This window comes from Triturus cristatus, chromosome 8, assembly GCF_964204655.1.
Source record: "Triturus cristatus chromosome 8, aTriCri1.1, whole genome shotgun sequence".
Lineage (NCBI taxonomy): Eukaryota > Metazoa > Chordata > Amphibia > Caudata > Salamandridae > Triturus > Triturus cristatus.
Window position 1 is genome coordinate 1572145784 of NC_140591.1, and position 72089 is coordinate 1572217872.

Consider the following 72089-nt stretch of genomic DNA (forward strand, 5'->3'; position numbering starts at 1 on the left):
ACTTAAAGAGGAAGCGGACGGGAGCCTACCCCGCGCTCCTACCGCCGAACGAGGAAGTGACCGGGGCTCCCGTGAGCGGAGGGAAGCCCGCGTGGTTGCAGCCCAAGAGGAGTACCAAGGCATCCAGGCGGGAGCCCACCCCGCGCTGGACCCGGACGAGAGGAGTGCCGCCGATTGCTGCCGGTGAGTGGGGGCTCTGGGGGACCAGGAGTCTTTAGGTCAGAGCGCGTGGACGCTCTACTCACCGAAGCGGCACCGCGTCAGTTACAGAGCCTGTAGGCTCCACCGTTGGGGACACTAAGGTTACCAGCGCCCGTGAGGCTCCCAAGCAGACGGGGGCATTACTTTAGAGTTGGTGCGGGGCGCGAGGTCGCTCCAACCTAGGTGGCATTTCGTGAGGGACAGAGCGCGAATACGCTCCGACGGTCCAGGGGCATTTCTCCAGCGATCGAGTGGCCCCAGATGGCAGCGGGCCACTCCCCCCTTGCCCACAGTAACGTTTAGGGCCCTGAAAGGCTCTTGGGGACATATTGATTTCAGAGCCGGTTGAGGCTCCAGCGAAGAGCGCAGGGAACGCTCCGACCTCGGGGGCATGTTGTTTCAGAGCCGTGGAGGCTCCCGGGGCATTGTTGTTTGAGCCCAGTGAGGCTCCAACGTTGTGCTGAGCCACGAAGGCTCTAGAGGGCATATTTTTGAGTGGACAGAGCCCAGAGAGGGCTCCAGAGGCACGCAGTGCCTGAGGTTCGTTCTCCAGCTGCCCAGCACTTAGTGGGCAGCTGCAACGTTTAGGTGGTGGCCTCTGTGTTCTAGCTTGCGCAGCTTGCGCAGCCGGGCCCTGAATATTCTGGACACAGAGCGTCCTAGCCTGGACAAGGCCAGTTGGCCTAGGGACTGCCACAGGTGGTGGCATATGAGTTCTTGCGCAATTGTTTCCTACTTACACCTCTGAATGTTTTGTGCATCATGTGTTTCCTTTGCTCTGCACCTCTGAATGTTTTCCTGCATCATGTGTAACGTTCTCTTGCCCCTACAGGTATTGTGATACGTAGGTGGTTGTTGCTTTCTCCTAGTACAGGTGGTGCTAGTGAGGTTCTAGTTCCCTGCGTGACAGTCTCCTAAGATAGTTAGGGTTACGTAGGAGGTACTTCCCCGATACCAGTGAGTACTGGTTGTGTGCTATACAGATTATATTTTTGTGCTACAGTGATTTTATATATTTCATGTGCTAAGAAGTGCTAATTCCTGACAGTGGTCCAGGTGGCCCTGTCTTGTACATAATCCCTTGTAAATTCTGCCCGTGCCTGTTGGCACATTGTAAAGTGTGTGTTCTTATCTAATGTGTTGTGTATAATACAAAGGTTATTTTTATAGAATACCTTGTGTGGAGTTTCCTTTGGGGTGGGCCTTGGGTGTTGTTGCTGGGTGCGCGCGCAAACGCTTTACACATCGCCTCAGAGATAAGCCTGACTGCTCGTGCCAAGCTACCAAGGGGGTGAGCAGGGGTTATCTTTGGCGTGTAACTTCCTTGCCCTGACTAGACTGGTGGTTTCTGCCTGGCTTTGGCGCAAGCCTCAGCCAACCGGAAATCGCCAGGTCTAACATTGGTGGCAGCGGTGGGATTTGGACTTGCGTTTGCGCTGTACCGCAGCAGCAACTGGCCGCACTACAAAACTCTGCATTAGATAACCACATTTTAGGGATTATTGTTTTTGAAGCTCCTTTATTTCTTCTCCTGAAGGTATCATTGTGTTATGGTGTCCAGTACATTTGTCCCCCGCCCTGCGCCCAGAGTTGGTACCTGTGTCACGTGGTGGTCAGGTTGAGGGATCAGGGGTGGTAGAAACTGCCTTACCAGTCCGAGGGGAGGGTTGTGTGTGGATGGTGTGTGGGGCACTAGACAGTGAGTGTGAGTTCTCCAGGATAGAGAGCTCACTGAAACCTTTTGTGAATTGTGTACTCCTGTGTAGCTCCAACCCCCAGGTTCCTTGTGTTGAACTCTTCTCAGGAACGTCCGCCAAAATGGAGCCTGCTTTTAACTTCTGTAGTCTGTTTAGGTACAGTAGGTTGGAGCTGGTAGGGTTCTGTGAGGAGAGGGACATAGAGGTGGGTGAATCAGATACCCAGTCCAAACTGAGGGACAACCTGATCCTTTGGCAAAAGGAGGAGTGGGAGCGAGAGCGCAGCGAGGAAGATAGGGCCCGGGCCGCACGCCGAGAGGGTGGTGGGTCTGAGGGGAGCCCTGAGGAATCTGAGGAGGAGGAAGGTTACCTGACAGGGACGCCAGTAGAGAGTGAAGACCCCATAGATAGGGAGTCCCTTGCTGGGTCCAGTGTCAGGAGCAGCACCCCATCCCTTTCCCTGTCCCCAGAGGAGTGGGTAGATAGGAGGGAAGAGAGGGAGCATCAGCTGGCCATGGAGAAGCTCAGGTTAGAGCATGCCCGGGGGATGGCGCAACTGACCATAGAGGAGAAAAAGCTGGAGACCGAGAGGGTCTTAGCGCAGGAGAGGATAGAGGAGGCTGAGAGGGCCTTCACCAGGGAGAAATCAGCGCTGGAGAGTAGACTATCCCCTGCGCGCAGTCTTAGTTTTCTGGGCTCCCCAGGGAGGGTTGAGTCCAGTGGTGGCAGCGAGATAGATTTCAGTATAGGGAGTCCCAGTTCCCCCAGTCTGGTACCTGTTTCCCAAGAGGAGGAATGTAGGTTGAAATTCAGGGGCAGGAGGAAGCTGTCTCACCAGGCCTGGGGCGAGTTTTTGGGTGAATGTGAAGAGGCGCTAGACGATTGGGCAGGATTTTGCCCGGAACGCAGTTATAGCGACATGTATAAACTGGTTGTCAAGGAGCAGATGCTCCGTAGTTGTTCACCAGGGTTGCGCCAACACCTGTTGAGGGGTGGATGGTCTACGCCACTTGAGCTGGCGGAGGAAGCAGAGCGCTGGGAAAGCGTTAAAAGGTATCTAGAATCATTAGGGAGAAACTCCAAGAGTAGTGGGTCAGGTATCTTCCAGCCCTGCGTGGTGGAAGAGGCTCCGTGTAGCCCAGCTAGGTCCCAGTATAGCGAGGAGGGTGTAGGGGCTTACGGCCTGGCTCAGTGGAGCGGGAGTAAGTGGGTGACTGAGGGTCCCCAGACGTACGAAACCCTGCCTCAGGACTTGGGTGGTTTCATGAGGGAACACCAAGTTGGGGACCTAGGCTGTCCTGTTAGCCCATTTGAGGAGGATCACCTAGTGAGTAGAGGACCGGGAGCGCCTGTAAACAGGGCTCCTGTGGTTCTAGTGTCAGGCAGTACCGCTCCGGTAGGGAGGGTACAGAAGTCCGGCGAGAGTAGTGGCATGGGGCTGTGCTCCCCGGTGGAGGAGCCAGTGGGTCAGAGACCAGCCGGGAGGGCTGAGTCTCCTAGAAGTGACCATGGCGACTACACGTCTGGCCTGGGGGATCTTCGCGCACTGTCAGGTGGACAGGGGACGGGAGATCTGCGCCAGGCAGACGGTCATGCAACATATGAGGCATATGTTACTCTCGGGGGGATGGTGTGTAAATCCCCAGAAGTCCTGGAGTGCCAGGCAATTATTCCACCGAAGGTTTTAGACCAGAGGTTGGGAGGCCAGGTTCAGGAGCAGCCTGACCTGAAGGGTCTGACTACTGTAAACAGTGTCCTGACCGGATCTTCTTCCAGAGGGACCGCCCCAGTTGGTAGGGAGCAGGACTCTGGAAGGGGGTGCAGAGGGTGGGAGAGCCCACCTCTGACCCCGGTGCAACCTGAGGGGTTAAACCCTGGGTTGGTAGACCAATTCTCAGGGAAGGGTCCTGAGCTGGTTGGCGAGTTATGTTACGGGGTCGCCTCTCAGAGGAGGAGAGGACGGAACCCTAGGAGAAGAGGTAGGGGGAGGAGAGCCTCACCCGTGACTTTTGGTCAGCCTGAGGGTACGGACCCTAGGCTGGAGGATCAGTGGCAGTTTGGAACTGCCCTAATGAGGGGTAGAGTGGAAAATGGTCACTATGTGCCAGGGGTTACTGCCCCCCACTCTGTGGTTAGGCAGGGACCAGTGGCACCTGGGTGGCCTAGGGCCTGGTCTTGGCCGCGGACAGCTTGGGAGTACCAGTGGGGTAGCCCAGCTGGTCCGGAGAGTGGTTTGAGAAGAAACCCCATGGGTTCACCGTGGCGTAAAACCGGAGAGTGTCCCTGCCGTTGCGGGCCTGCGTCCGTGTTATATCGCCCCAAGCAGGGAAGACCATCACGGTGGTGATTGGTCTACCCTGCGTTTTGGCTGGAAGGGGGTCGTGTTGGACTTGGCCCTTCTGGCAGGTTCACCCCCGAGACTTTTCGCTTTTTATTGGTGACTTGGTGTAATGGATTTTGGTTTCTGCGCACTTTACCACTGTGTCCCAGGGTAAAGTGCGTGCGTGTGTTGAGGTTGGCCTGCCCTCCCATAGGAATGCATGGGAGAATGTATGTGTCCCGGTAGTTCCTGATGCGTGGGGTGTGCAGGCCCGTGTTTGGTATGTGCAGACTCGTGGGAGTGAATGCTGCGCGTTGATGTGTGCAGCGTGCGTGTACCTGGTGTGGAAGTGCCACTTCTAGAAGTGGGCACTTCAGTGTGCAGTCTGAAATGTGTGGCTTGTCTGGCGATTGGCTGGTGAGGTCAGGTGACGGACTAGGGAATTCCCCAGAGTCAGGAGGAGTCACCCAGTGGTGAATGGGGAATTAGCATGTAGATGGCTGGGGAGGAGTGTACCTGGGTCCTGAATAGGACAGGGATTCCCCCACACAATGCTGGCGCCGGCCCCTGTGGTGCGTCTAATGACCCTAGCCCTGCCAGTGAATAGGGAGAGGGGCTGAGCAAAACAAAGTGCTCAGGAACCTGTTGGAACTGGTTCGCCCCTTCCCTGCACCTTAGACAAAGGATTTGACTGTATAAAAATGGGGCTGTGTCCCCACAGAAGTTGTTCTCTTGCAGGATCCACTTGAGGGGGGGCCTGCTGCTGCTGGGCGCCAGGAGAGACCGCCACTGGGGACTGCCTCCCTGCTGGAGGGCCCTGTGAGCTGGCTCTGGGCCCAGCCTTTGCCCCCTGCTCTCTGGAGGACCTTTTGGTTCTTGGACATTGCTTATAGCGCCTGGGAGCGCTTCCTGGACTTTGGAGCGCTGTGCACGCTGTTTCCCTGGGCTTGTTATCTTGATAGCGCTGGGAGCGCTTTTCTGAGCCTTGCAGCGCTGCGAGCGCTGGCTCACCTTATAGCGCTGTGAAGCGCTTTGATTCAGCTTGCGGGTGCCCACCCCGCTGATTTGCGTTTATATCGAGGGAGCTCACCCCTCTTATCGCCGGGAAGATCACCGCTGCAGCCCGGGCCGAAACCCAGGAAGTCAGGCAGCCTGCTTCAGACGTGGGCGGGACTTAAAGAGGAAGCGGACGGGAGCCTACCCCGCGCTCCTACCGCCGAACGAGGAAGTGACCGGGGCTCCCGTGAGCAGAGGGAAGCCCGCGTGGTTGCAGCCCAAGAGGAGTACCAAGGCATCCAGGCGGGAGCCCACCCCGCGCTGGACCCGGACGAGAGGAGTGCCGCCGATTGCTGCCGGTGAGTGGGGGCTCTGGGGGACCAGGAGTCTTTAGGTCAGAGCGCGTGGACGCTCTACTCACCGAAGCGGCACCGCGTCAGTTACAGAGCCTGTAGGCTCCACCGTTGGGGACACTAAGGTTACCAGCGCCCGTGAGGCTCCCAAGCAGACGGGGGCATTACTTTAGAGTTGGTGCGGGGCGCGAGGTCGCTCCAACCTAGGTGGCATTTCGTGAGGGACAGAGCGCGAATACGCTCCGACGGTCCAGGGGCATTTCTCCAGCGATCGAGTGGCCCCAGATGGCAGCGGGCCACTCCCCCCTTGCCCACAGTAACGTTTAGGGCCCTGAAAGGCTCTTGGGGACATATTGATTTCAGAGCCGGTTGAGGCTCCAGCGAAGAGCGCAGGGAACGCTCCGACCTCGGGGGCATGTTGTTTCAGAGCCGTGGAGGCTCCCGGGGCATTGTTGTTTGAGCCCAGTGAGGCTCCAACGTTGTGCTGAGCCACGAAGGCTCTAGAGGGCATATTTTTGAGTGGACAGAGCCCAGAGAGGGCTCCAGAGGCACGCAGTGCCTGAGGTTCGTTCTCCAGCTGCCCAGCACTTAGTGGGCAGCTGCAACGTTTAGGTGGTGGCCTCTGTGTTCTAGCTTGCGCAGCTTGCGCAGCCGGGCCCTGAATATTCTGGACACAGAGCGTCCTAGCCTGGACAAGGCCAGTTGGCCTAGGGACTGCCACAGGTGGTGGCATATGAGTTCTTGCGCAATTGTTTCCTACTTACACCTCTGAATGTTTTGTGCATCATGTGTTTCCTTTGCTCTGCACCTCTGAATGTTTTCCTGCATCATGTGTAACGTTCTCTTGCCCCTACAGGTATTGTGATACGTAGGTGGTTGTTGCTTTCTCCTAGTACAGGTGGTGCTAGTGAGGTTCTAGTTCCCTGCGTGACAGTCTCCTAAGATAGTTAGGGTTACGTAGGAGGTACTTCCCCGATACCAGTGAGTACTGGTTGTGTGCTATACAGATTATATTTTTGTGCTACAGTGATTTTATATATTTCATGTGCTAAGAAGTGCTAATTCCTGACAGTGGTCCAGGTGGCCCTGTCTTGTACATAATCCCTTGTAAATTCTGCCCGTGCCTGTTGGCACATTGTAAAGTGTGTGTTCTTATCTAATGTGTTGTGTATAATACAAAGGTTATTTTTATAGAATACCTTGTGTGGAGTTTCCTTTGGGGTGGGCCTTGGGTGTTGTTGCTGGGTGCGCGCGCAAACGCTTTACACATCGCCTCAGAGATAAGCCTGACTGCTCGTGCCAAGCTACCAAGGGGGTGAGCAGGGGTTATCTTTGGCGTGTAACTTCCTTGCCCTGACTAGACTGGTGGTTTCTGCCTGGCTTTGGCGCAAGCCTCAGCCAACCGGAAATCGCCAGGTCTAACATTCATGCTGCTATCTTGACTAAATTGAAAACGATTATCCCCCCTAAAAAGATTGATTGGAATATGTTAGCATCATGTAAACAGAACGTTGACGAATCAGTTTCAGACTTTTTTACTCATTTTGAGGAGACGTTTCATGATTTCAGCGGTCAGTCGCTTACGGATGATACGGGTCGACATCTTTTTGTCGATAAATATGTGGCGAATTTATTGCCGGGAATAGCAGCTCGTATAAAAGCGAGTGAAAGTTCCTGGTCCACGTCGTCTCCGGCATCCCTCCTGACTATGGCTCAGTATTATGAGCGTCAGGAACAAGAAGCGAAGGGGCATGAGGAGAAGAAATCAAAAGATTTGAAAACTAAGGTGATGTTAGCACAAGTATATGGTCCGCCTCGTCGAGGTGTCGACAGAGGTAGAGGAGGATCTTATGGTCCCCCTTCCGGTCGATCAGATGTTAATAGAAATCAATGTGCGTATTATAAACAGTCGGGCCATTGGGCCAGAGAATGTCCGGTATTATATGCATCTCGTCAGGGATGTGGCCAGGGACCACCGCGAGGAAGAGGGGGCTTTTCGAACTTCAGAGGGCATTCCAGTGATCGTGCTCGTTTTGAGCCTAGCGTGCAGCAACGAGATAGACCTAACGTATTTGATCGGCAAAATCAGTATCAAATGACTGGGAATGACCGCCCTGGGTATTATGATTCGCAGCATGCATAGGATTGCGTTGGATGGGGGTTGGAATCAGTTGAAGTACCGGTTGATCAGCAGGGTCCTTATGTTTCAGCAAGTGTTTTGGGGTCTACTGATCGGTTCCTAGTTGATACCGGAGCTACTCGCAGTGCACTATCTAAACAATTGGTTCCGAGGGCTCCCCCATCTGGCTTAATGGTTACATCGGTAGGGTTTGATGGTACACTCTCTCGCAGCCCTCTTTCTCGACCCCTTCTCTTTCATGTTGATCACTTTTCTGCACCCTGTCCGTTTTTGCTCGCTCCGAACACGCCCGATAACATTATGGGTCTCGATATGCTTAAGCACTTCAGAGCTACGATCCGCTGCTCCCCCACTGGAGTACGGGTGATCTTAAACGATAATCACCCCCTGACAGACCGGATGTGTGTGGTTGCGGAGGATACTGCATTAGCCTCTCTTCCCCATTCTTTATGGGCCGTTTCAGACACTGATGTAGGACAGATGGTGATTCCGCCTGTCCACGTTAGTGTCCAGGAGGGTGCGGTGTTACCGCGCCTTCCTCAGTATCGGATTTCCCAAGAGAGGGAGGAGGCACTTATACAGATTGTGCAGGATTTGATTAAGGTGGGAGTTGTGGAGGAAGTTCCCTATAATGTTTGCAACAGTCCTATTTTACCCATTTTGAAGAAAGATACTGACGCCAGGGTTTATCGTTTTATCATTGACTTGAGAGAAGTGAATAAGATAGTGATACCTCAGTATCCAGTGGTTTCTGATATCACTACGTTACTCACTTTGGTCCCGCCAACGGCGACCACTTTTTCAGTCATTGATTTGAAAAATGCCTTCTTATCGATTCCTATTCATCCTGATAGCCGATATCTTTTCGGCTTCACTTTGAATAATAGGTCTTATAGGTTTTGCAGAGTCCCTCAGGGCTATAAAGAGAGCCCTAGTATTTACAGTCAAGCATTGAAAAGGCAATTGGATTCCTTTGTTCTGCCTGAGGGTGTCGCCCTCATACAATATGTCGATGACATCTTGTTGGCGGCCGACACTCCTGAGCTGTGTGAGAAGTGTACGTTATCCTTGCTTTCCTTTTTGGCATCACACAATCACAAAGTGTCGAGGAAGAAACTGCAATTCTGTAGACCAAAGGTGACTTATTTGGGTCACCTTTTGTCTAAGGAGGGGCGTGCACTTACACCAGATCGTATTCAAGCAATTTTGGACACACCAGTACCTTCCACACAGAAGGATGTGCGTGCATTCTTGGGTTTGGCCTCTCTCTGTAGGCAATGGATATTGGGGTTCTCACACATAGCTAAGCCATTGTTAGCACTTTTGACAAAAGACACTCCGATTCCTCTTCCCTGGTCAAATGGGTGTGAAATTGCCTTTCAGCAATTACGGCAAGCCCTTTGTTCAGCACCAGTGTTAGGTACCCCTGATTACACGAAGCCCTTTTCACTATATGTGCATGAGAAAGATGGATGTGCATTATCAGTTTTAGTGCAGATGCACGGTGACAAGCAGCGCCCTTGTGCATATTTTTCGGCTGTACTTGATCCTGTTGCCCGAGCACTACCAGTACCAGGGTGTTTTCGCTCGGTTGCGGCGACAGCTGTGTCAATACGCCAAAGCGAGGGAATTGTGTTATCTCACAAGCTGTTGGTATTAGTTCCCCATGCTGTGGATGCCCTGCTTAATCAGACAAAGACGCAGCATTTGACCAGTGCTCGTTTAACGGGATACGAGTTGACGCTTTTGGCTCCTCATATTACGTTAAAGAGGTGTGCAACGTTAAATCCAGCCACATTGTTGCCATTTCCGGAAACTCAGTCTGAAGCACGAAAAACACATGATTGTATTCTTGTGACTGAGGAACAGACAAAGGGTCGTATTGATCTCCAGGATACGCCCTTTACAGATGTGGATGGAGAACTGTGGGTGGACGGATCATGCCTGAAGCTACCAGATGGTACGACTTCAGCAGTGTATGCAATTACCACATTACAAACAATAGTGGAGACAGCACGCATACCGCAGAAATCAGCTCAAGCAGCAGAACTGATAGCATTAACACGAGCGTGTGAGCTCAGTGCACGATTGCGTGTGAATCTTTATACAGATAGCCGCTATGCCTTCGGAGTAGCGCACGATTTCGGCCTACTCTGGAAGGAGAGAGGGTTTCTAACGTCACATGGAACCCAGATAATGTATGGGGAGTTAGTTCACAACCTCTTGACTGCAAAAACATATCCAAAGAAGATTGCTATAGTTAAATGCAGTGCCCATAAGAAGGTGGTTGATAAAGTTGGAGAAGGGAATGCTTTAGCAGACCGGGTGGCGCGAAAGACTGCGATGCAGCCTGGTGCTACTGCAATGTATGTTGTGAAGTCGCAGACAGAAAGATGGCACGATGCCAGGAGAGAAGTACTGGAGATACAGAGGACCGCTTCCGATAAGGAACGGGAGCAATGGTCCAATGATGGAGAATTAGATGATGAAGGGTGTTGGAGAAGTAAGCAGATGGATAAATGGAAGTTACCCACTGCTTTCGTACAACCTATGGTCCAGATGGCACATGGACTAGCGCATTTCGGAGCTTCCGCAATTGTCAAATTACTCACACGAGTTTGGGAGCATCCGGAGATCGCTAGTACGGCAAAAAGGGTAGTGCAGACCTGTATGATTTGCCTGAGGTATAACCCAGGGAAGGGTACACGAACTCTAGCAGGAGGGTTTGCGACACCCACTGTACCCTTTGAGGTTCTGCAGATGGATTAGATTCAGCTTGAGCGCTGTAACAATCTGAAGTATGTTCTAGTAGTGGTTTGTGCCTTCAGTAAATGGGTGGAGGCCTACCCTACGAAAGACAATACTGCAATGACTACAGCAAAGATGCTATTGAAGGAGTTTTTCCCTTGATATGGGGTTTGCAGATTGCTGTGGAGTGATAACGGGCCTCATTTTGTGGCAGATGTCATTAAGTATGTCCTGAAAGGACTAGGCATAACGCAGAAGTTTCATGCGGTGTTTCACCCGCAGTCTGCGGGGCTGGTTGAGAAATATAACGGTACACTGAAGCTAAAAATTGCTAAGATTCAAGCTTCAACTTCTTTGACTTGGCCAGATGCTTTACCGCTGGCATTATTGTCGATTAGATCGATACCGCATTCTCGGACCGGTCTCACGCCCTATGAGACTGTGTTTGGGCGCCCAATGAATATTTGGGGCCCACCAAAACCACAGTCAATGTATGATGTACCTTGTGTAATGATGAGTGATTATCTGGCACAGTTAACGGATAATTTGGTTTCCATTCATCAACAGGTTCGAGAAACGCTCCCTGATCGGTCCACAGGTGAAGGCCATAACCTCCGACCCGGTGATTTGGTGATGGTCAAGGCTTACCAAAGGACGAACAGTCTGGAACCAAGATGGGTCGGCCCTGAGCAAGTTCTGCTCGCAACAAGGACAGCTGTACGAGTTTCCAATCGGAAGAACTGGATCCACTCCTTGCTCTGTCGTAAAGTGCCGTCTGGATTGGTGGATCCAGCTGTGTTGACCGACCATCGAGAAATTCTGACTGCGGAGAAAGGCCGTGCCGTGGAACCAAGCGACACTGCGGAGCTCTTCCCGGACCAAGTGATCCCCGGAGGAGGGAGATATCATCTTCGACCGAGGAAGTGATTTTTCTTTTCTGTATCCAGATACGTTGTCAGAACGGCCCTTAGGTTAGTGAAACGGAGAGCCAATGAGGCAAGGGGGGGGGGATCAGCCCTGCATTAGTGTAGCGACACCCGTCTTGGCCCGCTGGTGAAAAAATCAACCGCTGCCTAAGGGGAAGAGTTCTGACAACCTTTTAGTTTCAGGAAGATATTGACTTTTAACTGCAAGATGGAAAAGAAGAAGATTCTTTGTGCGACAGGCTTTATTATTACTGTAGCTATTGTTGGTATAGCTACATGGTTTGTTGAGGATGTGACTCCTGCCCGGGAGTTGCTTGTTTTGACTACTCCAGTGCCTGAGGAGCACTACTTTTATACCCTTCCGTATCAAGAACTGAAGCATCGTCAGTCTTATTTGAATAACACTTTCATCCAGATGTTGCATCATACCCACGTTGCCACGAATGCTACGAACTGTTGGATATGTGGTATGATGCCAGCTCATCAGAAGAAAGGAGGAACGCCATTCATACCTCTTCCTTTTTCTCATAATGGCTCTTGTAGAGCATGGTACACTTTGCTTTTTGCCACACGGAAACCTACAGTGGGACGATTACTTTTTAGACTTAATAGGGAATGTCATCAAGATAAAGATGGCTATCCACAAGCGAACGGAACAATATGGGAATGGGAAGAATATCGACCAGACAATGAATCGATTCCCTACATCTTCACGAACACCAGAGACACTACAGGACAAGAGCGCTTTGTGATTCAAGTGGCACAAGCTCAAGCGGACCTGTGTGTCCAGAGTGTGGGTCATATTCCTGTCGGTGTTAGTGATTGTATTATTGTTTTGAACATAGATGGGCTGAATAATAGTACTTTCTTAGCTGCCCATAATACATACTTTGTATGTGGGAATAAGGGTTATTACCGCTTACCGGCCGGCTGGTCCGGAGTATGTTATGTAGTGTTTTTATTACCTCCTGTATTCTTAGCACCTGCATCCTATCATAAAGATTTGAAGCTGCTGAACAATGTAACTGTAAATAGGTATAAATGCACTCTATCTATTGATGATGTTGATCAAACTGATACGAGTTTGCAACAGTATATTGATTTTAACTTAGGATTGTTTTTCTTTGTTGGAGCTGCCCTAAATAGTAGGAAGGTTCGAAGATTGACAAGAGTCGTAGAGGCTGTGACGAATCAAACCGCTGCCGCACTTGGGAATCTTATGGAAGAATTACAAATTACTAGAATTGTTGCATTACAGAATCGCATGGTATTAGATGTTATGTTAGCTGATAGAGGTGGAGCATGTAAAATTATCGGAAGTAGTTGTTGTGTGTTTATTCCTGATCATACGCCATCAGTTTATAGCGCTATTAATAAACTACATAAAATTGCGGCTGAGATCCATACAGAAAATGGCACTTGGTCCTTTTCCGGATGGTTTTGGGCATTGATCACTACATGGGGATGGAAGGTTTTGACTGGTCTCTGTATTATTGTAGCAGTTCTGATTTCCTGTTGCATCTGTGTCCAATGTGGTCCTTTACTCTGTTCTATATGTGTGTCATTTTGTATTCCTGATAAGAAAGTTATCGCCAATATCACCCACCAGAAACAGTTAACCAAAGAGGTGGAAGAGATGATGAAAATTGACATATTTGATGATTATCCTAATAGGCCGAATGTCTTCAGTAAATGCTGAAAGGGTCGTCTGTTGAAAACTAAAACAGCGATATGAGTAAGCATTCACTAAAGACTTTAACTCTCCTTCCTTTGAAAATGTTTGTTGTCTTATGTTGACTAAGGTCTGGACTCCATTTTGTATTGTCATGCCTCCACGTGCTGTGCACGAGAAGAGTCCTTCCTTCTCGCTAGTTGCTCTTGTAATCTGCCTAGTAACAGTCTATAAATAGCTCCTTTGTCCGTCTGGCGCATGCCCAGACTTGACCACATCTGTAATCAGTTAGTCCTTGCTTGACCATGTTTTCGCGGGCTCAGGAAATTGGTTACTCCGCCCACATATTGGTTCTGTATCGAAATTGTCCATAAAAGGTAATACTCCTTGCTTCATGTTGTATCCACCCACTTATGAGCCCCTCTGTTGTGTATAAAAGGGGACCGTGTACGCAAGTTCTTTGTACTACTCTGTGCAATGCTGAAGAGTGTTGTATAGGTTGTAGGACCACCCTTAAGGGTTGATAAACTTTGTCTTTGTATTCGCAGCTTCCGTGCCAACTTCCTTCTAACCTTTGTTACAGGAGAGCGAACCCTTGTATTCTGCGGGCCTAGCTGGGGCTTGTATTCTTCACCACCACCACCACCAATATCACTACCACCAAGACCACCAATTCCAATACCACCACCATCAATGCCAATACTACCACAAACAATACCAATACCACCAATACCACCACCACCAGCAATACCACCACCATCAATACCACCACCAGCAATACCACCACCACCACCAATACTACCACCAGCAGCACCACCAATACCACCACTACTTCCAATAACACCTCCAATACCACCACCACCACCAAAAGCACCACCACCGCCACCACCAAAACCACCACCACCACCAATACCACCACCACCACCACCATTACCACTACCGCTACCACCACCAATACCACCACCAATACCAACACCACCACCAATACAACCACCATCACGAATGCCACCACCACCAATAACACCACCACAAATACCACCACCACCATGAATACCACCAATACCAATTCCACCACTAATACCACTGCCACCAATACCACTGCCACCAATACCAATACCAATACTACCTTCACCACTGTTAGACCTGGCACCATTGGCGTGGGTCACCCTTCCATTTTTGTCTGTGCCTCAATGTGTTTTGTGTTGGTGTTAGCTGCTCAGGGCACTGTGCCACTGCCATCCAGTGCCACAGTGCAAGTGCTCCCTATAGTAAAATGTATTATGTGAATTGACTTCCACGTTTAGTTTATTTGGTTTACTATCAGTCCCTAGTAGAGTGCACCAGGGGTGCCAAGGGCTTGTATATCCAAATGCTGCTAGAGGGCTTGCAGCACTGGTTGTGCCACCCACCGAAGCAGCGGGGTAAAATGTGTCTAGGGTCTGCCACTGCAGAACCTGCGCGCGGTCTGGTACCGTCGCGCTGACTGAGCCAGTGTCCCCACTTGCCAGTCCCTAAACCTTCCCTTAACTACATGTTAGTCACCCCTCTGGTAGGCCTAAGCGCAGGGTGCATTGTAGGCATAAGGTAGGACATGCCCTGATGTGTGTGGCATGTCTTAATAGTGAATTACAGCCATTTTCGTTTTTCACTATTGAAGGCTACCTGCTCTCCATAGGCCAGAATGGGCTGCCGGGATCGCTACACGCTGTGACCCCAGTGGACTCAGAGAGCATGGTAGAAAGTCATGTTTAGTATGCCTGAACTCGGGATAATAAAATACATCTTTTAGTAAAGGTTATTTTAATATCCTGGGTTTGCAAATGCTACTTTTAGAAAGTTAGCCTTTGCGTGCCTGACCATCTCAGTCCGCCTCTGCTGGGGGTGAGTGTTCTGCCTAGCAACAGTACAGGAGCAGGGCTGGGGGATTCCAGGAGACAGGTTGGTTGCCAGGTGGTGGGTAGAGAGATTACACCAGGATGGGTGGGAGGAGTACACCCTGACTCTTGAATAGACCTGTGCTCTGCCACCACGAAGCCGGCGCCGCCCCCTGTGGAGCGGCTGATGTCTCTGCCCTGCTGCTGAAAGGAACAAGCCGAGTCACCACAACAGAGTGCTCCAAAACTGGACTGAGCCAGGCCCAGGCCCCCTGGCGCTAAAGAACAAAAGAATCCCTGTATAAAAGTAGGAGCCTGGCTCCTAAGAAATCAGATCCAGATTGAACCACGAAGGAACTCTGCCCGACTAGAAGGACCTGGAAGAAGCTGAAGGAGGAGTAACTTTCCCTGACCTGAGGGACTGGCCTGCAGTAGGTGCCTTGCTGAGGAAGGAGAGGAAAAAGACTGAAAGAGACTTTTGCACTTTGTTCTTCAACTATCTCCAAGGGCTTGGAAGAAGAGCTTGCCCCCTGAACTGAACCCCAGGACCAGTGGGTTCACCGTGTCTCCGCTCATCTGAGAACTCGAGCCGTGTGCTTTATCCCGCCGGAGTGCTCTGCGCACCTTGCCACCCCTCCTAGGGCCGTGACACCCAGAAGCCTGGCCGCCTCCCCTCGCCGAGAGCCCCGCTCTACCTGAGTCGCTCTGGACTCATCGAGGCTGGCCGCCCCGCTTCCCTGTCACCTGCCTGCCACTGGAGCGTGCCTGGTGCCCTCTCGCTCTCCCGCCGGATTTCTAACTGGAAAGTGAAATCAAGCCTCGGACGGCCGCCCGTACGTCGTAACGTATCCGGCCGCCCTGCTTCACCTCCCAGCCGGAGTCTGACCGTGCCGCCCTCCGCAGTGACCCCCCGCACAGTCCGTGTCGGAGGCCCTGGGCCGCACCTGTCTACCGAGAGCCGCCCGCTGAATTCTTGATCCGGAGACCCGCGAGGTGCAGAACCTGCATCTCCCCCAAAGACTCGTCCAAGCACATCGCACGTTCCCAGGTACAGTGAACTCTCTAGCGGACTCGGGGTCCGCGACGTTCTGATTTCCCCGTATCACTGTACTCCGGGTGCACTGCGCATCATCGTGACTGGACCGACTCAACCGAGCCCTGTGAAGCGCTCGTGATCGAATAAGTTACCAAAGACAAGAACAGTGCCTAATTATCATCTTGTGGCTTCCATTTCGCAACCGTTATTGATGGTCTTGTACATGCCTGCGTAACAAAGAATGTTTTATATAAAGCATCCTTATTTTTGATACAACTTACGCCTGGTGTCCGTTTGTGGGGGATCGTTGTGGTTTACTGTGTGTGATCATAAATGCTTAACTGACTAGCGCCCTGAAGTTTAGCCCTGACTGCTCACGCCACACTACCTATAGGGTGAGCAGGGGTTGTTCTGAGGGGGTAATTCTCTCGCCCTGAATAGAAGAAGGGTCCACTGCTTGTCACAAGTACCTACCTGTGCCAACCGGAGGTTCCCCATTCTAACATTGGTGGCAGCGGTGGGATTTCGAATTTGCATTTATGATTGACATACAGTGAATTATTGATCACCACATAGAGCAGACCTATAACGCAGCCACAGATTGATTGACAGTTGTTGCTAAAGAAGAATCTCCACCTTAAGGAACCATGCCTAGCTCAGTCAATGGAGGCGGAGCGTCCTCTGTATTCTCTGGAGTGGATGACATCGATTGGGAGCCCGAGGCACTGAGGAAGTGCACAAATGATGTCCTGAAGGGATATCTCTCCAAGTACAGAATCAAGCAAAGTGGACTAAGCAACAAGGATCAGTACGTGACAGCGCTGAGAGCCTGGCACGAATCAAAGATCCCAGAGAATGCACGGGAGGTGATACCCCCGAAGGTGTTTTTGAGCCTAGCAGAGGCCTGTCGCCCGAGGAGATGGCCGACAGGAGTGCTGCACGAGCACATGAGGTGGAGATGGCAAAACTGCAAATGGAGATGGAAAGGCAGAAACTGGCCATGGAGCATGAGGTAAAAATGAGGGAGTTGGATCTCAAGGCCAGGAGTTTAGACAACTCACCCTCTGGTGGCAGCAATTCAACAGAGTCAAGGGTGCACATTCCTAAAGATGTAGTCAAAGAATATTATAAGCAGGATGATATTGGGCAGTGGTTCAGGGCCTATGAAGTAGCCATGTCCTCCCACCGGGTCCCTGAGAAGGATTGGGGAGTGGGGTTGTGGGGAAGGTTCCTGAGTGAGGGGCGGGACACACTGCCAGACCTCCCCTCTGATGTCCACACATCCTATCCACACATGAAGGAGGCTCTTATGACAAGGTATGGGTTAACTCCTGAATTGTACAGGCAGAGGTTTAGGGATTGCACCAAGAAACCTGGTACCACTTATGTAGAATATGTGACCTTTTTTTGCAGAGCGCTGGATGGTTGGGTGAAGGGTAGCAAAGTGAATGATTACCAAGGGCTGTTTGATTTAATTGCATGGGAGCACTTGTTGGATAATTGTTTTCCTGAGCTACGCCAGCACCTGATCGATAGCAAGCTGTCCAACCCGAGGAAGCTTGCTGAGGAGGCGGACCGCTGGATCAGCACCAGGGTCCACAAGGGTCCCATGGGAGGCCCCGCCAAAGGTATTCAGGGTCCCCAGCAGAAGAGTGGGGGGGACAAGGGTAAGCAGAGGGAGTTCTACAGAGGGCCCCAAAGTAATTCCCAAGGGAACCAAGGGAAAGGTTCTCAGCCACCCCCACCCCCGAAGCAGACCGGGGCCCCGACAGGTAACCCTGTTCAAAGAGGGCCCCTCAGATGTTACAAGTGTAACAACCTGGGGCACATTTCCGTGGATCCCAAGTGCCCCCTGTATGGTAAACCAGCACCCTCTGGTGCTCCACCCCCCAAGCAGGTGAATAGTGTAGCCTTGGGGAGGGAGATAGATGTCCAAGGGGAGGGGGATCCCGTACAGATGACCCTAGTCTCATTAGGAGACAGTGAGATGGTCGCTGAGGCCCAGCTGCCCCCCAATACTCAAAAGTATGGGCAGTGGGTGACCATAAATGGCAAGAGGGTGGGGGCTCTTAGAGATACAGGAGCCAGTGTGACTGCTGTCAAGCAACACCTGGAGTCTCAAGAGCAGGTTGTCCCGCACGCATTCTGCCGTGTTGTCAACGCCGACAACACAGAGAGTCAGTGTCCAATGGCTCAGGTTCCCTTTGAGTGGGGGGGGGTCTCTGGTACTCTGCAAGTGGCTGTGAGAGAGGCCATGCCTGTTGATTGTCTCCTAGGTAACGATTTGGAGAGCTCCCATTGGGAAAAGGTGGAGAAGACAACTCACCTGCGGATAGTGGGCTTGCCTGATTGGGCGTGCGTGACCACCCAGTCGATGGCAGCCGGTAGGGGTGTTGAAGTAACCCTGGAGCCTGAGGGAGAGGCCCAGGAACCGGCCTTAGAGAGAGGGCAAGGGAGGCACGGGAATCCGGCTCCTGAAGTTCCCACGGCCCAGGAGGAAGCAGACCTTGAGGGGGATGCCCTGGAGCCTACCGGGGAACAGATAGCCGACCTGGGGGACCTGCCTGAGCTGACCCATTGGCAGCAAGAAGGAGGCCCCACCAGGGAGGAGTTCTGCAGGGAGCAGAAAGAGTGCCCCTCTCTAGAGGGTATGCGGCAGCAGGCTGCAGCCCAGGCCAATGGTGATCAGTCCGGAACTCACTTGATCTACTGGGAGAACGACCTCCTATACTCCGAGCCTAAGGTTGCTGAACCTGGGTCAGCCCGTGCGCTGGTGGTACCCCAGAAGTTCAGAGCCTTCCTACTGGGGCTGGCTCACGACGTACTATTAGCAGGACATTTGGGGCAGGACAAGACCTTTGAAAGGCTTGTCACCCACTTTTATTGGCCCCAAATGCGCAGGAGTTCTGACACTCACTGCAGGACATGCCAGACTTGCCAGGCAAGTGGCAAGAGTGGAAGGAAGCTGAGAGCTCCACTCCAACCTTTCCCTGTGGTCAGTACCCCATTCCAGCGGGTGGGGATTGACATTGTGGGGCCGCTGGACCCCAAGACAGCCATGGGCAACAGGTTTATCCTGGTCTTGGTGGACCATGCCACCTGGTACCCTGAAGCCATCCCTCTGAGGACAGTGACGGCCCCCGTGGTGGGACGGGCACTGATGGGAATTTTCTCACGAGTAGGATTCCCTCTAGAGGTGGTGTCTGACAGGGGGACCAACTTCATATCGAAATATATGAAGTCCCTTTGGCAAGAGTGTGGTGTAACCTACAAGTTCACCACCTCTTACCATCCCCAAGGAAACGGGTTGGTTGAGCGCTTCAACCGAACCCTGAAGGGCATGATTATGGGTCTCGAGGAACCCATGAGGCGTAAGTGGGACGTCCTCTTACCATGCCTTCTCTTTGCGTACCGCGAGGTGCCACAAAAGTCTCTAGGGTTCAGTCCCTTTGAGCTTTTGTATGGCCACCCAGTACGAGGACCTCTTAGTCTGGTCAAGGAAGGCTGGGAGCAATCTCCCAGGAAACCTCCCCAGAATGTAAACAGTTACATGCTGGCTTTCCGGAACCAGACTAGGCGTTTCAGGCAACTTGCTGAGGCAAACCTGGAAGCCGGCCAGGAGGAAATGAAGCGGTGGTACGACCAGAACGCCACTCTGGTTGAGCTTCAACCTGGCCAAAAAGTGTGGGTCCTGGCCCCTGTGGAGCCTTGTGCACTCCAGGACAAGTGGACAGGACCCTTTGAGATTGTGGAGCGCAAGAGTTCTGTCACCTACTTGGTGAACTTGCGGTCTCCTAGGAACCCCTTAAGGGTCCTACATGTCAATCGACTGAAGCCCCACTTGGAGAGGTCCGAAGTGGGCATGCTCTTGGCCACCGATGATGGGACAGAAGAGGAGTCCGAGCCTCTTCCTGACCTCTTGGTAGCCTCAGAGCGAGACGGGTCAGTGGATGGAGTTAACCTCTCACCCACCCTGACCCCTGAGCAACAGGGTGACTGCCGCCAGCTGCTGGGGCAGTTCTCTGACCTGTTCTCCCTGGTTCCTGGTATCACAAATTGGTGCGTCCATGATGTAGATACAGGAGATAGCTTACCTGTGAAGCATAAGGCCTACCGGGTAACTGACAGGGTCAGAGCCTGCATCAAAGAGGAGGTCTCGAAGATGCTTGTTCTAGGGGTGGTTGAGTCCTCCAGCAGTCCTTGGGCCAGCCCAGTGGTCTTGGTCCCAAAGGCTGCAGCGCCGGGTGCCACGCCCGAACTCCGGTTCTGTGTGGACTACCGAGGACTCAACTCAGTCACGAAGACTGACGCGCACCCCATCCCCAGAGCTGATGAGCTCATCGATCGGTTAGGGGCTGCACGGTACCTCAGCACGTTTGATTTAACGTCTGGGTACTGGCAGATCGCCTTAACTGATGGGCCAAAGAGAGGTCCGCATTCTCTAAACCAGATGGGCATTGCCAGTTCCGGGTGATGCCCTTTGGGATGAAGAATGCCCCTGCCACCTTCCAGAGGTTGGTCAACCAGGTGTTGGCTGGGCTGACCGAGTTCAGCGCCGCCTACCTGGATGACATCGCAGTGTTCAGCGGCACATGGGAAGAACACCTGCAACATCTCTGGGAAGTGTTGATGGTGCTGCGCAAGGCAGGCCTCACGATCAAGGCAAGCAAGTGTCAGATCGGGCAGGGTTCAGTGGTGTACTTGGGACACCAAGTGGGGAGCGGCCAGGTGGCGCCCCTCCAACCCAAAGTGGAAACCATCCTGGCTTGGGAGCCCCCAAAGACCCAGACGGAGGTGAGGGCCTTTTTAGGACTCACAGGGTACTACAGGAGGTTTGTCAAGGGGTATGGCAGCATCGTTTCCCCCTTGACAGAGCTGACTTCGAAGAAGCAGCCCAGGAAAGTGATATGGACTGACACCTGTCAGAAAGCCTTCGACACCCTGAAAACTGCCATGTGCACGGCGCCCGTGCTCTTGGCTCCTGACTTCTCCAAAGAGTTCCTGGTGCAGACGGATGCATCAGAGCATGGTGTAGGGGCTGTTCTCTCACAGATCACTGAGGAGGGCTTTGACCAACCCGTAGCCTTTATTACCAGGAGGCTACTTCCCTGGGAACAAAGGTGGAGTGCGATAGAACGAGAAGCATTTGCTGTGGTCTGGGCGCTGAAGAAGCTAAGACCCTACTTGTTTGGGTCTCACTTCCGGGTTCAGACCGACCACAGGCCCCTCAGATGGTTGATGCAAATGAGGGGTGAGAACCCAAAACTGTTGAGGTAGTCCATCTCCCTACAGGGTATGGACTTTACGGTGGAGCATCGCCCTGGCACAGATCACGCCAATGCTGATGGTCTGTCCAGGTTTTTCCGCCTTAGTGATGCAGAACTCCCTGGGGTAGGGTAGTTCTCCCCACTTTTCAGCTGGAGGGGACACGTGTTAGACCTGGCACCATTGGCGTGGGTCACCCTTCCATTTTTGTCTGTGCCTCAATGTGTTTTGTGTTGGTGTTAGCTGCTCAGGGCACTGTGCCACTGCCATCCAGTGCCACAGTGCAAGTGCTCCCTATGGTAAAATGTATTATGTGAATTGACTTCCACGTTTAGTTTATTTGGTTTACTATCAGTCCCTAGTAGAGTGCACCAGGGGTGCCAAGGGCTTCTATATCCAAATGCTGCTAGAGGGCTTGCAGCACTGGTTGTGCCACCCACCGAAGCAGCGGGGTAAAATGTGTCTAGGGTCTGCCACTGCAGAACCTGCGCGCGGTCTGGTACCGTCGCGCTGACTGAGCCAGTGTCCCCACTTGCCAGTCCCTAAACCTTCCCTTAACTACATGTTAGTCACCCCTCTGGTAGGCCTAAGCGCAGGGTGCATTGTAGGCATAAGGTAGGACATGCCCTGATGTGTGTGGCATGTCTTAATAGTGAATTACAGCCATTTTCGTTTTTCACTATTGAAGGCTACCTGCTCTCCATAGGCCAGAATGGGCTGCCGGGATCGCTACACGCTGTGACCCCAGTGGACTCAGAGAGCATGGTAGAAAGTCATGTTTAGTATGCCTGAACTCGGGATAATAAAATACATCTTTTAGTAAAGGTTATTTTAATATCCTGGGTTTGCAAATGCTACTTTTAGAAAGTTAGCCTTTGCGTGCCTGACCATCTCAGTCCGCCTCTGCTGGGGGTGAGTGTTCTGCCTAGCAACAGTACAGGAGCAGGGCTGGGGGATTCCAGGAGACAGGTTGGCTGCCAGGTGGTGGGTAGAGAGATTACACCAGGATGGGTGGGAGGAGTACACCCTGACTCTTGAATAGACCTGTGCTCTGCCACCACGAAGCCGGCGCCGCCCCCTGTGGAGCGGCTGATGTCTCTGCCCTGCTGCTGAAAGGAACAAGCCGAGTCACCACAACAGAGTGCTCCAAAACTGGACTGAGCCAGGCCCAGGCCCCCTGGCGCTAAAGAACAAAAGAATCCCTGTATAAAAGTAGGAGCCTGGCTCCTAAGAAATCAGATCCAGATTGAACCACGAAGGAACTCTGCCCGACTAGAAGGACCTGGAAGAAGCTGAAGGAGGAGTAACTTTCCCTGACCTGAGGGACTGGCCTGCAGTAGGTGCCTTGCTGAGGAAGGAGAGGAAAAAGACTGAAAGAGACTTTTGCACTTTGTTCTTCAACTATCTCCAAGGGCTTGGAAGAAGAGCTTGCCCCCTGAACTGAACCCCAGGACCAGTGGGTTCACCGTGTCTCCGCTCGTCTGAGAACTCGAGCCGTGTGCTTTCTCCCGCCGGAGTGCTCTGCGCACCTTGACACCCCTCCTAGGGCCATGACACCCAGAAGCCTGGCCGCCTCCCCTTGTCGAGAGCCCCGCTCTACCTGAGTCGCTCTGGACCCATCGAGGCTGGCCGCCCCGCTTCCCTGTCACCTGCCTGCCACTGGAGCGTGCCTGGTGCCCTCTCGCTCTCCCACCGGATTTCTAACTGGGAAGTGAAATCAAGCCTCAGACGGCCGCCCGTACGTCGTAACGTATCCGGCCGCCCCGCTTCACCTCCCAGCCGGAGTCTGACCGTGCCGCCCTCCGCAGTGACCCCCCGCACAGTCCGTGTCGGAGGCCCTGGGCCGCACCTGTCTATTGAGAGCCGCCCGCTGAATTCTTGATCCGGAGACCCGCGAGGTGCAGAACCTGCATCTCCCCCGAAGACTCGTCCAAGCACATCGCACGTTCCCAGGTACAGTGAACTCTCTATCGGACTCGGGGTCCGCAACGTTCTGATTTCCCCGTATCACTGTACTCCGGGTGCACTGCGCATCATCGTGACTGGACCGACTCAACCGAGCCCTGTGAAGCGCTTGTGATCGAATAAGTTACCAAAGACAAGAACAGTGCCTAATTATCATCTTGTGGCTTCCATTCCGCAACCGTTATTGATGGTCTTGTACATGCCTGCGTAACAAAGAATCTTTTATATAAAGCATCCGTATTTTTGATACAACTTACGCCTGGTGTCCGTTTGTGGGGGATCGTTGTGGTTTACTGTGTGTGATCATAAATGCTTAACTGACTAGCGCCCTGAAGTTTAGCCCTGACTGCTCGCGCCACACTACCTATAGGGTGAGCAGGGGTTGTTCTGAGGGGGTAATTCTCTCGCCCTGAATAGAAGAAGGGACCACTGCTTGTCACAAGTAGCTACCTGTGCCAACCGGAGGTTCCCCATTCTAACAACCACCAATATGACTGCCAAAGTCAAAACCACCACAGATACCACCACCAATACCACCAATACAACACCATCAGCACCAATACCAATACCACCACCAATACTACCACCACCACCACCACCAATACCACTACAACCACAAATACCACCACCACCACCAATATCACTACCACCAAGACCACCAATTCCAATACCACCACCAGCAATGCCAATACTACCACAAACAATACCAATACCAGCAATACCACCACCACCAGCAATACCACCACCATCAATACCACCACCAGCAATACCAGCACCACCACCAATACTACCACCACCAACACTACCAATACCACTACCAATACCACCTCCAATACCACCACCACCATCACCAATAGCACCACCACCCCCGCCACCACCAATACCACCACCACCACCAATATCACCACCAACAATACCACTACCGCTACCACCACCAATACCACCACCAATACCAAGACCACCACCGATACCACCACAACCAACAATACCACTACCGCTACCACCACCAATACCACTACCAATACCACCAGCACCACCAATACCACCACCACCAACAATACCACTACTGCTACCACCACCAATATCAACACCACCACCAATACAACCACCATCACGAATGCCACCACCACCAATAACACCACCACAAATACCACCACCACCACAAATACCACCACCACCAATACCACCACTAATACCTCTACCACCAATGCCACTGCCACCAATACCAATACCAAGACTACCTTCACCACCAATATCACTGCCAAAGTCAAATCCACCACCAATACCACCACCAACAATCCCAATACCACCACCAATACCAATGCTACCACCACCACCATCAATACCACCACAACCACAAATACCAACACCACCACCAATATCACTACCACCAAGACCACCAACTCTAATACCACCACCATCAATGCCAATACTACCACAAACAATACCAATACCACCAATACCACCACCACCATCAATACCAGAACCATTAATACCACCACCAGCAATACCACCACCACCAATACTACCACCACCGCACTACCAATACCACTTCCAACACCACCACTACTGCCAATACCACCTCCAATACCACCAACAACAATAGCACCACCACCACCACCACCAATACCACCACCACCACCAATACCACCAACAATACCACTACTGCTACCACCACCAATACCACCACCATTACCAACACCACCACCAATACCACCAACACCAAAAATACCACTACCGCTACCACCACCAATACCACCCCCAATACCACCACCACCACCAATACCACCACCACCAATACAATCACCATCACGAATACCACCACCACCAATACCACCACCAACAATACCAATACCACCACCAATACCAATGCTACCACCACCACCACCAATACCACCACAACCACAAATACCACCACCATCACCAATACCTCCACCACCAATATCACAACCACCTATATCAGCACTGCCACCAATACCACCACCAACAATACCACAACCAATACCACCACCACCACCAACACCACAAATACCACCACCAAAATCAATACCATCACCACCAATTCCACTACCACCAATTCCACCACCAAGACCACCAATTCCAATACCACCACCTTCAATGCCAATACTACCACAAACAATACCAATAACTACCAATACCACCGCCATTAATACCACCACCAGCAATACCACCACCACCACCAATACTACCACCACCTGCACTACCAATACCACTTCCAATACCACCACTACTGCCATGACCACCTCCAATACCTCCACCACCACCACCAATAGCACCACCACCACCACCAATACCACCACCACCACCAATACCACCACCACCACCAACAATACCACTACCGCTACCACCACCAATACCAACACCACTACCAATACCACCAACAATACCACTACCGCTACCACCACCAATACCAACACCACCACCAATACAACCACCATCACAAATGCCACCACCACCAATAACACCACCACAAATACCACCACCAGCACGAATACCACCACCACCAATACCACCACCAAGACCACCAATTCCAATACCACCACCTTCAATGCCAATACTACCACAAACAATACCAATAACCACCAATACCACCACCATTAATACCACCACCAGCAATACCACCACCACCACCAATACTACCACCACCTGCACTACCAATACCACTTCCAATACCACCACTACTGCCAATACCACCTCCAATACCTCCACCACCACCACCAATAGCACCACCACCACCACCACCAATACCACCACCACCACCAATACCACCCCCACCAACAATACCACTACTGCTACCACCACCAATACCACCACCAATACCAACACCACCACCAATACCACCACCACCAACAATACCACTACCGATACCACCACCCATACCAACACCACCACCAATACAACCACCATCACGAATGCCACCACCACCAATAACACCACCACAAATACCACCACCAGCACGAATACCACCACCACCAATACCACCACTAATACCTCTACCACCATTACCACTGCCACCAATACCAATACCAATACTACCTTCACCACCAATATAACTGCCAAAGTCAAAACCACCACCACCAACAATACCAATACCACCACCAATACCAATGCTACCATCACCACCACCAATACCTCTACCACCAATATCACCACCACCTATATCAGCACTGCCACCAATACCACCACCAACAATACCACAACCAATACCACCACCACCAACTCCACAAATTCCATCACCAAAATCAATACCATCACCACCAATTCCACTACCACCAATTCCACCACCAATACCACCAATCCAATACCTCCATCACCAATACAAATATCACCACCAGTAACAATTCTACCATCAATACCACTAACTTCACTAATACCACCACCACCATTAATTCCACTAAAACCGCCACCTCCAACACCCTCACTACCACCACCAATGCCATCACCAGTACCAATACCACCACCAGAACCACCACCAATACCAGCACTTATACCACCACCAATATCACCACCACCACTACCACCAACACAAATACCAATACCACCACCAATAATAATACCACCACCACCAATACCAACACCACCAGTGCCAATACCAATACCACCATCAATACCACCACCAATACCAACAATGCCACGAATGCCACCACTAATACCTCTACCACCAATAACACCACCATCATTAATACCATTGCCACCAATACCAATACCACCACCAATACCACCACCACCACCAATATCACTACCACCACCACCACCAATTCCAATACCACCACCACCAAAGCCAATACTACTACAAACAATACCAATACCACCATTACCACCACAACCAATACCACCACAACCATTACCACCACCACCACCACCAATACCACCACCACCACCAATACCACAACCACCATAATCACTACCACCACCAACACTAATACCACCACCACCAATACCACCACCACCAATAACACCACAACCATCAATACCAGCATATTTACTACCACCAATATCACCACCACCATTACCACCACCACCAATACCACCACCATCCATACCACCACAACCAATACCACCACAACCATTATCAACACCACTGCCAATACCATCACCACCAATATCACCACCACCATAATCACTACCACCACCAACACCAATACCACCACTATCAAAACAACCAGCACCAACAATAACACCATAACCATCAATACTAGCACATCCATCACCACCAATATCACCACCACCAATACCACCACCGCCACCAATACCACCACTAACAATACAACAACCAATACCACCACCACCACAAATACCACCAACTACACCACCAATACCACCACCACAAACAATACCACTACCACCAGCTCCACTATAACCAATATCACCACCAACTCCGATACCACCACCACCAATGCAACCTCCATCACCAATACCAATACCACCACTAATACCAAAACCAGCACCAATACCACTACCTTCACTAAAACCACCACCACCAATACAACCAAAACCATCACCACCACTAGCGCCACCACCAATACCAATACTACTACCACCACCAATACCACCACCATCAATATCACCACCACCAATACCAACACTGCCACCAATATCACCTCCAACAATACCATAACCAATACTACCACCACAACAAACACCACCAATACCACAACCACTAATGCCACCACCACCAATACCACCACCACCACCAATACCACCACCATCAATATCAACGAACATCACCAATACCACAACCGCAATCAATACCACCGCCACCAATGTCACTACCACCAATACCACTACCAACACCACAACCACCATTCCAATACCACCATCAACAATACGAATATCACCACCACTACCAATTCCACCACTAATACGACTAACTTCACTAATACCACCACCAATAGCATCAAAACCACCACCTCCACCACCCCCACTACCACCGCAATCAATACCACCACAACCATTACCACCACCACCACCAATACCACCACCACCAATATCACCACCACCAATACCACCGTCACCACCAATACCACCACTAACAATACAACATCCATTACCACCACCACCACCAACTACACCACCAATACCACCACCACAATCAATACCACCACCATCAATTCCACTATAACCAATATCACCACCAACACCAATACCACCACCACCAATGCAACCCCATCACCAATAACAATACCACCACCAATACTACCACCACCACCAATACCACCACCACCAATATCACCACCACCAATACCAACACTGCCACCAATACCACCTCCAACAATACCACTACCAATACTACCACCACCACGAACACCACCTATACCACAACCACAATCAATACCACAACCACAAATTTCACTACCACCGATTCCACCACTAATAACACTAACATCACTAATACCACCACCACCAATACCACCAAAACCCCCACCTCCACTTCCCCCACTACCACCACCACCACCACCACCAATACCACCACCACTAATACAACCACCGCCAATACCACCACCAGTACCAATACACCACCAAAACCACCATTAATACCACCACTAATACCACCACCAATACCTCCGCCACCAACACAAATACCAACACCACCACTACCACCAATACCACCACCAATATCACCCCTACCAACACCAATACTAAAACTACCACCACAATACCAACACCAACACCACCAATACCACCACCACCAACACCACCACTACCACCAATACCACCAATTCCATCACTACCAATACCACCACCACCAATACCCCACCACCAATACCCCACCACTAATGCCACCACCACCATCAATACCACCACCAGAACCACCAATACCACCACCAATACCACCACTACCAATACCATCACCACCACCAATATCAATACACCAGGATTACCACCACCACCAATACCAATCCCGCCATCCCCAATACCAGTACCACCACCAATACCACCACCACAATATTAATACCACAGCCACGAATAACAATATCACCACCACCAATACCGCCACAACCGATACCACCACCTCCACCAATTCAACCACCACCAAAGCAACCAATGCCACCAATGCCTCCAAAACCAGCACCACCAATACCACCACCACCAATACCAATACCATCACCAGCACCACAAATACCAGTATCACTACCAATGCCAATACCACAACCAATACCACCACTAATACCACCAGTACCAACCACCAACAATACTACCGCTGCTAATACCAATACCACCACAAAAAATACCACCACCAATACCACCACCACAAATACTACCAACACCAATATCACCAACACCAATACCACCACCAATACTAGCACCAACAATACCACCACAAATAACAATACCAACACCACCACCACTACCAAAGCCACCACCAACACCAACAATAACACCACCACCAATACCACTACCAATACCACCACTACCACCAATACCACCACCAATGCCACCACTACCGCCAATACCAATACCACCAGCACTACCCGTAAAACAACCACTACCACCAACATGACCAATACCATCACCAATACCACTGTCAATACCACCAGCACCACCAATACCAACTCCACCACCAATGCTACCACCAATACCACCACCACCAATAACACCACTTATACCTCTAACACCAATACCACCACTACCATCAATACCACTGCAACCAATACCACCACCAATACCACCACCACCAAAATCACCACCACCAAGACCAGCACCAATACCAATGCCACTAATACCACTACCAATACCACCACCACCAATAACACTGCCAATGCCAATACCACTACCACCAATACCACCACCTCCACTAATACCACCAGCACCAATACCACCAGCACCATTACCAATTCGAACACTACCAACACCAATACCACCTCCAATACAACTGTCACCAATACCACAACCACAACCACCAGTACCACCACCATCACCAATACCACCACCACCAATACCACCATCACCAGCAATAACACCACAACCATCAATACCAGCACATCCACCACCACCAATACCACCACCACTATAACCACCTCTACCAATGCCACCACTATCCATACCACCACAACCAATACTGCCACAACCATTACCACCACCACCACCAATACCACAACCATCAATATCACCACCACCAATACCACCACCGTCACCAATACCACCACCAACTATACAACAACCAATACCACCACCACCACCAATACCACCACCACAATCAATACCGCTACCTCAAATTCCACTATAACCAATATCACCACCAATACCACCACCACCAATCCAATACCACCATCACCAATACCAATGCCATCACCAATACCAATTCCACCACCAATACCAAGAACATCACTAATACCATCACCACCAATACCAACACAACGATCACCACCACCATGACTATCACCACCACCAATATCAATACTGCCACCACCAATACCAACACTACCAATACCACTACAACCACTAATACCACCACCACCACCAATACCACCACCACCAATATCACCACCACCAATACCAACACTGCCACGAATACCACCACCAACAATATAACAACCAATACCATCACCAATACCACCACCACAATCAATACCAATACCACCACCACTAATACCACCACCAATACCTCCACCACCAACACAAATACCAACACCACCACTACCACCAATACCACCACCAATACCACCCCTACCAACACCAATACTAATACCACCACCACCAATACCACCACCATCAATACCACCAATACCACCAATTCCACCGTCACTACCAATACCACCACCACCAATACCCCAACACCATTACCCCACCACTTATGCCACCACCACCACCATCAATACCACCACCAGAACCACCAATACCACCACTACCAATACCACCACCACCAATATCAATACACCAGGATTACTACCACCACTAATACCAATCCCGCCACCCCAATACCAGTACCACCAACAATACCACCACCACAATATTAATACCACAGCCACGAATAACAATATCACCACCACCAATACCGCCACAACCGATACCACCACCACCACCAATACAACCACCACCAAAGCGACCAATGCCACCAATACCTCCAAAACCAGCACCACCAATACCACCAATACCAATACCATCACCAGCACCACAAATACCAGTATCACTACCAATGCCAATACCACAACCAACACCACCACTAAAACCACCAGTACCAACCACCAACAATACTACCGCTGCTAATACCAATACCACCACCACAAATACTACCAACACCAATACCACCACCAATACCAGCACCAACAATACCACCACAAATAACAACAATACCAACACCACCACCACTACCAATGCCACCACCACCATCAACAATAACACCACCACCAATACCACTACTAATACCACCACTACCACCAATACCACCACCAATGCCACCACTACCGCCAATACCAATACCACCAGCACTACCCGTAAAACAACCACTGCCACCAACATGACCAATACCATCACCAATACCACTGTCAATACCACCAGCACCACCAATACCAACTCCATCACCAATGCTACCACCAATACAACCACCACCACCAATACCACCACCACCAATACCACCACTAATACCTCTAACACCAATACCACCACTACCATCAATACCACTGCCACCAATACCACCACCAATACCACCACCACCACCAATATCACCACCACCAAGACCAATACCAATGCCACTAATACCACTACCAATACCACCACCACCAATAACACTGCCAATGCCAATACCACTACCACTACCACCACCACTACCACCAATACCACCACTTCCACTAATACCACCAGCATCAATACCACCAACTATACAACAACCAATACCACCACCACCAATACCACCACCACAATCAATACCGCTACCTCCAATTCTACTATTACCAATATCACCACCACCAATCCAATACCACCATCACCAATACCAATTCCACCACCAATACCAAGAACTTCACTAATACCATCACCACCAATACCAACAAAATGATCACCACCACCATGACTACCACAACCACCAATATCAATACTACAACCACTAATACCACCACCACCACCAATACCACCACCACCAATACCAACACTGCCACCAATACCACCACCAACAATAAAACAACCAATACCATCACCAATACCACCACCACAATCAATACCAATACCACCATCACTAATACCACCACCAATACCTCCACCACCAACACAAATACCAACACCACCACTACCACCAATACCACCACCAATACCACCCCTACCAACACCAATACTAATACCACCACCACCAATACCACCACCACCAATACCACCACCACCAATACCACCAATTTCACCATCACTACCAATACCACCACCACCAATACCCCAACACCATTACCCCACCACTTATGCCACCACCACCACCATCAATACCACCACCAGAACCACCAATACCACCACTACCAATACCACCACCACCAATATCAATACACCAGGATTACCACCACCACCAATACCAATCCCGCCACCCCAATACCAGTACCACCACCAATACCACCACCACAATATTAATACCACAGCCACGAATAACAATATCACCACCACCAATACCGCCACAACCGATACCACCACCACCACCAATACAACCACTTCCAAAGCAACCAATGCCACCAATACCTCCAAAACCAGCACCACCAATACCACCAATACCAATACCATCACCAGCACCACAATTACCAGTATCACTACCAATGCCAATACCACAACCAATACCACCACTAATACCACCAGTACCAACCACCAACAATACTACCGCTGCTAATACCAATACCACCACAACAAATACTACCAATACCACCACCAATACCAGCACCAACAATACCACCACAAATAACAAAAAACCAACACCACCACCACTACCAATGCCACCACCACCATCAACAATAACACCACCACCAATACCACTACTAATACCACCACTACCACCAATACCACCACCAATGCCACCACTACCGCCAATACCAATACCACCAGCACTACCCGTAAAACAACCACTGCCACCAACATGACCAATACCATCACCAATACCACTGTCAATACCACCAGCACCACCAATACCAACTCCACCACCAATGCTACCACCAATACAACCACCACCACCAATACCACCACCACCAATACCACCACTAATACCTCTAACACCAATACCACCACTACCATCAATACCACTGCCACCAATACCACCACCAATACCACCACCACCACCAATATCACCACCACCAAGACCAATACCAATGCCACTAATACCACTACCAATACCACCACCACCAATAACACTGCCAATGCCAATTCCACTACCACTACCACCACCACTACCACCAATACAACCACCTACACTAATACCACCAGCATCAATACCACAGCACCATTGCCAATTCCAACACTACCAACACCAATACCACCACCAATACAACTGTCACCAATACCACAACCACAACCACCAGTACCACCACCATCACCAATACCACCACCACCAATACCACCATCACCAGCAATAACACCACAACCATCAATACCAGCACATCCACCAATACCACCACCACTATAACCACCACCACCAAAGCCACCACTATCCATACCACAACAACCAATACTGCCACAACCATTACCACCACCACCACCAATACCACCACCATCAATATCACCACCACCAATACCACCACCGTCACCAATACCACCACCAACTATACAACAACCAATACCACCACCACCAATACCACCACCACAATCAATACCGCTACCTCCAATTCTACTATTACCAATATCACCACCACCAATCCAATACCACCATCACCAATACCAATTCCACCACCAATACCAAGAACTTCACTAATACCATCACCACCAATACCAACAAAACGATCACCACCACCATGACTACCACCACCACCAATATCAATACTACCACCACTAATACCACCACTACCAATACCTCTACAACCACTAATACCACCACCACCACCAATACCACCACCAATATCACCACCACCAATACCAACACTGCCACCAATACCACCACCAACAATATAACAACCAATACCATCACCAATACCACCACCACAATCAATACCACCACCACCATTTCCACTACCACCAATACCACCACCAACAGCATTACCACCACCACCAATCCAATACCACCATCACCAAAACCAATACCACCACCAGCAAAAATTCAACTGCCAATACCACTAACTTCACTAACACCACCACCACCACCAATACCAGCAAAACTACCACCTCCACCACCCCAGTACCACTAACACCAATACCACCACCACTAACACCACCACCACCACCAAAACCACCAGCAATATCACCACCAATACCACCACCACCACCAATATCACTATCACCACCACCACTACCACCAACACAAATACCAACACCATCAATACGACCACAACCACCACCAATACCACCCCTACCACCACCAATACTAATAGCATCACCAACAATACCACCAGCACCAATATCAATACCACCACCAATACCACCACCACCAATACCACCATCACTACCAAAACCACCCCACCACTAATACCACCACCACCAATACCACCACAAATACCACCACCACTACCAATACCAATAACACTACAATACCTCGAACACCACCAATATCAATACCACCACCCCCAATACCAGTACCACCACCAATACCACTACCACAAATATCACCACCACCATTAATACCACTGCCACCAATACCACCACCAATACCACCACCACCATCAATATCACCACCACCAAGACCACCACCAATTCCAATACCACCATGAATGCCACCACCACCATTTCCAATACCACCACCAACAATGCCAATACCACCACCAATACCAACATCACCAATACCACCACCAATACCAACAGCAAAGTTACCAGTTCCACATCCACCAACACCACCACCACTACCAACACAAATACAACCACCAATGCAACTGTCACCAATACCGTCACCATCACCATCACCACCACCAATACCACCAACACCACCAATATCACTACCACCACCAACACCAATATCACCACCACCAATAACACCACAACCATGAATACCAGCACATCCACCCCCACCAATACCACCATTACCACCACCACCAATACCACCACCATCCTTACCAGCACAACCAATACCACCACAACCATTACCACCACTACCACCAAAACCACCACCACCAATATCAACACCACCAACACCACCACTGCCACCAATTCCACCACCACTATAATCACTACCACCACCAATACCATTTCCACCAATACCAACATCACCAACAATAACACCACAACCATCAATACCAGCACATCCACCACCACGAATACGACTACCACCATTACCACCAATACCACCACTATCCATACCTCCACAACCAATACCACCACAAACATTTCCATCACCACCACCAATACCACACCACCAATATCACCACCACCAATACAACCACCACCACTAATAACACCTCCAACAATACAACAACCAATACCACCACCACCACCAATACCAACACCAACACCACCAAAATCAATACCACCACCACCACCAATTCCAATATAACCAATACCACCACCACCACCAATATCACAACTACCACCAACACAGATACCAACACCACCAATACCAACACTACCAGCACCAATGCCAATACCACCACCAATACTAATATCACCACCACCAATACCAACACTACCAGCACCAATGCCAATACCACCACCAATACCACCACCAATATCACCTCCAATACCACCATCACCACCAGTACCAATAACACCACCAATATCACCACCAGCACCAATACAAATACCACCACCCCAATACCAGTGCTACTACCAATACCTCCACCACAATACCAATACCACAATCACCAATACCAATATCACCACCACCAATACAGCCTCAACTGATATCAGCACCTCCACCAATAAAACCATTACCAATACAACCAATGCCACCACCACCTCCAAAACCAGCACCACCAATATCACCACCACCAATACCAATACCAAAACCACCAGCACCACGAATACCAGTACCACTACCAATGCAAATACCAATACCACCAGCACCAACCACCACCAATACCACCACTGCCAATACCAATACCACCAAAACAAATACCACCAACACCAATACCACCAACACCAATACCACCACCAATACCACCATCATCAATACCACCACCGCCAATACCACCACAAATAACACCAATACCACCACCACTGCCAATAGCACCACCATCACCACCAATCCCACTGCCACCAATACCCCTACCATCAATAACACCACCAACAATACCACCACCACCAATACTGCCACCACCAATACCGCCACCACCAATACCACCACTACTGCCAACACCACTACCACCACCGCTACCCCCAAACCACCACTACCACCAACATAACCAATACCATCACCAATACCACTACCACCAGCACCACCAATACCACCACCACCATCCAATACTACCACCAATACAACCACTACCACCAATACCACCACCACCAATACCACCACCAATACTACCACTAATACCATTACCATCAATACCACCACCACCATCAATGCCACTGCCAGCAATACCTATGCCACCACCACCACCAATATCACCACCACCAAGACCATCACCAATACCAATGCCACTAATGCCACTACCAATGCCACCACCACCACCAATACCATTACCACTGCCAATGCCAATACCACCACCACCACCACTGCCAACACCAATACCACCACCAATTCCACTATCACTACCACTACCACCACCATCATTACCCCACCACCAATACCCCATCACTAATACCACCACCAATACCACCACCAATACCAATAACACCACCAAAACAACCACCACCCCCAATATCAATACCGCGATCCCCAATATCAGTACCAACACCACAAATACCACCACCAAGACCACCACTGCCACGAATACCACCAATACAACCACTAATACCTCTATCACCAATACCACCACTACCATTAATACCACTGCCACTAATACCAATACCTCCACCAATACCACCACCACCACCAATATCACTACCACCAAGACCACCACCAATTCCAATACCACCAATATCACCACCACCACCAACCCCAATGTCAATACCACCACCAATACTACCAATACCATCACCAATACCACCACCACTAATACCACCACCACCATTTCCACCAGCACAATTACCAATTCCACGACCACTACCACCACTACCAACACCAATACAACCACCAATACAACTATCACCAATACCATCACCACCACCAATATCACTACCACCACCAACACCAATACCACCACCACCAATACCACCACCACCAATAACACCACAACCATCAATACCAGCACATCCACCACCACCAATATGACGAATACCACCATTACCACCACCACCAATACCACCACCATCCATACCACCACAACCAATTCCACCACAACCATTACCACCACCACCACCAATATCACCACCACCAATATCACCAACACCACCACCGCCACCAATACCACCACCAGCATATTCACTACCACCACCAACACCAATACCACCACCACCAATATCATCACCACCAACAATAACACCAGAACCATCAATACCAGCACCTCCACCACCACCAATACCACCACCACCATTACCACCACTATTAATACCACCACCATCCATACCACCACACCCAATATCACCAAAACCATTACCACTACCACCATCAATCCCACCACCACCAATACCACCACCAACAATACAACAACCAATACCACCACCACCACCAATGCTACCACCACAATCAATACCACTACCACCAATTCCACTATAACCAATATCACCCAAACACCAATACCACCACCACCAATCCAATACCACCAATACTAATACCATCACCAATACCAATTCCACCACCAATACATCTAACTTCACTAATACCACCACCACCAATACCACCAAAACCATCACCACCACTACCAATACCAATACTACCACCACCAATACCAATACTAACACCACCAATACACCAAAACCTCCAATACCACCACAACCACCAATAGCACCACCACCACCACCAATATCACCACTACCACCAATACCAGCACTGCCACCAATACCACCACCAACAATACCACAACCAATACCACCACTAGTACCACCACCACTATCAATACCACCACCACCAAGTCCACTACCACCAATACCACCACCAACACCAATACCACCACCACCAATCCAATACCACCATCACCAATACCAATACCACCACCAGTACCAATTCCACCACCAATACCACTAACGTCACTAATACCACCACAACCAATACCAGCAAAACCACCAACTCCACCTCCACCACCCCCACTACCTCCACCACCAATACCACCAACATTAATACCACCACCACCAATACCAACACTGCCATCAATACCGCCACCAATACCACCACCAACATTACCACAATCAATACCACCACCAATACCACCACCACCACCAATTCCACCACCATCACCAATACCACCACCACAAATACCACCAACACAAATTCCACCACCATCAATACCACCACCACCAATACCACCACAAATAATACCAATACCACCACCACTACCAATACCACCACCATCACCACCAATACCACCACCAACAGTATCCTGTGAGTTCCAGATTTGATTGGGACCAGGCTGCCAATTCATGTTAGGTGACTAGGTAATTGTAATACAAAATCCTCTTTTGATGGTAAAGTCGATTTTTAAAAACAATTTTGGAAACGCCACTTTCAGAAAGCTTGCATTTTCTTGCCCCTGGGTGTTTTGTACCTGCAGTCTGTCTTGGATAACATGACTGTGTGCATGATAGTTAGACTTTGCAAATTCCTCCCAGGCAATCACACAGTAGAGGGATTAAGTGTGCACAGGATCGGGGTGGGCCTGAGCACAGTCCCACGTGCAACTGAATAAGTTGTGCACTGCCTTTACACAAATGACTTATCACCTCCACATTGTCACTCCATCTAGCTTGAAGCCAGGGCAAGGGGAGTCAGGAAAGTCCATGCACATCAAAGAAGAAACCTCTACAAATTTCCTCCAACTTCAAAGGCAGATTTGGGTATACAAATAGAGCCCCCAGACCCACTCTTCAGTTCACTCCAGTCCTGCAGATGGACTCCCAGGGGACTGCCTGATGCGTTGCTGTACCTAGGAGGACTCCTTTGCTGCAAGGACACTGCCTTGTCTTCAGAGGCCAGCCCTGCTGTTTGAGCCCTGTATTTTCAATTGCACCCAAAACAATCAAAGTGGTGTTAAGGGCTAGTTCTATGGCCTCCTGTTCAAAGACATGGGGGCAAAAAAAGTTCTCACCATCTTGAACATGTTTCTAAACCCTTCTAGACCTATTAATACTCTGCAAGGAAGAAGGACTGCTCTGCTGCTGAAGGGACTGCCACTCTGCTGGACTGCTGACCTACTGCTGCCTTGCTGAATTGCTGCCTTTCTGTCATGCTACCCTCTTGTCTGGGGAAGAAGGACTGGACTCGTAACTTTAACCCAGGACAAACAGTGTGACTGCAAAGGGCTAGCTGCTGGCCTCCTGATATGTACATGGGTGATTTTTTTTTACAAATAATGATGTACCACAACTATACACAGGCCCATCGCTGAACATATACACAGAAGGAAAATGGACGCAGTGTACCACAACTCATTTTTTTTTTAAAGCACAAGACATTACATAATTTAACACACAATACAGAAATGATTCCAAAGAGTGTACAAAAGAAGTTCACATAGATTCAAGCATATGCCATTATTATTTGGATGTGGGCTAACAGTCGCGAAATCAAATTCTAAGACGTGCGTCCGAGCAGCGATCAATAGAGCAGCTGCTACCTAATTGACGTGGGGAATACCCCGGTTGTTATGGTGAGCGTAAGGGAAATTTCAAACTTTGCGTGTGGCAATGTAGAGTTTGTTAAAGGAAAAGCAAAGTGTGGCTACTCTGCGCATGATGTCAAACAATAAAATTCAAGGTAAAAGTGAAGCCTGGGAATAAAAACATGTTTCATTGTGGGACACATAGACAGTAGATAATGGAAACTATTGAAGATTCAAAGCTTGCGTGAAACATTTATGTAAAAAAACATTTATAAATAAACATTTAAATTGAATTGAACCAATAAGCAAATTACCAGTAGCTATGAATAAGGGGAATCTAAACACATTTCATTGTGGTACTAAATAACAAAAGATAAGAGGAAGTCACACGTAAATAAATAGGAAGGCTACGTTGTTGACAACTTCTGACATATAGAACCCTAAGCAGTTGAAGCTAATGAATAATATAGCTGTTCTGCAGAATTTGCAAAATCATGCAAAAGTGCAAAAACATTTTGGATTAAACAAATGAAGAGAACAAATAAGCAAAATAACCGTAGGCAACAATGGATGACTAAGCAGATACTCATAAACAATTCAGCGTATCAAGAGCAATCATTGGAAATTTATCAGTGTCTGAGTACATATTTCCAGAGAGCTGGAAAGACAGGCTCATTGGGTAAACCACATAGACAATAGTATTCAGTGTCAATGATTTATTTCCTAAATACTAACCTCAAGGGTTATGCCACGCATGTGGCTATTCCTAGTTAAACAGGAAACAAAGAGGTTTATAAAAGTAATTTTGAACTCTCCTACAGAACCAATTGTTAATCCATACAACTAGATTTCTCAGGTTCTGTGGGACATTGGGTTACCCCATTAGGTTTAACGGCCTCCTGCTATGAGCCTCACGGACAAAAAAGGCTTGGACCCACACCTGAACCCAGCCTGTCTTTGCAGCTGTTCATGTTACTTTTTTCTCCACAGCAGCAAATCCTGTTAAGCGGTCCTTCACCAAAGATATATCCGAGCCCCTGGAACCTTTTTTGAATGCAGCCTCTGTCACATCTGCTGGGATTTCTTACATCCTAAAAAGAGACTAAGGGCCTAATTATGAGTTTGGCGGTCCATGGGACTGTCCAACCCATGGGGGCGGTCCATGGACCACCAGAGTGTTGAATGACAGAGGCACACATGGCTAAACCACGTATGCCTCTACTACGCTGCCTAAACCACAAATGCGTCCGAACACAGCATTCCTTTACCACAAATGCCTTTACCATGCATGCTTTTACCATGCAATTTTGTGGTAAAGGCATGACTGGTATAGGGATGTGTGGTAAAGAACACACCCTAAGTCACCTGCCCTTAGCCCTAACAACTACCCGACCCCCTGAGTCCTAAAAAGTACCCTGAACCCACCCTGAGCCCTTAAAACTAACCTGACCCCGAGCCCTAAAAACTTCTCTGACCTCCTTGAGTCCTAAAAACTACCTCAACCGCCCAAGCCCTAACAACTACCAGACCTCCCTGAGCCCTAAAAAGTACCCAACACACCCTGAGTCCTAAAAACTACCCAATCCTCCCTGAGCCATAGAAACTACACCAACCTCCCAAGGCCTAAAAACTGCCATGGCCCCCAGCCCTAAAAACAACCTTGCCCTTCCTGCCCTAACCCTGAGCCCTAACAACTACTCCAACCTGAAAAAACTACCCCACCCCCCAAAACCCAGCCACCCTTGCCTCACTGCATCCTCTCTCGAACCATCCTGTTCTGGTTCCCGCCAATCACAGCATTGCCTTAACTAAGCATGTGCATGGTTAAGGGAAGCATGGTTGTGTTTGCATTGGAATGACCCACATGGCTCTACCATAGTTGTTCAGGTCATTTACCCCACCAGTCTGGGGGTCCACCTGTCGTATTATACCTACAGCAGTGGGACCGTCACAGGACTCGCGGTGGTGCAGCGATGTGAGGCTGTAATAGGCAGCGGCACCACCAAGCATATTACGAGTTTCGTCACTGTGACTCTATTCAAAAGGTTGGAGGTGAGGAAACTAAGGGGGCTCTACAGGCCCACCTGTCGCCTCTGTGCATGGTAGTACATGCAAATGGGAACATGTTGAGTCCCCGTGTCTCTATGCCCCCCTGTTCCTGCATCAAACAAAATGCACAACATTGTGTATTTCGATCCATACAGTAATGGGTTGTGGCGCTCCCACAGCGGTGCCTTTCTAAGGTTCTCCTATGAGCCTTGGAAAGGCACCATCATGCGACTGCCACCGCAGGACCGTTCGACCTGTATTCCAGTCGGGATATGGCAGGTGGGCGATGTTGCAGCGGGGACATTTTTGTGTTTTCACTTTATTACTGTTTGTGTGTTGCATAAATACATTAAACATTGCTGTTAAGTTTAGCCCTACTGTGTTTGTGCCAATCTACACAGGGTTAAGCACAGGTTAATATGGTTACATTTTGTGGGTCACCTTGCTAGGGACGTTGGCTGTTGATTGATCAGGGCTCATACCCCAGTCAACCAACATCCTAATTTCTCAAAACTGATTACATAGACTGTCAATTGCACTTAATGCTTTTTGGCACTATTTTTACCTAAAATATCAAAAAGTAATATCTCGATTTCACCTTGTTGGACTTTTTTTCATTTAGGTGTCATTTTGGTAAGTGCATTTTATTTTATTTTTGTAATTGATTTTGTAATTTTCATGGTTTGGTGTTTTGACATTATTATTGTTTTGGTACTGCATGCATTACACATTGCCCTACGTTAGGCCTGTCTGCTCTGTGTCATAGCTGCCAAGTGTTTGAACTAAGGTTAATTTAGTGACTTTGGAGTTCACTCTAACAAGTTTCTGTTAATATTCCTTGAGGTGTGTGACTGCTCAACACAAGTAATAACCCACTTTCAAACAGTGGCTTCCTGAAAACTATTCAATTATGACACCTGTAGTTCACAACGTTCCAATTAAAAACGTTGTAGCATTAATGGGTGTAAATCACATAGGTGAAAAGGAAGAAAATGTTATCTTGTTCAAAAGTGCAGCGGCTCATTTAGGGTGCAGGGCAAAAACTTACCTGATCAAATCAAATCTGCAGACAGTTTGTACTGTAACTTGATTTTTCCTGATATGTGATCTTTTTTGCTGATAGTAAGTGCTAGTGTAACTCTAGGGTCACATCATGAAAAGGTGCACTGACCCCTCAGAGATGAACCACTGTTTGTTTGCCTTTGGTGGTACACAATTACTAACACTTTGCATCAGTGCTAATCTGATGCAAAGTCATGCAAGGCAATGCAAAACTGCACATGCTATGTGCTTTTCAGCACATAAAAGTTGAACTTTTCACAGGACAAACAATTCTTTTTGCAGCTCTGCAGAGCATTGCATCCTTATTGGGATGGAGCAGTGCAAACACGCATAGGGTGTGATGCAAAGGTCTATCCATGAAGGAAGGTAGGGCGGGCCTTGCTTCAAAACGAATGACTATTTGATGCAAGTGCAAGCTAAAGGAAGTGTGCTCAAACGAATGCACATCATATGTCCTGCAGTGCACAGCATACATCCAATGAGTGGGAGCCTTGTTTCGTAGGATGCGTGTTCCTCATTCCAGCCGTGTGTTAGCACAAGCCCCGGGTATCATGCTTAAAGCAGGTCAGTCTTAGCAGACCTGCCTCTGTGCTGTTTTGTTCTCTCACTGCGCAATTCAGTCCAGCAAATCTGGATGCCACACTGTGATGTGTGGAAAATCAGTAAATCTGGGTCAAAGTGTCTAAAGTGCGTACATATAACTTGGATTTTGTCCAAGGTAATGCATGTAATCCAGACAGAACAAATTGGCAACACTGGTCAGGGATGCCTATCTCTGTTTGTGCTGTCTGAAGTTCAAGTATTACCTGGCGAAACTCATATATGTATCTAGAGAACCGGCTTTAGCGTTGGTGGCGCCCAGTGCGACAATCTTTGGTGGTGCCCCATCCATGACCAGCTTCATGGGTTCATTCACTAACTCCTTCCAATGATGTCCTTCATCTGTTCTGAACCCATCTCACACATTTATTTATTTATTTTATAGCCCTGTTTATCCCAAAGTCAACTGTCAGAGCGCTTTATACCCCCTCAGCGAGGGGTTGCGATATTTCTAAATAAGAATATTTATGCTGAGATTGTACACACAGATGAGGATGGCTCAGGCCGTTGGTGCTGGGTCACTTGTAAAGTTAAAAAACGACTAAGACCTCTCACGTTTATTAGCTTTTATGCCCCAGTAGATGATAGTTCTTCAGCTTATGAAAATGTGTTTCAATCTTTATTGATGGTGGTAGGAGACATTATTATTGGAGGAGATTTTAATCTGCTCATGAACTTAAAATTGGATTCAACCACGCAATCAAGAAAGCAATTTAAACCTAAATCATTGAAAGTCATTCTTAATTATAAAAAAACTTTAGACCTTTGTGACCCATGGGGCACACGTTACCCGTTAAGAAAAGAATACACATGCTGGTTAGGGAGATTTAAGTCTTCATCTCGGATCGATTTCTTTCTTTTCTCCAGACAGCTTAATATGCTGCATCAGAGGCCCATTCATAATGGGTTCTCTGACCATGCAATGTTAGTCATTAGGTTTGCTTTAGTACAAAACCTAAAGACTCCCAAGCGTTGGGTATTCAACAAAACATACTTGAATGACGAAACATGGGTAACATCTTTGAAATCAGAGATTAGTGATTTTGTATCCAGTAATGTTGAAACGGCCCCGATCAATATCATTTGGGATGCCATGAAGGCCTTCGTTCGCGGAATAATTATAGGTAAAGATGCAGCAGTATTTAAAGCAGCCAAATGTAAAAAAGATGCTTTGGAACAAAGAATACAAGTTTTAAATGAATTAAGGCAGTTGAACCCCTCCAGTACGATTTCACATCAATTAAATGAAGCCAGAAGGGCAGTTAGCGCGTATTACTATGCCCAAAGTGAGGAGATTTTTTATAGACAATCTCAAAAAATATACGAAGAGAGTAATTTTACTGGGAAGTTTTTAGCCTGGCAGGTGAGAGAACAAGCTGCGGCTAATTTGATTAGAGGATTAAAATGCCCAGTGACCCAAATAGACACAGCAGATTCGGTCGGGATAGGAAAGATAATGCTTTCTCATTATAATAATATATACAATCAGCAACATAATATTGATCAGGAAAAGTTATCAGATTTCTTAGAAAATTGTGCATTCCCTTATCTCTCCCAAACTGATCAATCAACATTGCTGTGTCCATTTTCTTTGGAAGAAATAGAATTGGTAGTTAAAGATCTCCCAGATGGTAAGGCTTGTGGCCCAGACGGATTGTCTGCTGAATTTTTTTTTATTTTTTTCTGTGCTTTCTCCAACTTTTTTTTGCAATTATTGAATTTGATGCTGGAAGGAGGCCCGATCCCGGACTCTTTTCAGAAAGGAACTGTGGTGAGTTTTTTGAAGAAGGGGAAAGAAGCTAAAGATCCGAACTCGTACCGACCTGCTATTACCTTACTAAACATTGATTATAAAATTGTTACAAAATTAATATCAATGCGTATGAATCGAATATCAACAGAGTTGATCCATTCGGATTAGAACGGATTTATTCCAGGAAGGCAACTGTTCACGAACATGCATTACTTATTTGAAGCTTTAGATTATTTTGAGACACGAGGAATCCGAGCATTGATTTTGTTATTGGACGCAGAAAACGCTTTTGATTTGGTGGTATGGTAGACACTTTTTATTATTTTGGAGCACTTTGGTATTCCCGATAAAATCGTAAATTTAATTTGAAATCTTTATACTACGGCCAAAGCAAATATTATCATAAATAAGGTAATGGTCGGTACAGTTTTAGTTAAGCGCGGCACGAGACAGGGCTGCCCTTTATCCCCAGTTTTGTTTGCGTTTTTTATTGAGCCCCTTGCCGCCGCAATAAGGAACTGTACTAGTATTCTTTACCCAGTTCCTTCAATGGCGAAGATCAAACTCTATGCGGATGATATTATGTTACGAATTAAACCCGAATTACATTCGCAAGTTAGGATTTTTCAGATTTTTGAGGATTTTGAAGCCTTAGGGGGTTATTGGATCAATAAAAAGAAAACAGAGCTTCTGAAGTGTGGGAACAGAGATCTAGAAATACATCCCGATTTAAGGCGTTGTATCAACACTAAACCGAAAAGATACCTCGGGGTCTTTTTCTAGCATACAGTCAAGGATCTATATATGCTCAACTTCGATGCCCTTCTTCTAACGATCCGTTCAATGTTTACACGCTGGAATTTTTTGCCACTATCGATTCTGGGTCGGGTCGCCCTGATAAAAATGTCCGTTCTTCCTTTATTTAATTTTTTGTTTTCCACTATTCCTTGTTTTCTGCCAGGAACTTATTTTTCCAGGGTGGAATCTTTGTTTTCTGCCTTCATCTGGGCAAAAAAGCCACCTCTTATAGCAATTAACACTCTTTACGCGGATTTAGATCAAGGAGGACTCTCTCTGCCAAATATTAGAGATTACTACAACGCATATTTTATACAGTATTTGTCGAGGTTTAGGAATCAAACCCAAGGTCAGACCTTATTTATAAATTTCTTTTTTGACTTAATTTGTTTAGAAAATGAGATACCTCCCCCCGCAGATTTTCAAATCTCCCAAATTAGTCCGTTACAAGATTCTGTTATGGTTTCTTAAAAAACGTACTGCTATGTTTAAAAGATATTCACTCCCATTGATTAATGTAACAACCCTGCTGTACCGTATTTTTCCGCTGATAGGCATTAAAAGTAGATCTGAGATAGTATTTGTATTTGTATTTGTAGGGGGATTTATATAGCGCGTGTATACCAACAGGTCTCTTAGCGCTTAGTAGGTAACAGGGCCAGAGCAGGATTTATTAAAGTAGTCGATTTTTAAAAAAATGGAGTATGGATAACTCCAATAGAGATGGCACGTCTTATTCAGAGGAACTTTTTGTTGGTTTGGTCTTACAATACTATCTTTACATTTTTGGGACAACTTGATGTTGAACAGCTTAATCAACCAACTCAATTGGTTAAAGACCTCTTCATGAATGAATGTGTAAGGAGACCTGGGGAGTGGAAGCGTTGCTTAGCGTACAGTAGGGAAACGGATTTATGTCAAAAAGCAATAAAAAAATGGCAGGAACAGGAAAATCATGTATTATCTATGAATACTTGGAGGACCATTAATCATTTTAATTTTAATACACTTCGAGGAGCCAATTGGCGTAGAATGTTATTTTTTGGGAAATGGTTATTATATCGTACTCCTGCGGCTATTTCCAAAATGTATTCAAATTATTCATCGCACTGTTTTAGATGTATACAGTACACTTCCGCCAATTGGTCTCATGTACTGGTCCATTGTACTAAAATTAAGGTATTTTGGGATGATATTTTTGTTTTTTTTCAGACTTATTATAAAATTACGGTCCCTTTTAATGAAAAATTGATGCTTTATGGTTTTGATCCGGATCTTAAAATCCCTGTCCAGTTTGTTAAATTACTGTATATAGCAATGGCAGTGGCAAGATCTTTGTTATTGCAGAACAGGCGGTCAGAACAGATCCCATCTTAATTAGAGTGGATACAGAAAATGAGGAGAGTTAGGAAAATCTATGCCATGCGGGTGGGAGGAGTAAGAAAATTTGATAAAATTTGGGGACCTTATTTTGATTTTGATTGATTTCTATTTGGTTGACTATGTTAAATTTCATTATTTGGCTGTATTTTAGGTTGAACCTGTTTTCGTCGAATTTGATTCTATGTATTGTTGATCAGCAATCCTTTAATGTCACTAAAGTACTTCAATAAAAAAAATAAAGGAAAAAAAAAAAGCTACTGTCCAACACATTTCAGGATTTGTGCTGGACAGTAAGCTCCAAATCAACACTTTGCACCAGGTTAGTGTCACTTTTGCGGTTGAAACCATGCGCAAAGTGCTACTAAATCCTCCCCATAATTATTATACTATGATTGGAGTGCCATTCTAACAAAATTCTATTGCTAGTCAAAGGAACCCTTTGTACCACCTTAGAATAATGAATGATTGAGGGGGAAAAAAGAATGAAGTTTTAACATATGCCTTTCAATTTGTATGCAACACTCTAATAGCAGCTCATATGTCAATGTGCTAAAATAGAAGGATTGTTACTTATGAACTCCAAGCAACAAAAGGTTACCTATGTGACAAAAGCAATATCCCACTGAGCTGTCTAAATCAAATATTAATTGGTGATCTGCACGCCATAGGTAGCGCTTTGCAGCATGACCATTAACCCTCTATGCTACTATTCATGAATCAAAACTGTGACCAGACCAGGCTCTCCAGCTCGTGTGCTACTGGTAGCTCTCTGGCTGCCTGCAAGCAGCTCTCCAAGGTGCAGCCCAGCTTATTAAATTGGGAAGATTAGTCATTACCATAGCGCTAGGGGCATTATGCCATGGCTGTTATGTTATACCCAGGTAGAGATCAAGTATAATGGGGTGACCCAATGTCTCTCAGAACCTGGGCATCTAGAACATGTGCTACAATTGGTTCTGTAGGGTTCAATAATTGCTTTACAGTTGCATCAATATATGTACAGAAAGAAAGGAAACACAGCTGAATTGAATCCATCAAAATCAATATATTGACACATTATTCTCTTGTTTTCGGTTTGGTCATAACACAGTATGGCTGTCAGAAGCAACCAAAAATTATTAGAAAACGACGAAAAGATGACGACTAACATATTAGGTGTCCTAGAGGTGACAAGGTGCTGTAAGTGAACCAACAGTGGCACATATTCTAGATACCCACGGAGAGGCATTTTTTGCAAAGCTGCTGGTAGCCCTTCCTGATGCATTGAGGTGATCACTGCTGACAGTAAGGAATTACATGGCCAGCAATGTTCTCTTGTAAGAAGTGATCATCATTAGAGCACTAATAATGTTAGTAGCTCTGTGCACCTCGGAGCTCAGCCATCAACTGGTCATGCTTCTTAGAGTCCCACGATTATTCACAACCTGCAATGTCGCCAGGACTAAAATTGGGCAAATACAGTTTGTACCAGTTTCTGCACTAGTGCTAGGGTCCAATGGAAGCCTTAACAACTGCTTTTTACAGGCAGGGGAGTCTCCTGGCAAATGAATCCTAATACTCCATTACTGAAGAAACTCTACCAAATCTCCTTTACCTGTTTAACACCTACTTTAAACCCTTTGGGCCCGATTCACAGAACTAACTTAAGACAAAATCCTAAACTTACTACCATTTTGGTATTCACAGAAGGCTCTTACTCATTTCGGTATTCACAGAAGTTAGGAGTCCTAACTTTAGGACTCCTAAATGCCTTCTGTGAATACCGAAAGTCTTAAAATTTGGATTTTTCTCAGTTTAGTAGTAGTATAGTTAGGACTCCTAACTTTAGGACTCCTAAATGCCTTCTGTGAATACCGAAAGTCTTAAAATTTGGATTTTTCTCAATTTAGTAGTAGTAAAGTTGGGACTCCTAACTTTAGGACTCCTAAATGCCTTCTGTGAATACCGAAAGCCTTAAAATTGGGATTTTTCTCTGTTTAGTAGTAGTAAAGTTAGGAGTCCTAACTTTAGGTCTCCTAAACTGAGAAAAATCCTAATTTTAAGACTTTTGGTATTCACAGAAGGCATTTAGGAGTCCTAAAGTTAGGACTCCTAACTTCTGTGAATACCGAAGTGAGTAAGTGTCTTCTGTGAATACCAAAATGAGTAAGTGCCTTCTGTGAATACGAAAATGGTAGTAAGTTTAGGATTTTGTCTTAAGTTAGTTCTGTGAATCGGGCCCTATGCTTTCTGATGCAAAGCCATGTCTCAGAACCTTTTTTGATTTGTATGGAAGCTGGCTATTTCTCTCTTCCGTACTTTGTCTAATTGTGGCATTGCACAACTCTTGAAGGCTTGCACGTGGCGACTAAGTGACTCCTACCCTTGCCGCTGCTTTCATAATACTTTTGGCTTGGAAGTCAGGTGTGTTGAGTGTTGGACTGACAGGCTCGTGTCCACTCACCTAAGACTGAACAGTTCCCTTGCTGACCCAGAGCCTTAGTGTGTTGTCGACCAGGCCTGGATGACATTGTTTTCACGGCAGAGTAATTGGCATAATATAAATAATTACATATTACAGTTGTGATGTGAAATTACCATAAATTGGCCAGCACGACAGCTTGAGAAATTAAGTCTCATTTGGGCCAAATATCCTTCTGTGGGAGCACAGGAACAACAAACTAAGAGAGAGAGAGCGGCTGCTGACCACTACTGTTCAGGGCCTGTGACATTTAGTGCTATTAGCCTGGCGCAAAAAGCACTCTAAGCCCACTTTGGACGCGAGGGTGCATTTTTCATAGATCTAAATGCTGGATTATGCTTTTCACACAATGACGTGTAATTTCAAGCAACTTTGCGGTAATTACAAGTAACTATGCTGGAGAGAATTACACCAGTTACACCCACCCTTATCGTGGACTCTTCAGAAGTTCCAGGGTTCCTTGCTCTGCTTCTCGCTGGTCATTCTCCATGCACACCTCTTGCGGCATTGATTGCCTCTTCACAAATTGCATTTTATGCAGACACGAATGGTGCCCAAATTATGCTCTTGATAAATGAAAATAAGGTCTGCAAACCTGCAAATTTAAATCTGGGTGCTGTCATTGAAGAGGTGCTCGGTACTCTATGTGAAATGAACCTGCTTTCAGACCAACCTATCTCTATGTCTGCATTCCTCTGCAGACCACCAGCAAGAGTGAAGGAATTAAAAGGACTTCTGCTAAAGGTATTTTACAGTGATGGCTAAGTATTCATAACCTGCAAAGCCCATAATGACAAATGCACCAAGAAACTGGACTCCATCTGTAATGAATGATCAGGTTGTTTACAGCGTGTTCCCATTCATAAATGATATTGTGTACCAGAACTAAGGAGAAAATATAGGAATTGTGATTTCCTAATTCTGATTCTTCCTGAATCACAATTAGGAAATTGCAATTCCTAATGTAAGAAAACCTACCATTCTGAAACAGTGATTTCCATTAGGAATCGCAGCCATCACAGGAATGGTGGCATGAAGGGGTCAGCAGGCCACCATATCTGTGATTGCTTTTAATAAAGCAATGTATAGTTTTTTTAAAATGCAGCCTGTTTTCCTTAAAGGAAAAAGAGATGCATTTGAAAAAAGAAAATTAATCGAGAAAAGGCATTGGTACCTTGCTCTTAAAAAATATTCAACATTCTCAAAGAGGAAGAGGTACCAAGGAGACCCCTCCCCTTTCACCTGTGGGTTACCCTACGTTTAAACGGGTGGTAAAGTATTACTGTTTTGCAAACGGACTTCATTTGCAAAATGCTAATACATACCATACCAATTCGGTATTTGGGAGAGACACCCTAAACACGCCCCTTCCAAATACTGAATGCCAAATGAAAACTGCAATTCAGCAGCAAGATACCTAATCACATTTTGCCTTTTGTACATTTGAAAAAGCATTTTTGCAATCACAAATTTGGAAATCGGTGCGTTTCTGACTGCAAAATTGCTTTGTACATATGTCCCTTAGTAAAGCATATTGCAGGAAATACTCTCTTTAGTGCCAGAGCAAGAAGTCTTTGTCAAGAGTCAGTTTTCTTGCTAGTAAACGTGGACTTCTCCAGGTTTCAATGGCTCATTGTGACAGAGGGTTTCCTTCTTCTAGTATCTCCCACAGAGTGTCACGTCAACCACAGGTCTCCAACGCAGGGCTGGAAGTCCCGGATCTGTGGCAGATTTATGGGAAACTAAAAGAAACATTACAAGCAGTGCTTTAAATAGGCAGGTACTCACAGGTGCTGAGTACCTGCACTTTATATCTTTAAAGGGCGAGTACCTGCTCCTCTCAGCAACCGTGCACTAGTTTTAATGGTGAGTACCAGCACTTCTCAATTGCAAACAGGTACTCTTGGGTAGTGAGTACCAGCACTTCTCAGTTGCAAACAGGCACTCTTGGATAGTGAGTATCAGCACATCTCAGTTGCAAACAGGTACTCTTGGATAGTGAGTACTCAGCACTTCTCAGTTGCAAACAGGTGCTCTTGGATAGTGAGTACCAGCCCTTCTCAGTTGCAAACAGGTACTCTTGGATAGTGAGTACTCAGCACTTCTCAGTTGCAAACAGGTACTCTTGGATAGTGAGTACCAGCACTTCTCAGTTGCAAACAGGTACTCTTGGATAGTGAGTACCAGCACTTCTCAGTTGCAAACAGGTGCTGTTGGATAGTGAGTATCTGCACCTCTCTCTCTCCGTTTCAAGCTTGTCACTTGAACCTATTCACAGAGCGAGTGATTGCCCTCACAGTCTGGCGAGGCCCTGGCCTTCATAGACATACCTCTGACACCGGTGTGCTGGGCTGCGTCCTCGCTCCTTCCTCGGTCTGTAAATGGTTAAACCAGGCGCTGTGCTCAGACAGGAGCCCGGAGGCTCTGGTGCGACCTCTCTTGGTCAGTCTTTACTGAATGTGTCCCAAGATTTCAAGCCCCCGTGCAAATAGTTTCACTTGTAAGTCTTTTCATGCTGTTGCCCACACATATCTCTCTGTCATAATCCTGCAGAAACGTTTTATTTTCCATTTTCGCATAAAGTACTCAATTTGCCTTGGAGTGCAGTTAGGGAGGGGGAGTGGACCTCGGTGAGGCCGATCTTCATAACATGGACAACTGGTTTACAGCCTACATTTGAATTAAAGCGAAACCTTTTCCACGTTACTCCGATTAAACTTGGACTACACACAATGACCAAAAAGAGAAACTGAAGGAAGATTTGGAGTAAAATGCTGTGGCCCTTCGCAGAAACTTGTGAGGGGCCCACCATCTCACAGACAGCCATTGGCCTGTGGCTAAATGGGAGAGGGAGGAAGCATCCGTTATGGGGGTTTATTTACTAACTAAATGTATTCTGGGAGCTGTAGTCCCAACCTTTCAATTGATGCAATTGCGCCTCCATTCCTGAAAGAAATGATTTAAAAACGGAAAGCCCGGCGCTGGAGTATGCCTCCTTGGTGACCCGGAGTCACCAGCAGCATTAGCTTCACTGCACTTTAGGCATCGGCGGATCTTGAAAGGGGCCTGTCCTAAGGAACATAAGACACACTGCAGTAGCCTCGAACACATGCGAAGGATGCTGTAAGTTCAGTACATACCGATGAACGATTCCAGCAACTCCAGGCTGTCAGTGTCCGGCTGGACCGAGCTGTGCAGCAGCCTCGCCTGTCCATGCACTTTTATCTGCCCTGGGTACCACCCCCGGGGGGGTTCAGATGCCGCAGGGATGCAGGGCTGTGAAAAGACTCTCTATGCACAGAATCTATAGTCACATAGGACAGTATCCCAAACTCAATGTTATTTGTGAAATCCACTTCCAGTACATATTTGGGTTGGAGAAATAAGTATGAAAAACTGAAAACAATGTATATCTAGGCATTTGGAAGTCTGTGTCAAAAACCTACTGATGAGAAGCCTGGTTTATTTATCTGTACTCTAGTTCTAATAGATTTACTTTGGTGCATTTGTTATTTTCCTTCCTCTCTGTGCTGGTGCCATTGCGGCAGCCTAGCGTCAACGTATGCACCCTTGCATGGCGCAAGGCTGCCTCCTTTGCAAGCAAGATTCCTTTTTTGCAGGAAAGGGCACTTTCCACACCAAAAAAATCCTAACACGTGTTTGCCTCTTTCTATGTGTGCTGCAGAATACAGCGCAAATAAAAAGAGGAAAACATGAGGAGAAATAAACATATTCTTCCTGGTTTTGCCTCACCTGAGGAGGCAGAAGGATCTGGCGCTTCCCCGGGTTTACATGATTTTGTAAATCTGGGGCAGCGTCAAATCCATGGGTATTGTGTGGGGAAACCCACGGCAACGCCCAAGGAACGCCTCCTGGGCGAAGAGCAAGGTGACGAATTTTGACCGTAGTTATGTTTTCAAAAAGGGGATTGTTGGAACGTGCTTCAAAGTGCGGGCAGGTTCATTGGGTCTTGCTGTTCATCCGGCTCTATTTTCTCTGCAGAGAAGATACAGACTCTTTACATTTGAATGCTGATGTGCAGACAATGCCAGTTGATGACTGAATTTTAGATTCTTTAATACTTTTGAAGAGAAGTGTTGGACTATTTCAAACAGGCATTTGATGTGGTTATCTTTAGCTCTGAAGAGGATTAATTTATAATTTCTTCTGGCAAGCCTTGGGCTACCCGGATTAGATGGAGAGGATATTTGCCTCTAGAATTTTTAAAGATGTTTCAATAACATTCTTTTGGCACATAGATTCTTTGAGAACCAGAGGGTTGAAGGGGTATGTCTTTTCCACTTGCCTTTCAGTTGAGTAGATTAAATGATCAGGTTTTCTATGCACTTCTCTTATTTGTCTGTTTCAATACTATCGCTGGGAGCCAGAGGTGGTAAAGTTGCTGGTGGTCTTTTTAACCAGGCAGCTGATGTCAGTGATTCTGGTAGATAAGGGACAGTGTGAAAGGAAGTTACAGATGATCCGGCCAACAGACCGGAATGCAGTCCTCGGCTTTCAGAAGCAAACTTTTGGAGATCATCAAATGGAGAATGACTCCTTTGCAATGTGTTGCTTTTGTCAGTGTTAAAAAAGGTCATTGTTTCAGAGAAAGGTGGAAAGCAGATTAACAGGTTGGTTTCTTGACCCCAGTGTAGATTGAAGTTGACATGGAAGATGGGAGTCTCAGAAGGTATTAGGTCTGATGAAAGAAAATCCAGAGATTCATCGGCTTTTGACCTGCAAGGTGACACATGACAGTCATCCTAAGATTAAGGGCCTTGGAGGAGGGGATTTAAAGGAAAACACATTGAAAGGAATCAACATGTTCAGCAGAAAGTAATTTGCATTTTAGAGTGCTCCCATCCCATGAATTGTTGCTGCTCCACGTCGAGCTTCTCAGTTGTAATGGATGATGGAGTAGTTTGGGGAGAAGAATGTCTATGACATGGTTTGAAGCATCACTGAGGCAAGTTTTGTGTCACGACCAAGCTATCCAGGCAAAAGAGCATCATTGCACCTGGGAGCTCCAAGCAAGGTTTAACTACTGATGGGCGATGATGTAGTAGACAGGACAGCGAAGAGGGAACGGCTTTTATGACGGGAGTATGAATGAGGAAACTTGTCATTTCGTAAGGTGAGGATAGGAAAGTTTTTTAGGATACAGCTATGGACAGGCGCATTGGTAACATTTGAGACTCCATAACTTCCAGTAAGATCACGAAGGTCAGTACCCTCTACACCAGGCCTCGTTCGGATGGGCATGGATTTGGGCTTTTTCCTAGGTAGACTTTTTTCCCCAGAAAAATAGCATTCAGGATGTATTAGCTGGGTAGTGAATTACGAAGCAAACAGAAACTGAGCTTAGAGGGGCATATTTACAAGCCCCTAACGCTATGGTGATAGGGGCCTCGCCTTATTTACAAGACAGCTTTAAAACAAACTTTCACGCTGTATTTACCGTGAAAGACAACGCCCATTGATTTTGAAGCTGCCTCCTTTTTACAAGGGCAACGCAAATAGGAGGCAGTGCTAAAATTAAGACCAGGAAATGCCTGGTCTTAAACAGGCGAAACAAGGAAAACATGTTTTTTTTCTCCTCGTTTTTGCAGTTTCAGCACACATAGAAACAGCAAATTGCCTATGATTGTTTGTGTGCAGAAAGGTCCCCTTTCCTGCACATAAACAATAATTAAAAAAATGCAGTTTTGCAACTTCTATGTGTGCTGCATTAAGCAGCACACATATAAGTTACAAAATGGCATTTCAAGATTGTTGATGTGCAGGAAGAGGGACCTTCCTGCACATAAACAATATTCCCCTGCACACAGGCACCCTTGCACTCTGGTTCAAGGGAGCAAGGGTGCCTGCGTTGGCACTGGGCTGCTAAATTGAGTGCCAGCACAGGGGGAAACGCAGGGTTGCACCATATTCTTGTGAATATGCAGCAGCCCTTCATTTTGGAAGTGGCAGAGCATGTTGTTAGCCTTCTTGGCTTAATGACACTCTTCACCACTTTCATTGTAAATATGCCCCAAGAGTGAAAGTTGTGAAACTGCCGGTGAGAGGATGTTGAATTTCTTAGAAAGAACAGATAGAGAGGATAGGAGATCAGGAGTGGGAGATAAGAATGGTGTAATAGGAGGTGGATTGGAATACTTTTTTGGATTAGGAGAGGGATCTGAGGTGGGCTTTTCAAAGTTGTTTATGATAAATTAATAATTTAAGTGATACGCAGGTGTTGGCAGGATATTCAGATGTAGAACCACTCAAGGCCAAGTATGAGGAGTGTTCAGAATGTGTTCTTGAAGATGAGGGAGAGCAGTGGAGCATCCAGTGGGGTAGGAGTTGTGTCCTTACTCATGGGAAGGTAAGGGAGACTAGGAGATCCACTCAGGGCAGAAGGCAGGGAGAGGTCATAATATGTGCCAGGAGAAGAAGAGGGGAGAGAAGGCTGGGTAGGTGCTATATGGGAAACGACCTTTACATCGCAGTGATTACACCGCGATGCCATTACAACGTGGTTATTACAACGACTGTGTTGTTACCACGCAATGCCATTACTATGCAAGTCATTACATTGGCTTGCAGTAGATGGCACGCTAACCTTATGAATAGTATAGTTTACTATTCCAACACCTTCCCTACTGTTGTGTAGGCTGGAGTTGGAATAGTAAATTATACATTTCTAATGTCAGCGCGCCATCTCCTGCATCTTCCACTATTAAAGAAAACAACTGGTTGATCCCCGCAACATGTTAGTTTGGGGGCATTATCCCAGAAACAGTAATCTGCCACTTGCCCTGATCTTCGCAGGTCTCACTATCCTCGTTTTCACACTAAAGGTCACAACTCACCTTTGTTTTTTTTTTTTGCAGTGGTCCTTCATTGTCTGGTTGCATCTCAACTCTCACAACGATCTAATCCAGGCCACCCTGCTTGTAAAAGTTATTCCTGGCATGGAACTGCACCTCATTAGCATCCGTGTGTCCCAGAAGCCGCTAACCTTGGGCTCCTATGAGCTACAATATGGAACTGACTTCTAATTATCTAGTGGCCATCCACTATAAACCTCTTCTTTGGAGAGCCCTAGATTGCACGCCTACATTCTTCTGCAAGGAGCTCACACGGTATAAATTCACCTAATTTACAAGCTCATTTATCAGAGCATTCCTGTACCTTTGATAAAAACAAAAAATGCCTGTACATCTGCTGGCCAATGACAAAATAATCCTCTCCGTGGGTGACTTCATTTCACGGGCTAGGAAACTCAGGATTGTCACAAGGACAGTGCAGACGAGGATCTTTGCCACAGACCTGCACATTTTTATGCACTGCTCTTCTGTTAAATACTGTTTTGAAAACAAAATTCCACAAGGTGGTGTCAAATGCAGTTTTTCTCTCTCTTCCCTGTTGTAGCTATATTCTTAATTTTGACTCCTTTAATAAGAAACCAAAGAGAGGCCTCACGAAAATGATGGCTCTGAGCCCTACAAAGCTTCTACAATGCCTGTTTAAATCACGACTATTACTAGCAAAAAATCTTCCAAAAAAATGCAGGTTCTAGGTTTCAATCAGGTATAAAAGTTGGGCACACGCACGACCTTGTGATCGAGTACAACTAACCAAAAAGACAGTAAGAAAGCTTAGATGTGGCCAGATCATCTATAACCTCCTTCTAGCTCCTAGACCTCAAAGAAATTGCAATTGGAGCTCAGAAGTTAGAGTTAACTTTTAGTGCTGTCATGAAAGCTATAAAATATGACTGTCTCTGTCGGACTAGCAGGATTGTACACTCTTAAACATCCACCAACGTACATACAGCTTCAGTAGGCGCAAAAACTGTAAGGTGGGCAGCAAATTCTCCAGCAAGATGTGCAAGAGATGCAACAGAGCCCAGGCCAGGCCAATGTGGGCCCAGGGCAAACGTCATCCGGAGCCGGGAAGCCTCCCCGCCCATTTGCATAGCCTGCAATAAGGGGGCGACCAGGATTGTTCACACCCCAGGGCAAGCTCAGGCCTCCCAAATCTGAGGACGAGCTGATGAGCAGTGAGGGGGAATGAGAAGGGGCATCAGGCCCAAGAATCACCCAACCCCCCCTTCGCAGAAGATAGAAGAGAATAGCCGAACGAAGCAAGGATCAGTGCAGCAGTTCGACCGGTCGGAGGCAGAGGGAACTAGTGTTAACCGGATCCTGCATTGGTGGCCCACCCAAGTGTCGGTGCGACAAGCAGGTGGAGTCCCAAGCCGTTCTGGCTTTTCCAGCGTCCACCAGAGGAAGGCAGCGGGACAAGAGGAGCAGCAAACGATTCCCCGCACCCGGGGCACATTGTGGCTGCCGGTTGTTTCGAATGCAGTACCTGAGGCCAGGGAGTGGGATGCTGCGGCAGAGCAGCTCTGTTTCCACCAGCAACAGCGCCGGGACCCGGGGAGGTGACGCGGCTGTGTGCGGGCGTGGCCTGCTTTGGAGGCTCCCTTAAAGGCACATGGCCTTTTATTGCCTGCGTTCCCTCGGACTCAAGCTTTGTAGTGCTCCGGTTCCAGCAAGCTGAGCGCGGGTCACTGTGACCGGATCATGCCCAGATCAGCTCTTCTTTTCTTTTTCCCCAACGACTAAGAGAAGAAAGCAGCCTGAGACCTGCAGGAGGTTTTAGGCTGCCACAAGAATTCGTAAAAGGGCGTGAACAGGGCGGGGGCATTGTTCTTGGCCAGGAGCAGCAGCAATGGCCTGAGCCCCTAGGGGAGACCGGTTGTGGGATTGCTGGTGCGTGTCTGGGCGTCTGTAGTGGCAGACAATCCTCACGCTGCAGCAACGACCCAGGAGAGGCACTAAGAAGGCTATTTGGGCACAAGCCTTTCAATATATTTGGGGACATTTAAGGTCATCAGTAAGGATTGCTGCACCCCTTTTTTAGCTTACAATCTCAAAAGGGTAAAAGTGACACAAGGTCCTGCAGGAATGGGCGAACAAGCGTGGGGCAGCCGGGAGGGATACTGTAGCGGTCTAGTTGTTCACGTCACGTTGACGTGACGCAGGCGGCCCCGTTGGCGCCGGGGTGCGCGCGCAGATTAGCGCGCCGGGAGATGAGGAGAGAGTGCCGGCCGACGCTCCTCGGTACATGCTCATTAGAATGCTAAATAAATATAGCGGTAACCGAACAACGTGCCTCGTGTGATTACTGAGCAACGTTACAGTGGCGACGAGGTCGGGACAGAGACCTGACCGACGCGGGAGCACAGGAGAGGGCAACACTCCACGTGGCCCCCACGAGGCGAAGGAAGACACGCAAGCAGGTCACCAGGCCCAAAACGGAACACCAGACAGGCCTGCCTGGAGCGGGGGGAGTCACGGAAAACGTCCTAGTCAACCACGTCGGACGATCCGAGGTACGGAGCAACCGAGGAGCGTGGCAGTGCCACAGTACAGCACACGAGCTGCATATAGGCCACAGGGACGACGCTACCCACAAACGGCCAAGAGCACACACGCCACCTTCACACATAACCACGTACAGGGAGCGCTGCGCTGGCTACCAAAGAGGAGGAGGTGGGGTCTAGTAACAAAAGCCCCCAGAGAATCAAGCACACAGGGAACAACAACAACACCCCAGGCAGCCCCCCGAGCAAAGCCACCGACGGAACGAGCGCCAAGGAAGTGAAGATGAGTACCCCGGCAGGGTACGCGATTGCACCAGTGCAATTCCTAACGAAACCCGGAGACCCACTGATGAAATGGGAGGACTGGAAGGAATATATAGACAATTTCATAGGGGTCCTGGAGGACGAAAATGAAGAGCAGTTCACTCCTCAGAGAAAAAAACGCATCCTGCTACTAAATCTGGGCCCAGAAGGTCTGAGAATATACAAGAGTCTAGTACCAACGAAGAGAGAAGACACAGACGACGATGTGTATGCGCATGCAGTGGAGGCCCTAGATGAACGATACCGCCCCACCATCTGTGTTTCAGTGGATAGATATAACTTCCAGCAAAGGAAACAAAAGGTGGGGGAATCCATCGAAGAGTATGTAGCAGCGTTGAGAAAGCTAGCAGCCCCGTGTAAGTACGCACTGTTGGAAGATGAATTCATAAAAGACCAGGTGATCATGCACACCACCAGCGCAAACGTGCAAGACAAGCTGTGGGCGAGTGGGGACACCACACTCAAGGAAGTAATGGTCATAGTGAAGAGGGCAGAACTCTCGAAGAGGTGCGCCGATGCTACCAAAAAAGAGGCGGTCACCCCAACCATGGTGAACAGGATACAGGAGGGAGACCACCGCAAGGACCAGAAACACAAACAACCCATGGCCAAAGGGACTAGCAGATGGCAAGGGAAACAAGCGGACAGTGAGAACAAGAAAACGTGCTACAGGTGTGGAAGTTGGTCCCACGAAGCCCACGACAGACGTTGCCCGGCATTCCGAGCCAAATGCCTGCACTGCGGTATCATGGGTCACTACGAGAAGGTGTGTCGGAAGAAACAACAGAAAGGAGTGGTGAAATATGTTGACCAAAGCGCAGAAGACCTGGAGGAAGCCACAGAGGAAGAAGTGGTCACCGTCTTATGTATATACGATCAGGTATTGAGCGTAGACGCCAAGAGATCAACCAAACCAGTCCTAGAGATGTCCATGGGCGGCATCACCATTTCAGTAGTGGCAGACACCGGATCCCCATTTACCATTATACAGAGAGCAGTGTGGGAAGAACAGTTCCAATCCAAGTTGGGCCCTGAACTGGAGAAACTAGACATACGACCGGTTACCTATAATGGGGATCGCATTCCCATGCTGGGCTTCCGACGTCTACTGTTCGAGTTCAGAGGCCGATCAGCGCGGTGCAAACTGTATGTGGCCGAGAAAGGACCCTCCGTCCTAGGATGGTTAGACCAAGGCGACCTAGGCATAAAACTCGACCCAGGAGGGAAGGAACAAATTCTACTCACAGAACAGGAGGAATGGCCGGACATGAACAGATGGAAGAAGAACTACCCTAAAGTGTTTGGGGGCACTGTAGGGAAAATGGAGAAATTTCAACATAAAATAGTGCTCAAGGACGGAGCCACACCAGTGGCACATAAAGTGAGGAATGTGCCCATTGCAGTAAGGGAAGCCGTCCAGACAGAACTCCAAGATCTGGAGAAGAAGGGCATCATAGAACCCATTACCTGCGCCGAATGGCTGGCGCCCTTGGTGGTCGTGATGAAACCCAACGGGAAGGTCAGGCTCTGTGTGGACCTGAGAGAACTCAACAAAAACATAGTGGTGGAGAAATTTCCCCTTCCCAAGATAGAGGAGATGTTGGCAAGAACCAGAGGAGTTCAGTGGTACTCCACCATTGACCTTACATCAGCTTACCACCAGGTAGCTCTACACCCGGACAGCAAAAGCCTGACATCGTTCATCACCCCGTTTGGGTGCTACAGATTTTGTCGCATGCCGTTCGGGCTAGCCTCGGCGGCAGCCGTCTTTCAGAAGATGATGCACCAATTGTTCAGAGACTGCAAAGACGTACAGTACTTCCAGGACGATATCCTAGTGATGGGGAGAGATAGGAGAGATCATGACCGGAAACTAGAAAAAGTACTACAAACACTGGAAGCCAAAGGCCTCACGGCAGAATGGTCGAAATGTCGGTTGGGACTGCAATCGGTAACCTATTTAGGCCATGAAATTGGGCGACAGGGGATCACACCCAAGACGGGGAACGTGAAAGCCATCGCGGAAGCACCGCCCCCCAAGAACAAGGAGGAAGTCAGATCGTTCCTGGGGATGGCGGAGTACTATAGCAAATTCGTGGTACATTTCGCATCCAAGACCTACAACATGAGGAGGCTGACAAGAGAGAGCACGGTGTTCCAGTGGACACCGGAAGCCCAAGCGGAATTTGAAGTCATCAAAAAGGGAATCCTAGAAGCCATACCGCTCATCACCGACGCCAGCGACAAGGGGTTAGGCGCTGTACTCATGCAAGACCGAGGAAGAGGGGACATGGAGACAATAAGCTTCGCCTCCAGAGCACTGACGGATACGGAAGGCAAGTACAGCGTCATCGAGAAGGAGATGTTGGCGGTTGTGTGGGCCATGACGAGGTTCCGGCAGTTCCTATGGGGTACCCGATTCCTGCTCAAGACGGACCACAAGCCGTTAGTGAAGGTACTAACTTCGAGCGGGCACGCCAGCGCCACACCCCGGATATCGAAGATGTCCTTAAAACTGTTGGAATTCAGATATGATGTGGAGTACATCCCTGGAAACAAGAACCGAGTGGCGGACTACTTGAGTCGAGCGGCGGCCATGGAGCCGGGAGAAGAAGACCCAGCGGACAAAGGAGAGATGGTAGCTCTCATAGAGGACCAAGAGAAGATAATCAGCATACAAGAGTGGACGGAAGCCTATGAAGAAGACTCTGACCTTATGGAAGTAAAAGCGCACATCACACAAGGGTGGCCTGATAAGAAAAAGGTGAAAACCAACCTCAAACCATTTTATGAAGTGAAAGAAGAACTGACAGTAGGAGACAAGGGCATATTCATCTACCGGGGAGACAGAGTAATTCCCCCCACGAATCTTATCAACAAGCTGCTGGACTTATTACACGAAGGCCACCTTGGCATAGGGAAACTCAAAGCCAGATCGAAACAGAACTACTGGTGGCCAGGTATGGACGTAAGAGCAGAGAGGTATGTCAGAGAGTGTCCCCAATGTCAAGGGGCCGACAAAACATTGAGACCACTACGTCCAGCCCTTGGGAAATTCGACACTCCCTCAAACCCGTGGGAAGAGTTGTCAATAGACATTCTGAGACCGGTGCTGGATGACCAGAGCATACAGAAGTACGTGTGTGTCCTCATCGACCGTTATTCCAAATGGCCAGAAATAAAGGTGAGCGAATCCATGGACACGGAGAACATCCTGGAGTTTCTATCGGAAACATTCACCCGAGAAGGTATTCCCAAGTCCATCTTAAGTGACAATGGACCACAGTTCACGTCGGAAAGATGGAAACAATTCATGGGAAGAAATGGCATCTCCGTAAAGCACACGGCCATATACCATCCGGCAGGCAACGGTCTGGTGGAACGATTTAACAGAGTGGTGATGGGGGCCATACAAGCGGCCATCACCTGTAATAAAGACTGGAAGAAAGCGTTGGAGAACATGGTATGGGCCTACAGAATAACGCCCACAAGCACGGGGTATAGCCCGTTTCAAATATTGAGAGGACGTGAACCCTTCACGCACGACAACAGAATCTGGAAGGAGAAGGTGGTGACCAGCGAATGGTCTCCGGCGGTAGTAAGAGCAAATCTGGAGAGAGCACAAGCCACCTACACCGACAACTACAACAAGAGGAGGAATGTGAAGGACACTCACTTAGAGAGAGGAGAATGGGTGAGAGTAAAGCTGGCGACCCTACAAAGAAAGGGAGACAGCAAGTACAGCAAGCCGATGCAGGTTAAGGAAGTTTATGATCGAGCGGCCCTGCTCAGTGATGGGAACGTGTGGTCGCAGGACCGCATGGCCCGGTGCAACAAGATATTGAGATGGGAACAGTGGGATCCGGAAGGTGAAGCCACGGAAGACGGGGAGGAAGAGAACAAGGAAGGCGGAAGTGAACTAATGGAAGAAGCAGGTGCAGGAGAGGAGCAAGAAGGTGTGTTAAGGGGTGAGGCCCCAGTGGCAGAGATGGACAGGCCGAGAGGCAATATGAACAGCGAAGGAGCGATGAGTGGAGGAACAGAAATCGAGGAAACGCAGAGCCAAGGGGCTCGAGGGAACATTGGTAAGGTGACCAGGAGTGGAAGACAAGTTGTAAGGCCTTCCAGGTTCCAAGACTTCGAACTAACCTGCGAACTGTAAGTGACTGATTTTTGGTTTGGTAAAAGGGGGAGATATGTAGCAGTCTAGTTGTTCACGTCACGTTGACGTGACGCAGGCGGCCCCGTTGGCGCCGGGGTGCGTGCGCAGATTAGCGCGCCGGGAGATGAGGAGAGAGTGCCGGCCGACGCTCCTCGGTACATGCTCATTAGAATGCTAAATAAATATAGCGGTAACCGAACAACGTGCCTCGTGTGATTAATGAGCAACGTTACAGATACAAGGCTCCCAGGTCTCTTCAGGGAGCCCCAAGGGCAGCCAGAGCCCCCCCAAAAGGGCCAAAAAAGGCGCAGAGGGGAAGCAGGGCCTGACTTGGACGACGATCTACAGACAATGTTGGAGAAGGCCAGAGCACTGGTAGCCCTGAAGGGAAAAACCTGGATGGACCAGCAGATCAAAAAAGGAGCCCACATGATGAGGAAAAGCAGCGGCAGGCATCCCCACCAGCGCCGTCCCCCAAGAAACCCAGGGATAGGGGCCATGCAGCCAAGACAGCGGCCACCTCGGAGGTCAAGGCAGGGGTAAAATCCACCATTGCCAGAGGAGCGGAGCAAGGTGGGAGCAAGACCCCTCAAGACAGGAACAGGAGGGCAGAAACCCCAGAGCTGGTGTCTAGCTCAGAAACCAACGGGAGCAGAGCGACCCCCCCAGAAGGCACACAGCAGGCAAGCCGACGCAGGCGACAGGGAGACTGGTAAGCATCACACGCTGAGCGTTAGGAGGGGCACAAGAGGCTGCAGCAAGATGGTCCTGCAGAAGGGAGACCAGAGCAAAATGTAAACATGGGCACACAGCTGGGATTAAGCAATGTAGTAATGCAAGCGCCCTGGACCATACAACCTCCATGGCAGGCAGGGCTAGGACGGGAACAACAGGATTTCCAAGGGGAGTCATGCGGTCCAGGGGCTGCTCACCCAGCAGTTGGATGCTCTGGTGGCAATAGCTGGGGGAAGGATCTCCCTAAGGGGGGCCTCCCATGGAACAAGGAAGGTCATGGGGTAGCCAGAAGCCAGAACAAATACCAGACCAGAGGGGGGAGCAAAGGGAGCAACAGGCCAGGGACAGGAGTACCCCAAACAGGCACAACAAAGCAAGAAAGAGAGACCTGAAGTGACCATGCAGGAGGAAGCAGCAGCCCCCAGGGTTAGCAATAGGGGGACAAGCGGAGCGGGGGAGGGCCAGGACCCTAAGGGGAAGCTGGCCAGTGAGTACCTGCTCCTTCCCCCGGGGGATCCCCCCACAACCACAATACTCTTAGGGCTGGCCAATCTCATCCCACTCTGACACCAGGCAGATTTAGAAATGACAACACAAGACAGGAGGGACAGGCGCAAGCACAAAGTAGAGAGATCAGTGGAAAATTGGCTGGAAGCATTCAGGACGTTGGCTTGCGTTTTCATTAACAAGTTCCCCCAGAATGCAGCAGCACTGATTTTATATGAGCAGAAAGAGCACTAGGTGCAGCAACAATATTAGGACGATGCATGTTTGAGATACAATGAGGGCTTCAGTGAAAATATGCAGGTATGGCCAGTAATGGAGTGGGACTGTCAGGACCTGGAAGGTGGCGGCCAGGGAGGGGGTCAGCACAAAAGAGCACAATTACTGTCCCTACGGGAGCAAAGGTAAATATAACCGGCAAGGACTTGGTTTCAAAGGGAAAAACCAGGGCAGTAACACATCAGAAAAATCATGCTGGAAGTTCTGCAAGGATGATTGTAAATGGGCGGAGGCATGAAGGTTTAAGCATGCTTGCAGGTCATGCGAGGGAAGCCACCCTGCCAAAAATCTGTAAGCGGGCTCAGGGGGCAGGTGCCAACAAAGATAAAGCAGGCACATAAAAGTGATGAGCAGGCCTCCCCAGACAGGAGCTGCTGGGGTGTGAGACAGCCAATACCAACCGCCCATAAAGACAAGCAGGCTCTTATATTTGTTGAGACACTATCCCAAGGTGACAGACAAACAACGGTTAGCAGAAGGTTTCACACAAGGGTTTCCAGTCCCTTACAAACGACCCAAAGGTGCCTGGGAAAGCTGTAACCTGAAATCAGTAAGAGACAACCTGGGAGCAGCACAACAGAAGGTAGGGAAGGAAGTTCAACTGGGATGGGTGGCCGGCCCTTTCATCTCCCCACTGAAGGACCTGGTGGTATCAGTGCTTGGCATGGTGCCCAAAAAGAAGGCAGGAAAATTTAGGTTGATACACCATTTGTCACACCCCCATGGGGATTACATCAAAGACTGGTTGGGACAGGGGATGTACGCAGTGTCCAACGCATCAATCAATGATACAGTGGACTTGATAAGGCAGGAAGGGAGAGGGGCCCTGTTGGCAAAGACAGATATAGAATCAGTTTTCGGCCTCTTGCCAGTACACACAGAGAGCAACCATTTGCTAGGTTTCCAGTTAGATGGACAATACTATTATGACTAATGCTTGCCAATCGATATGCAAATACTTTGTGGTCTTAACCTTGCGAAGTGAGGAGAAATGTTTAACTAACAGCAGGCAAAACCAAAACCGCAAACCTGAATCCCAGTAGTGTAGTCCACTTATGAAAAGGGCATAGTTCACTCTAAGAGACACAGAACAGGCTATCATAAAGTGGCGAATGAGAACACCGATCAAACATGGGATAGATATTACACTGATCACCACCTATATGAAAGATATGTAAATGATAACATTCTCAGTTACAAAATAACTGACATCAGCGACCTGTCCAAAAACCCAGGTTTTTCTCTCACAGCATTCTCCTCCCAACAGCAAAATGTTTTTGCCACCTTTGTATTCCTGGTGACAGAGGAGATCAAAAGGACCTTCAAAATTAACTTACCTGTGCGGCCTTGCCTACCAACATGCATGTCACCTTCACGGATTCAGGAGAAATGCACTCCGGAATATCTAGCAGGCAATATCGAAATGCCTTAATATTGAGCCAATATCAAGGTGGTAAGTGCATATAGGTAAGACCCCTGCCCCCACCACATCTTCAACAAAGAGAGCTCCATCATCGCACCCCAACTCCGTTAGATCGGCAACAGGTCATTGGAGACCGCCACCTTCCCAGAAAGCTGGAAACACACAGAGATCAATGCCCTGCTCAAGAAACCCAAGGCAGACCCAAAGGACCTCAAGAACGCCTGACCCATATCCCTGCTCCCGTTACCAGCGAAAGTTATTGAGAAGATAGTCAACAGACAACTGACCCAATTCCTCCAAGAAAACAACACCTTGGACTCATCCTAATCCAGATTCCACAGCAACCACAGAACCGAAACTGCCCTCAACACTGCCACTGACAACATCAAGGACCCATTGGACAATGGCGAAACCGCAGCCCTCATCCTCCTGGACCTCTCAGCTGCCTTTGACACTGTCTGCCACCACACCCTTCACACACACCTCTACAATGCAGGGATCTGCGACAATGCCCTGGACTGGATCACTTCCTTCCTCACCGACAGAACCCAGAGAGTCCGCCTAACTCCATTCCAATCCGAAGCCACCAAGATCACCTGCAGCATACCCCACTGATCATCCCACAGCCCGACCCTCTTCAACGTCTACATGACACCACTCGCCAACATCGTCCGATCATACGACCTCAACATAGTCTCATAAGCCGACGACACCCAGCTGATCCTCTCCCTCACCAAAGACCCCACCACCACCAAAACCAACTTCCATGAATGGATGAAGGCCATCGCAGAGAGGATGAAGAGCAGCCACCTGAAACTAAACTCAGACAAGACAGAGGTCCTCATCCCCGGCTCCACCCCCTCTGCCTGGGACGACTCCTGGTGGCTGGCCTCGCTGGGAACTGCACCGACACCCACCGACCACGCACAGAACCTGGGGTTCATCCTGGACTCCTCTCTGTCAATGACCCAACAAGTCAACGCTGCCTCTTCCTCCTGCTTTAACAACCCTACACATGCTTCGCAAGATCTACAGATGGCTCTCCATTGGAACCAGAAGAATGGTCACCCAGGCCCTCGTCACCAGCAAGCTGGACTACGGCAATGCCCGCGGGAACCACGGCCAAACTCCAGAAGAGACTCCAACTTATACAGAATGCATCCACATGCGTCATCTTCGACATCCCCCGCCACAGCCACATCACCACCCACCTGAGGGACCTGCACTGGCTCCTGTCAACAAGAGGATCATCTTCAAGCTCCTCACCCATGCTCACAAGGCACTCCACAACACTGGACCAGCTTATCTCAACGACCGACTCGACTTTCACACCCGGAACCGCCAGCTCCGCTCCGCTGACCTCGCCCTCGCCAGTGTCCCACCCATCCACAGAGTGAACGCCGGCAGCAGATCATTCTCCCACCTCACCGCCAAGACATGGAACACCCTCCGCACCAACCTACGACAGACCCAGGACCTGCTGACCTTTAGGAGACTCTTTAAGACCTGGCTGTTCGATCAGTAGCTGCTCCCCCCCCTCAGCACCTTGAGACCCTCACGGGTGAGTATTGTGCTTTACAAGTGATTGATTGATTGATTAAGTATAGACTTAATGATGTTGATCCCACTTCTATGTACCTTGGGGATATCTATATTTTCATGGTGTATATCTGCAGAGTTAGGTATGGAAAATCTATATTTATCTATTTATAATTATCAATATTTTGGGTCTCAAGGACAACACCAAAGTGTCTACTAGTTTTCTAAGTAGTTGTGCACAGCCACAGCAATGCATAAGTAAATGCGTGCGGTCATCTGTTTTAGGACATTCTAATGTGCTTATATGGATGTTGTTTGGTTGTGCATGCCAATACTAAACTATAGGGCAGAAGTGCCCTGTGTGGGATGCTTATATTAGGTTTTGTCTCATGCCTTATTGGAAGATGTATATGTGTGTGGCACATACAATACCATTAGAGGTCCATACCCTTATGAGCCCAGGTACACCAGCTATATGCAGTATCTGTGCTGTGATGTCATCTTCTTTCAAAGGTTTCCTGCTGAGCGCAATACAGAAATAAACCTGGCTTGCCTCCATGATAAATGTTATTCTTTAGATTGAAAAGGAGCTCAGGTTGAATGAGGTAACATATCTCACGCTCTTTCATGTGGTGAAATAACAGGTTGGTAATGTCAGAGGATGCTGGTTGCTGCTCACAAACCACTTTTGTTTTTGCATCTGAGTTCACTCACAATCCACTCTTGTAGCTGTGCTTACCTGCAGGATTACACTTTTTGCTGAGTGGGATTATCAGAAACAATAAATGTTTATTTACCTTTAATCTTATAGACAGTGGTAAAGTGTGCTAAGGTAGCTTCTTCTATTAATTTCCATTTGCTTTCAAGCGTATATTTACAATTTTTACAAGAAACCGTTTAACACATTTTGTTAGGAGCTCATACACTAGAATGGAAGTCTGTGACGCCAGTGTGACAGCAGGGAGTTTCCAAGATGGCTACAAGCGTAGGTGTGGCGAGAGGTCAAACCTCATTGAGCCATTATCCTCTCTTTGCGCAGATGGCATAATAGAATTCTGAAGAAAAAACTATTGTGGGCTAAACTATTGTGACCGAAAACATTGAGAAGGTAAGTGCATACTGGTAGGTAGAAATTTACTATTATTAACTTCACATCTCTGTACTTTGAAGATGTATACATCTTCAAGATATATCCCTATGGAGTCATATAGTAAACCTATGCCTACCTGTATATACTTTTCTTCACAATATTTTGGTCCACAATATATTGGCCCCACACTATTCTGAGGTTGATATTATTGTGGAATTCCCTTGCCAGAGAGTGGGTAAATGAGGAAAGCTATCTGGTCTAAACCTGCTATTAATATGTTTACTGTATCCTGCTGACATGGTATAATATTGCTCATGTAGGTCATGTAGCTATTGGCTAAAGTTGAGAGACTAATTTGTTTAGGTGTATGCATTACATCCCCCCACAACCCAAATATATAGTTAATATAAGCTCATAACAATGGTGAGATATTCTGGGGGGTGAATAGCAAAGACATAGACATTGGCGAAAGGCCACATTAGTTGCCACTGAAGCATCATGCTTGCAAGATGGAACAGGACACAGAGAAAGGAAGAAATTAGGGGTATATGTACAAGCCCCTATTGCCATGGGAACATCACTTTTTAGGACCTTTCTGTGGCAATAGGGGCTTTGCCTTATTAACAAGGCAGTGTTAAGCCACATACTGTGGCTTAACACTGCCTTGTAAATAAGTCTCCCTTTCACACTATGCCTAGCGGGAAAGGGAGGGCAATGGTTGTTGTGGTGGGTGTTCCACCGCAACACCCATTGATTCTGACACTGTCTCCTATTTACAAGGGAGACGTAGATAGGAGCAAGTGCCAGAATTAAGACCAGGGAAAACCTGGTCTTAACCTGGGAAAGTGAGGAGAAATGTTACATTTCTCCTCTTTTTTGCTGTTTTCATGTGTGCTGCTTTGAGCAGCACACATGAAAACAGCAAGAGACCGATGATTGTTTATGTACAGGAAGGTCCCCCTTGTGCACATAAATGATCACTTGTTTAAAATACTGTTTTGCAACTTTGGTGTATGCTGCATTAGGCAGCACACATAGAAGTTTCAAAACGGCATTTCAAGATTGTTTATGTGCAGGGAGGGGGACCTTCCTGTACATAAACAATCATTGGCCTTTTGCTGTTTTCATGTGTGCTGCTCAAAGCCTAGATTGGCTTAAACTTAGAGCCAGCTCAGGGGGAAATGCAGGGCTGCACCATATACTTGCAAACATGGTGCAGAAGTGGTGGGATGAGTTGTTAAGCCAAGGAGGCTAACAACACGCTCCACCATTTCTATGTATATACGCCAATAAATGTCTGTAAGCCTATGCGGGGAGCAGACACAGTCCTTAATGAGAGTTTAAGAAGGTGATCTCAAGTCACTATGAGAACCTTCACACCAAGCATCCTGCCAGATTGATTTGGGTCTTCTCCCTGATCATCATCAGACATTAGTTCTCCACAATCTTCGCCCTGAAAGGTCTTAAAATAATGAAGAGGTTTGAGCAATAGTGTATCAATCCTTCAAGAGAGTGATCATGGGACCATTTACATCAATAACTACATTTGGCTGAGAGACAAAGTTTGAGTTGATCACCTTGCTGTAAGTGGGAGACCTTAGCCACTCATTATTTGTCTGTATATTACTTCATTGTATTCTTGGCCACAACATCTCGGTGTAGCAGTTCATGTGATACAAGGGGTTTATGGTGTTCCTGTGATGTGAAATGGCTGTGTAGATTTTCTACCCAAATGTCAGTTTCCCAGGAGAAACAGGTGTGTACTTTGAGGACAGAGTCATGTAATATCTGACTTAAGACTTCAGATAGTGAATGTTGAGTGAGCTGAGTACATTTGACTATACCATTGCCCTGTGATCACAGGAGTGTGATTTTGCAGTGCTAAAAGTCTAACTTTCCTACAAAGTTAAGAATAGTTTTCCTGAAACGGTGGGGCACTCTTTAACTTTGCAGTAGCTGATATGCCAAATGATGAAAATATCTTGTTCAGGTAAGAATAGTGACATCTTAAAAAAGTGCTTGTACGGCCACTACAATTGGAAACGCATCGATGAGCACTGATATATGTTATCCTAGGGGGGTAGGGGCCCAAAGAAGTTGAGATCTTCTTTCCACACTTGTATTGGGATCTTGGACATCTGCAGATATTCTGGAGCCCTGTCTTTGCTTAATGCATGGTGGATATCAATTTCTACTGATTTTCATCTCAAGACGTCGTTCTAGATACAGAGACCACACCTTCTGCCTTAGGAGTCACTTTGTTACCAACACTCATTGATGTGTTTTATGTGCAAGAGCTATGAAAGTAGTTTGCAGTGACTGGCAAACAACCACTCTGGGTGCCCTGCAAGAGCAGTCCTTTTAGATGGTAAGTTGGCTCTTCGTTTATGTTGTTGCATTATCATACATCTTTCACTTAACTCTGGGATAAGATTTAAGAAT